The sequence below is a fragment of the Phragmites australis genome, chromosome 4, assembly GCF_958298935.1.
Source record: "Phragmites australis chromosome 4, lpPhrAust1.1, whole genome shotgun sequence".
NCBI classification, from domain to species: Eukaryota; Viridiplantae; Streptophyta; class Magnoliopsida; order Poales; family Poaceae; genus Phragmites; species Phragmites australis.
Window position 1 is genome coordinate 41,417,519 of NC_084924.1, and position 60,948 is coordinate 41,478,466.

Below are 60,948 nucleotides of genomic sequence, written 5' to 3' on the forward strand. Positions count from 1 at the left end.
AGGGTTGCAAAGAGTTTTGGTGCATGGCGATCAGACCGCAGGCGTGGTGGCGGTTAGACCGGGAGACATGGCGGTCAGACTAGAGAAGGAGCATCGGTCAGACTGCAGACAGACAGAGAGGTTTGGGGTCTGACGGTCAAACCAAACCCCTGGGCGGTCAGACTGCAAGGCTCAGTGGTCAGACCGGACCAATGGTGGTCTGGCACCTAATTGTGGAGTTTCATTCAGACATTTCGAATTGGCGTGGTTTCAACTGGTGGTCAGACCGGCCAGTGCAGTGGTCAAACCGTTGGAACAATCAATGCTATTTCGGCGATGCCACCAGCAAGGGCTCTGACAATGCCTTCGACCATGAAGGGTGTTAAAACGTTATAGGGGACAAGGGGAACATTTATAGAAAGGCTTGGGTGGTTTGCAGGGGGGTCAAACTCGCAAAACCCTCTGGATGGTATATAAGCTAGGGTTAAGCTCGGTAATAAAGCTATGGAGAGCGAGGAAATCTTGGGTAAAATAAGGGGAAAGGGGGTGGGAGCTTCACCTTGGTGTGGGAACCTTTCTTGATGGTTGGTCAGCTCCGGGGAGGCTCTGATTTATAGATCAAGCTCCAGGGAAAACGGCGTGGGTGGCCCCTCCTATGGGAAGATGTCAGGGAGGAGCTTGGGGAAGATTTTAGGAGACTCGGGGAAGCCATCTCTATCGATCTCAGGCCATCATGGTAGTCGAGGTAGAGTTCTCTTCTCTCTCTTTCGGCTTGGGATGCACTTTGGCGAGGGGGGAAGCTTGGGGACGACGTCAGGGACTCATGGACAACCTCCCCCTCGATCTTCGACTTCTGGGGAGCTCGGGTGGGAATTTCCTCTCTTTTCACTTTCTCCCTCTATTTCTCTTGCTTGGTGGGGAAGAAGTAATGAGGGGGTGGGTGAAAGAGAGCTGGGCGATGGCTTTAAGTGGCAGTTCTGAGTGCTGGCGATCATACCACAAGGAAGCTCGGTCAGATCACCTAGGAACAGAGGCTAAATTGTTTTCTGCACGCCTCTCGTGGTCACACAGGCGGTGGCGCGATTGGACCGCTAGGGGGGTCTTTTCCTGGCTTTCTTCCTAAGGGATTTGGGATCTTCCTAACCACCTCCAAACCATTTCTAGTTAATTATGCACGATGGAAACACACATAAGCCAAAGACATACATTTTCAAAATGTTTTTGACTACTTAAAATATGATTTCAAAACGTCATGATGCTTATGCATACTTAATGCCTAAATTAGGACTTTTGGGACGTGACAGCCTCCCTCTCCTCACAACCTTCATCACCACATGAGCCACCTTCTTCTTCCTCTCCGACCAGACGCCCACATGTCACCCTCCTTCATCATCGCAAGCGGCTCCCGCTACCGGATCCACCACCACCTCTCGCCTCCATGCTAACCTAGTGGAGCCAAGTTGTAGATTACTCGCCCCTACCATATGCCTCACCCATTGGTGATCCTCCACCATCGTGTCTGCTGCCCCCTCCTCCTTGCCTTGTTGTCTCATCCGCCACTCACCACCACTGCAGAACTGGCTAGCTTCACCGGACTTCCCTCTAAGCATGAGGGTTGCTGGAGACCTTGACGCCTCTCCGTGACTCCCAAACTTGAATCCTAACTCGTCACCTCAGCTGTTGGAGTTCATCAAAGATGCATAATAAGGTGGGTTGTCGACGATTGGTAAAGTCGATATGCAAATACTTATTTAAAAATAGGTATATCTGGTCTTAACGTTCGTATGAAAGATAGAGACACATGTTTTTATACAGGTTCATTCCCATGTTAGGATAATAGCCATATGTCATGTCTTTCCTTGATCAATATCAAGAAAAGATAATTGCAACACAGGGTGTGTCGGTGTAATAGGTAAAGGGTGCCCCACCAGGCGGGCGCCAAGCTATTGAATGTTAGCCGGCGGACGGATATCATCAAGACCACAGACTCACCTCGCGACCAGGATGGAGCTCTGTCGATAACCCACTGGTCGAAGGATAAGACCCTACGAAGCACAAGCACTACAAACGATACCATTCTCTTGGCCTTTCGCTGTTTGGGGGCTCGATATTGTAAGACCATTCCCTAAGGTCTCTGGCGGTTTTGAATTCTTATTCGTGGTAGTCGACAAATTCACTAAGTGGATTGAAGCTGAGTCGGTCAGGAAGATTACCATTGTGGTAGCGATCAAGTTCATACGAGGGTTGATAGTGCGGTTTAGCATTCCAAACAGCATATTACGAACATCGGGACTCAGTTCGTCAGTAGCGCTTTTAAAGACTATTGTGAAGAGATTAGGAGCAAAGTATACTACGCATCGGTGGCACACACCGAGAGCAATGGTCTGGTCAAAAGCGAAAATGGGATGATACTGCAAGGGGTCAAAACCATGAGTCTTTGATCGACTTTAGAGCTATTAAAGACATTGTGTGGATAAACTCCCTACAGTATTTTGTTTGCTGTGAACGATCCCCAGTAGAGCCACGATAAAAACTCCACTCTTCCTGATCTTAGCGCTGAAGCAATGCTCCCGTCCGAGATCGTCCTCCAGTCTCCTAAAGTAACCAGCTACTTGTATGACAATCAACTGGCTCAACGAGAGAATGACATAAACCTGATCGAATAGTTCCATGATTGAGCTCTAATTTGAGCAGCCTAATACCAGCAAAGCTTCAAGTGTTACCACAACCACAGGGTGTGGGAGCAAACCCTGGTTGTAGGCGACCTCATCCTAAGGAAAATCTAGAATAAGGCAGGCTCGAACAAGCTCGCCCCCATGTGGGAAGAGCCCTACTCAGTGGTCGAGGTTACCTGACATGGTGCGGTCAAACTAATCAAGGAGGGTGGCCGTGTATTTCACAACTTGTGGAACACAGACCAGCTGTACAAGTTCTATGTGTAAGGTTGCTCAAGCGTGAGCCCTATTTTCTCTGTTTTCCAAGATCTCCCGGACAAAAGTGGGCTGCCATTGGCTTGTAAGTTTTTTCGATTCAAAGGCTAGACCACCTAGTCGATAGCCCTTCTGCCGACCAAACGGTCGGGGGCTAGAGTACTATTAAATTTAATTTGTGTTCTTTTGAATACTCCTAGATTATTTTGCATGTTTGCACATATTGTGAGTACCAAGTTACTTAGGGGGGAAAGAAAATTGTCGCTCGTGTAATGTCAGGGATGTGGGCCGCTGAAGGAAAACAACCAAGATGCTGCAATTCCCTTTTCGGATCAAGCGTTGGTCGCCACCGAAGGGCTTGCCATGCTAAAAGTTGTCCTAGGCACCACAAACCTAACTAACAAGTGGTACGGAAAACCTTGGCCCTCTCTAGGTATAACGGATGATTAGGGCCTACTCACCACATGGACGTAGGGAAAATCTATTTAGGAGTAAGTCCTTAGATTACAAAATGATTGCCTGGGCAACGCCTTTGGAGGCTAGTTCTAAAAATCTGTTCGGCATCTCCAGGATCCAAAGACGCTTCCCAGTAGTCGAACCATACGGTCCAAAGAAGAGAGCGGGCCATGAATAGAAATGAGTCTACAAGGTCATGAAGCTCATTCGTGGTCTTCTGGGCACTGGCAAAGCCTTCGGAGACTGCCGAAGAAAGGTCGAGGTTGGGGAAATGCTCACTAATGTAGGCAAGGGTAAGGCAGACGTCGTAGACTCCAACCTCAAATAGGTGGTCGCCAATGGTCTCATGAAGCCTCTGCTCAAGTACACCTGCCTCCTCAAAGGCCATCAAGAGTCAGTTGATATGACCAGTCATGGTGCCCCTGGGAGCTGGGCGAACTTGAATGTTGGCGGACCGAAGCAGTGAGTCAAGGGGAGAAAAAGTTTGACTGAGGCAATCGTAGAAATACATCGTCCACTGGTAATCTTCCATCGTCATCCGCTTTAGGTCCCTTCGCGCTGCAAGCAGCTCCTCCCAACAAGCTAGTCGAAGAAACAGATCGCAAAACACGCAGAAGTAAACTGGTTGAGTCTTACTCGGCTAGCATAGGACTACACGTGTATTAGTCTATGACAGGGTCAACGCACCTCGAATATCGCTCTGAAAGGTCTCTCGCTCAACTGCGAACCTAAGTTCACACTTGGCCACCGCTTCCCGGCTACGCTGGTCGATGGAGTCATAGATGTGGTGGTCAGGGGCATGGAGAGAGAAGAAAGGCAAGTCAAAGTAGATGCACTACGACCACAACAATAACACAAGCCTGTCAAAGAAATAAAAAACTTTATTCAGATATACTACAAGCCTAAGGTACAATGCGATTTTTACTGGTCACCACCCGAAAGAGAGACCCTACATACCCCACCAGCCCTTAGCACTCCACTTGCAGCCTCGCCTCGGCTTCGGTACCGGCGATCACAACCCCCTCCTGAACAAGCTCGAGGTGAAGTCGAGGTCCCAGTAGCAGTAGCACTGAAGAACGTACTCCTCCACGGCTTTTTCCACCTTCGCAATGTCCTCCACGGTCCTCATCACCAAGATGCTCGGGAGTTGGGTGAACTTCTCTACCAAGACGCTGATGGCTTAGACCCAGCCCTGTGCCCTTTGGCTCGGTGACTTCCAGGCTGATGCTCCTCAAGGCCCCCTGCATTGCCAAGAAGGCATCCCTCATAAAGTTGCGGGTCATCCTCTCAACCTCCAACTGCTTGGCGCTTCGAGCGATGAGCACGACACTCCTGCTCAAGTGCATGCCTCGCCTCCTCTTCGTCGGTGACCAACCTCTCCAACTCGGCACATCTATGGTCTGCCACCTCTTTCTCTGCGATTAGTTTACTGATGGAGGCAAAGAGGCTGGCGACCTGGGAGAGTGGGTCGGAGGCAAGGTAGACACCGTGGGAAATACCTTAGATGGCTCTGCAGCTGTGGAGGCCACGACAAGTGATCCTGGCGTAAGGGTCGCAATTGTCCCGATGGCTGAGGCATCCAGCCAGGGGCGGTGAAGGAGGAGTTACGGACAAAGTTTTTGAGGGGGTCAAGGACCTGTAGTGATAGCAAATTGCAGAGTCAAGGGAAGACGCGAAGTGTCTAGGCCTAATCGGAGAGCTTACCGCATGGTCAGAGTGGTGAGCACAACGCTCGTCCTGGCGATGCTTCTAAGATCAGGTGAAGGGGATGTCGTAGCTGCCAGAGATCTACCAATGGTCGGCATCTCATGGGCGCATTTGGACATTTCTAGGGAAGCCAGATCCACCATCGACCTCTTCACCTCTCGCCCTGAGGCTTGACGAGCAGCAGCCTGGGCGCCCCCGGCTGGTTTGGTGCAAGGTTGGTCGCTCCTCTGTTGATCGACACTGCTCGTAAAACCTCCACCCAGGGTCAATGGTTGACTCCAAGCAGCCTGGTCATCACCATGACCAGATGAATCAGTACCACGACCAGGTTGATTGTTGATGGGGCCAGTACTAGGGGAGGCAGAGATTGATTGGGCACTAGGATGTGTGTCTTGGCGAGCCTCTCTCCCTGAGGCGGCCTCAAGGACCTCCTTGACCTCATCGATTATCGGGCGCAAGATATCAACCTCAGGAAGACCCTATAATGACGCAAACCATGAAACACTAACCCACGAGAAGGCTTGGGGTAGGAATTTTGGGAAATACCAAACTTACCCTCCTAAGTCATGCTCTTTCTTACAAGGGAAGTTCGCACAACGGAGGGGCGTCAGCAAGAGGACCGTATTTTATCGGGGCAACCAACATAAGGTTCTAGAGTCGCAAGTGGATGACCTCGTCTGTAAACTCTAGATAAAAAGGGGGATAACTTAGAGGTCGCACACCTAACAAAAAACACCAGGAGAATGTCTGCGGTATTACCTAAGGAACTCTCCTGAGTGACGTCGTCAGGCCGGGCGTAATGGAATGTCTGATGTGCTCTCTAACGCAAGGGGCACAACCGGTGCTTGATGAAGTCGCGGAAGACATCCGACCTTTTAACTCTGGCCTCTCTAAGTTGGCTGATCCGTTTGGCGAGGGTCAACAGCTATGGGGTTGTTGTGAGGGTGCTCCCCCAACTGTTGATGACATGCACCGGTGCACTCAGCATGCGGATGTTGTCCAAGGAGTTGTCTGATAAATGGTAGAACCACTTCTCCCTCCAACCCGTTCGTGATGACTTGAGGCCCACCTCGATGTAGGAGTCCATTGCGCCATTGCAAAGGAGGAAACCGCAGCTTTTAGTGACTAGTCTAGTCATTGATCGGTATATATAAAAGAACTAGAAGAGATCTAGGCACGGTTCGATCTTGACAAAATCCTCACATGAATGAGCAAATATGCTCAACATGAGAATGATGTTGGGATTGAGGTGGAGGTGGTAGATGTTATAAAAGGAGATGATGGTGGTAAAGGACTCAGAGAAGGGTGACATGAGACCGGCCAAGAAGGAGGTGAACATCACAATCTCCCCTTGACAGGGAGCAGGCATGCTCTCCCTGGAGCAGTACCCAAAAGATAGGCGACGGGTGAGGAGGCCGGCGTTGTACATTTGCTTCAACCTCACTACATCACACTTGGATTCTGGGAAGGCGGGTTCATTGCCAATGCGCGCCATCAGATGCCAGAGGAGGATGCTTCGATGGCTAGAACGGAAGTGGGCTATGGGCGAGGAAACTCAGAGGCGGAGTGAGACACGATCGAGGATACGTGTCGGTGTAATAGGTAAGGGGGTGCCCCACCAGGCGGGCCACACTGCCGACTGTCATTCGACGGACGAATATCCTGAAGACCACAACCTCACCTCACGACTAGGATGGAACTCTGTCGACTAGCCCCCTGGTCGAAGTATAAGATCCTACGATCAACAGGTCGCAGGGCACGTACTTACCTAACCAATCAGATTACATTTAATGTCATCCACTCAAGTTTTTTTCCTTCCCTAGGCACCTCCTTTTGGCAAGCAAGGTCATGAGCGGATGTGGAGGTAGAGTGACCCGTCCTATAGCATTTAATGCTATGGGATGGCCTTGTCATCGAGCATGACAATGTTCGATGGACGGGGCAAGACCTATAGGATGACCAGAGCAGGTCGGGCGTGCATACCCACTTCATGATGAGCTAGGACTAGGTCTGCTATCATCAAGAATAAACCGGCTACAAGGCTTGGCCCTATCTGTTTGTAACGTTCTCTTTTTTCCTTGTTATATAAAGGTGAAAGGGGAGACTGAGGAGAGAGATGATTATGTAACAAGTTCATCCAATCTATAAGAAAATACACAGGAAATATGGCTATTATCTCACGGGAGGTCTAAACTTGGATAAATCCTCACGTTCTTGCGTCCAATTGATCCAACCACAAGAAATGTCGATCAACGTGCACAACGTTCAGTACACCCTAGATTTATTGTTAGGGAACATCCCCCGACAGGGCGTGTGGATCTAATCCTAAGGCTCTAGGAAAAATCTCCTGTGTTCTATGTCCTGAAGTCCTAGTCAGATGAATCCCTTATACGTAGTAGGATGTTGCGACGGATCTTCGTTGAGTGTTGATAGTTGCCACCTTACTAAGCTTACTTTGTGCTTCAGATTTTTGTCTCGACTTGCTTGGGATCAAATTGGCCTCTTGGAGAGAATATTCCTGATTGACTCTCCCTTGGACAAACTCCATTCCCCTTCTTATATAGTCATACACTACTATAGCTGGTTGTAAAAACTACTATATCGGATTAATAACACGCGTGTGATGGATACCCATTATGCATATATTATATTTATGGTAAATTTATAATTATTAATTTCACATTCCTCGTCATGGGCAAAGCAGGAATCTCCTTGTAAGATCAGAAAATCAATGATTTTTATCCTAAGAATCATGCGCATAATATATAGCAATTCCATACAAAATGGTCTAGCGCTGCACCCTTAAGCCCTTATTTTTTCCTTGATGCAATATAACTGCGAGCTCGAGTTAACTTCAACTGCTTAAGGTAGGGTTAGTGGCCTCACCTGTTGGTTTCCCTCTTGGATTAATTTTTAGCCGCGTCACCTCCTTGATTGATGTCATGTTGATGTGGGAAATAAATGGTAGCCTGATAGCCTAAGACAGGAAGAGGGAGGCCAAGAGCTTGCCATCGGCAGCTTTGGTGTGTAGTGACTTGAGAGGGACCGGCCAAGTTCATGCCATCCGTGCCCGCGGCCCCGCGCTGCCTCAGGAAAGAACCATAGTATATGGCGTGCACTCTGGAAATCCAGTGACAGTATGTTAGCTTATCCGTTGCCGTCCACGAGGCCCCGAGACAAGAACTTCCGCCTAAGCATACCAGTAGCGCTCGGCACCTTAATTCTACTGACACCACATCAGCTAGAAAAGTATAATCGTAGAACGATGAACGTGATGTCGCCACTATGTCGCACGATTATCGCTTTTCATGCTAGTCGTTTTCTTGCCAGAAATGCGCTTTGCCAACCGGCAGCTGCGTCGACCACGCGATGGGGTGAAGATTGGAAATATCGTTTCGTTCAAATGCACGCAACGCATTTTCGAAGACATGGTGTACTGATCGTAGCCGGATTCAGTGGGTAGTTCAGTAGGCCTCGAGCTACCTAGAGATCTGGCCCATTTGTAAGTATATGTAGGGACGAGAGCGTGAGACTACGAGTATAGTCACTCAATCATCATAGATATTTAAGGTTTAATATTGTAATATTGTGAGCTTTAATTAATCTTATAGGTTCAATGTTGATGGTAATTTTTATAATTTTCAAAATTACAATACCGTGAGTTTCAATTTATCTAGTACAATAGTTGATTATTATTATAGAAGAGGATATATTTTAGTATGATTGATAAAATTTATCAAGAGCTAAACCATAAGTTGCTAATTGATTTATTTTTTCTAAAAAATCAAGTACTAGCTTTAATCTTTATCTAAAAAAAAAAGAGAAAAGAGAAAGAGAAGTGACTGCAGCACTGACTAAGAGCAACTCCAAGAGCCACGTTATCACACCCTCCGTAGCCAAAATAGCGTGAGCTACGTAAAAATCACGCTCCAACGGACGCGATGTCACACACGCCATTTTACCAGACCCTCCAAATCACCCTCACCGCACACCAAATGTAACGTGTGCTCCCGGCCGCCATCGAGCAACCGCCGCTTCACTCCCGCCTTCCTCCCCTTCCTCCCTCCCCTTCCCCGTCGACCAGCTACCCATTCCACCTCGTCACGAGAGGAGAGCGACAGGTGGAAGAACGCACATCCAGCAGAGGACCAGAAGCTCCGGCGTCTGCCCGTGAGCCCCCGCGAGCTTTCTCCTGCTACGGGCACGCCGTTGCCGCCCCATCCGCCGGTGATTTCTCCTACAGGTTCGGCCCCCATCAAACTCCCACTCCTTCGGTCCTTCCCCTCCCCAGATCTGGCCACTTGATGCCAGAATCAAACCAATTCGTGTGTTTCTTCTCTCCAGCAAGGTTAGCAAATTGCCGGGATGCGGTTTCTTCCTCTGTTTTTGTTTTCCTTCTAGGTTAATTTTTCATATGTTCATTGTTCAGATTTGTCTTGCCGTTTGGGGTAATGCATTTGAACAGGGAAACTAGACTTCCAGTTGATGCGCTTTGGACTGAGCAGTGTTGAAATTTCGTAGGAAAAAGGTTAATGTACATTGCCAATAGTAGCAATATTCCGTTCATTCTGTCTCCCCGTCAGATGGAGCAATATTGCCAAAACGAATTTCAGACAACGAATGATTTCTCTTTCCCTATATCAATGATAGCTGCTTCCTGAAAAAAAAAAGAAACAAGTTGCCTGCATACTATCTAAGATAGCAAATGTACTTTCTTTTCTGTGCTCTGAAATTCAAGTCTCTGAATACTCCATGAATGTATAGTACTGTGTTTAGCTACTCTATATATTTTTGTAAATATTGTGCCATACATTCCCTATTCAGTTCATTAAGAATGTGATGTAATAAATATGCATACTTTCTCTCTAATGTTAAAGCAAGGTGCTACAATGGCGGATGGATTTTATTGTAACTTGTTGAGTGGTGGAATCGATGGCGTAAGTTGGGAGGATAGTCAAAATTTTAGCCCAATTGGAGAGCAACAATCATACATTGAAGAACCTATCGTCTCCTCAAGACCCACCAACAAGAGATCAAAAAATTTCACTGAGCAAGAGGACGACTTGTTGGTACAAGCATGGCTAAATACCAGTTTGGATGCAGCAATCGGGAACGAATAAAGTCGTGAATCTTACTGGACTAGGATTCATCATTACTATGAGCAAAACAAGCAATTTGAATCGGTGCGCAATCAAAATTCTTTTGCCAACCGTTGGGTACTATTCAAGAACAAGTTAACAAGTTTTATGGATGTTATGACCGGATTCAGAATAGAAGACAAAGCGGTATGACAGCGCAAGACAGGGTATGCATCTATCTCTTTAATTTTCTTGCAGCTTTATATATTGTAGCTTCATATGTTGTGTGCAAATGTAATAAGACATCTTCACTTGCAGATTGTTCAGGCATGTATTTTGTACCAGGCGGAAGATACTAAAGGGAGATCATTTGGATTATTGCATTGCTGGAGAATCTTAGAGCACCATCCAAAGTGGACTTCTAGATTATCTCAGAAAAAACAAAAGACGGCCTCCAATGCAAGTCCGGGTACTTCATCTCCAGGTACGACCTCAAACGATGATGAAGTTGAGGCTTGTACTCCTGAACATGATCCATTAAGAAGACCAATTGGTAAGAAGGACGAGAAAGAACGATTACGGCGAGGTAAAAGTTCTGCCTCTTCAGATGGTAGTGCTATCATGTTAGCATTGGATAAAGTATGGTCAAAAAAGATTGAGAGGGAAGACAAGAAAGAGGCCAATAAAGGTGCTCGTTATGAGAGAGCACTTGCAATGGAAGAAAAGATGATTGCACTTGAAGAAAGTAAACAGGAAATAGAAAGAAAGAAGGTAGCACTAGAACAACAAAAGCTAAATCAACAGAGAAAGCATGATGAAGAGAGGATTATGAGCATGGACATTAGTGGTATGAGTGGGCCACAACAACAATATTACATGAGCTTGCAGGGTGAGATCATTGCTCGACGATACAACGCATTGGGTTGAGACTATTATGTTTTTTAGTTGTGCTATTTGCATTGTGGTATGAACTATTTGTTGTGCGAACTATAAGTTGTGTGGACTATTTATGAAGTATTCTATCTAATTGAGTTTTCATATTCTAATCTGACTGTATATTTTAATATGCAATTGATTTAGCAGTTACCTAAGGTCGTGAACACTTAAGTATTACAAAGTGATCGTGCAGTCATGTTTATGACTTTTTGCTCATTCCATGTTCGTGCTGATAATTATTGTCTTCCCTTGCATTGCTGGCCTAATTCCTTCTTTTTTCCTGGCATATCTCTCATTTGCTTATCTATTATCTGTTCTAGTCATCAGATGTTGTGCAGATTTATTTATCTATCTACAATCCCTTCAACCACTAACAGTTGCTCCTTTTCTGAACAAAGCCAACTTTCAGCTGACTGCAGCTGGAGAAATCTTTAATCTGGATGATATTCTTATGTTTCAGAAGCCTGAGCAGAAATGGATCGTCCCTGTTTTAGCAGTTTTTTACAGGATCATCAAGAGGCTGAGCATTTTCACTTCCAATTCCTTTATTTTCACTTCTGAGCATTGTTCTTCACGCTGTATAAAGTACAAACAGGCAAACAGCTAACCATGAAAGATTTTAATCTACCAAATCATACGCTGTACATTAATTTAGAAAGAACTGCATACATTATCATACATAATTTGAAACACTGCATTCCTCCATAATGAAAACACTACTTGATAGGTTCTGATTACATTGTTGCAGATGCTTACACTATAAGAACTATGACTCTGCATATAGTTACCATAGGTGCTCGACTAGATCATCTTGAAGCTGAGAATGAGCTTGTCGATCCCTAATATTATGATTGCTCTTAATAAACTCCATAAACTGAGACAGCTCAGGGGAGTGCTCATCAGAAATTGTCACCCTTTCTCCCTCATGATCGTAATGGAAGTCTTCCGGCTCATGATTGTAATCAAAGTCTTCCCGCTCATCTTCAATTATCATGTTATGCATGATGACACAAGCTGTCATGATTTGTCCGAGTGTCTCTTGATCCCAAAACCTTGCTGGTCCACGAACAATAGCAAAACGAGCCTGTAGAACTCTAAATGCTCGTTCGACATCCTTCCTAGCACCTTCTTGAGCTTGCGAGAAAAGTTTTTTCTTATTCCCTTGCGGAGATGTTATTGTCTTCACGAAAGTTGCCCATGGTGGATATATGCCATCTGCCAAGTAATAGCCCATTGTATAGTTGTGATCATTGATGGTGTAATTCACTTCTGGAGCTTGTCCTTCGGCTAGCTTTGCAAATAGAGGGGAACGGTGAAGAACATTAATATCATTGTGAGACTCCGGTAAACCAAAAAAAGCGTGCCAAATCCAAAGATCTTGTGAAGCAACAGCTTCCAAAATAATTATGGGCTCATGCACATAGCGGGTATACATTCCTTGCCATGCTGCAGGGCAATTCTTCCACTTCCAATGCATGCAATCTATGCTCCCTAGCATACCGCAAAAACCTCTTGCTTCTCCCATTTCTAGTAACCTAGCAGTATCAATATTATTTGGAGATCTCAGATACTCATCACCAAATACTTCCACAACAGCTTGTACAAACCTTTTAAGACTCTCTATAGCAGTACTTTCTCCAATCCGAATAAATTAATCTGTAGCATCCGCTGGTACTCCATAAGCTAGCATGCGAAATGCAACGGTAATCTTCTGCAAAGAAGATAACCCAAGAATCCCAGCACTATTTCTTTTCTGCATGAAATAGCTATCATGCTCTATTACAGATTGTACTATACGAAGAAACAGAGAACGAGCCATTCTAAATCTGCGCAGAAATAATAATAAAATGAGACAAGAGGATAAAAAATAAGGGCGAACAAAAACATATTCACTAATTACAAACCTGCGCCAAAAGATAGCCGGGTCGTAGGTGGGATCCTCTGAAAAGTAGTCTTGGTATAGTCTCGCATGTCCGGCTTCTCTGCCGCGATGAATTACTCTATGTCCTGACACGGAACCGCCATGGCGTCGAATATTCAAACGCTGATCTTCATCGTGCACTTGGAATGCTGTAGCAACAATGAGTTCATCGTAGTCGGATGAGGTCGACAACGAATCCATGAGAATTGCTTAACGATATTGCGACACCTCATTGCGATGTTGGAGAGGAGACAAAGATATGTGGGAGAGGACACAGAGAGAACTGGGAGATGAGACACAGCTCAAGAATGGCAAATGGACTTGCATATATAGATCTGAAAAAATAACTGTTGTTAAAATAACCGTTGGAAAAATAATCATTGAAAAAATAGTCGTTGGAGAAATAGCCGTTAGAAATATAACCGTTACAAAAATATAGTCGTTACGAATATATTGTTAGTTATAGAATACTATTAAAAAATAGGAGAGAGAATATAAAGGATGAAATATAGATGTGTTGTTGGAGTGAAGTATTATGGAGGAGGAATCTTTATAGATGGCAATCTATATGGAGATATGGATGGTAAAATATAGATATGCTGTTGGAGTTGCTCTAAGTAGCTCTAGGAGATACATTGCACCATAGAGAATTAGTTATGGAATTGATATCTTGTTAGTTGTTTTAATATTTGTTTAACAAATATTAGTATTATTATTTTTCTTTATTATTTAGATTATTCACACGATACTTAATTAGTAGAATTTTAGAAATTAAATTATGTGATTTATGCCAAACTTTGAACTATTATTGAGCTGAATATTTTCTTCAAAGTAAACAAGATGATATAATTAAGACTTTTATGGTAGTATTACAATCTCCTATTTATGTAAGACCTTTATTTCATATTTAATCAATTTATATTGTAATTTTTGCAAAATTTTAGCTTATATATTCAATTTATAATATTATGATATATTTTTAATACATTTGTATTGTGCTTCTCGAAACTTTTTAATATATATTGATTTTGCGGTCAAATGAAAAATTGAAGTACCTACCCAACACAAAAATCCGCACTCTGCCACTAGTACTGACGGAGCACGAAGGAGAAAACCAGATGGACCTGGCAGAACACGACCATTTTAACATGAAGTGCGTATTTGCGTCCATGGCCTCTTTAAGGACAAACAGCTGTATCAGGTCGTAAACACGCAATCGGCCGGCACTACCACGAGGTCATGCAAATAACATTGAATAGAAAAAATGGCTGCACCATTTCCACATTTGACCACGAACAACAAGAAAGCAACGGATACACGTATAAATGGACTTGCCCCACTGCACTTCTATTATTATGCTTTAGAGAATATATGACAGAACATAGCACGGTCTTACACAGATATTCAGGCATGTCATGGTTCCGACGAAGTTATACTGTCTGGACGTCACTAGGGGATAATACATAGGACAAAGGAAATGACGATTTTTTTTCACAGCAATCACATAAACAGAACAAATTTATAGGTTCATTACCTGTACCTATAAATAATGGCCTAACCTGAAGCATGGCGATCTCTAGCTGCTCATGTTGCATGCGAGAGCTAACCTTTTCTATATTGGGGCTTCTCAGTGGCACCAAAAAGGAGTACAACTCTGCTGCTCTTCATCTTCCAACGACAGCTCACTCACACTTGATGGATTTGTATATGTGACGGACAAAGAACAAGGCAGCTTGGAAACCCACCATCCCGAGCATCAAGAAGAATGCATAGCAGATGCAGGCCATGTAGCCAAAGAAGAAAGATGTCTGCATGAAGCCAGACATATCGGATCGTGCATGGTAGTAGTAGAGGCAATAGCCATAGACGAAAAATCCGGTTGACCCTCCGCATAGGAACGACCTGTATTAGTAAATGCAGAAAAATTTAAATAAAAAATCAGCACATCATTTGACTGAGTCCCCAAATGGAAAAAAAGGGGTAGACAGGCAATTGTTGAGCAACCGTTCTATGTTTTGCAAATACACACTTGAATGTAGTGCTGCAATAGATTTCAGCAACTGACCTCCTATGTCATCAGAATATATATGTTATAATTCTATGTTGTAGAGTTTACTAACATGAGACTTGCTAAACTCACCCGTGAAAAAATTTGGGAGGGAAAAAGCTAGGCCAAGAAGCCTATTGGTAAGATGGTAAAAGAAGATAAACCACCAAAAAAAGATGCCATACACCATAGCAGTTATACTTAACAATGGAATTTTTCATTGTTACCAGTGTAATAATAATAATAGGAATTTTTCATTGTATATAAGTGTAATAACAAATGCCATTAAGCAACATAACAGCATAATAGTAGTGCTTCCAGGCTCTCAACTAAATGTAGAAAATTTGAAGCAGGTTAGTGGTATAGTAGATTAGTAGGAGATGATTGATATTCAATTAATCAATTTTTCCTTTTCAAGTTATTTTTCATTTCTTTGGAGAGGAACACTACACCCCCGTAAGTATGCATTCAAAAGTAAGATAAAGAGGAAAATAAATGTACCTCCACCACCACTCATGGTCTTCAGTAGCAAGCTGGAAGTATGTCAGTGCAACAGTGATGAAGGCAGTGACAATAAGTAGGATGATAAAGACTATAAAGAGAATGCTGTAAATGGTGTAAATCTTGTGACCCCAAACACTAGCAAAAATGTAGTAGAGCTCAATGTATATGGCACTGAAAGGCAAAAACCCAGCCATAGCCATCTGTGGAATAGTTCTCCGGTACCAGGGAAGTGGAGGAATCTCCCTGGGGTATTTTGTGGTACGGCAAGGAGCTTGGAATTCACTTTTGCTGTTTTTACCAGCAATACCTCCCAAAACTAGCAAAGGAAATGTGACTAAGGTCCAGATGAGCACAATAACGCAGATAGTGCCAAAGGGCAATGCTGCTGTTGCACTATAAGCAATAGCAACAGTGTTCAAGAAGCAGAATGTCAGGAAGAGAGGTCCACAAAACAGGCACCCTGTCAATAGCAAGTTCCTCACCTGAAAAGATGAACATAAAATGGCAGCATTACTACTATAACAGTAAAGTGCATTTGAATTTGTTATCCCATACAATATAAGGCAATACATACCCAGTTTGTCCCCTCCAGCTGACAATAGAAAGAGGTAGCAATGTACCCAGCAATTCCTGAAGTGAGTGCATAGATAACAACCAATGCAGTAAACAATGCACCACGGTTGTAAGGGTAGAATACTCCAACAAGTGCAAGCAGGAATATAAAGGTTGTGCTGCAGCGGTCCACATAAAAGATTGTTAGATATCTCATGCCAAAAGAATTAGTTGCAGGAATAATTCCAGTTCTGTAAAATATCGTAAATAGGAAACAAACCATAGCCACAAGCACTTACAGGGCAAATAGTTGAGTTCCTGTGCCTAGAGCAGCTGAAAATAACGACTTATTCTTAGGGAAACGGAAGACATCACCATGGATATACTTCCATCCAGACTCTTCTTGGTCGTCAGCTGCTTCCTCATCATGGGCATACCTTCAAATGAAAATACAGTTTTAAATAAACATATATAAGTATACGCAGCCAAAAAAATTATGCTCATACTTGTCTTGCATTAAATACAAGACCAAATTCAAGGATAGCACAGTTAAACTATCGCTAAATAACATGATTTATACTGGTCAAAAATCTAAATATGCCCATGAAGAGATAGGTTCAATACACTTTCTTGATGAGTCAGCGTCGCAAACCAAACAATTACTTTTTAATCATGCATTGACCTGCATTCTCCACTACAGAACATCATTCAAAAACACAAAGCGTAGGTATAACTAATGTAAATGTTAATTCATATGTTGCATTTTGGTAGAAGTGACACAAAGATACTAATTTGCAGAAGCATTCTCAACAAAGAATCTAAGATGAAATCAGTCCCACCCAAATGTACTCCTTCCACACTGCACCCAATCTTACCAAAACATATACAAATTGAACTTGCAGAACAATGTACAGCCATTAGGATTTTTGTTCTACCTATGATATAGGGAAAGCAATTTCTCCAGTCCATAACATACAAAGATGAAACAAGCAATATTTGATTGGATGTACCATCCATGAGGTTAGCATAATGAATTGAACAAAAAAATGCAGAAGAGACTGTGGTTATTCAGATTGTCCCCACAAATGCAAACCCACAGTACATGACCTCCCATAAGCACCAAGAACAAAACAAATCCTAATGCAGTATTGCTTAAAAGGAAGTAAGAAATTTTCCAGCACATCTAGGATGGTTATTTCCAGTGAGAATGAAATTATTCATATTCACAGACAAATAAAGATGTGATACCCTTACTTGACAAAATCATTCTTCAGTACTCGCATGAGGATTGTTGCCAGGAACCCTGTGAGAAGGAGGACTGTAACACAAGAGTTTATAATAGAGAACCAATGAACTTCCAGGTGGTGTGGCAAATTGGAGGAGCTGGAATACTTCTCCATCCTCTTCTCAAATGGTGTTGGTGTCTCCTTCCACTTGGCTGAGTAAAAGAAGTCCACCTTGACCTCCTTATCCTCCGTAAGGTCAATCAATGCACTCTGATCAGTGTGCACATTGATCTCGATCACCCGATCATTGTTGTAAAGGATATCGAAGATGATATGCCTATATAAGTAGTACTTCCACTCGCTTGGGTCTGCCTTGCCTCCTTTATCCACTTTGCCAATGAATCCCCATAGTGGAAGATCATCATAGTACATCTGGAAGTAGTAGTCCTTAGCTACTGCATTTCGGAACTTGACCACATCCTCCTTGGTGAGCTCCTTTGAGCAAACCGGCTTGGTGTCCTGGTCAACGCGGAAATCAAGCTTGTAAGGTGCATCAACCAACCGATCCCCATTGAGGACCTCGCCAAGGGCTTCACTCTTCTCCTTCACTTTCTCTGCAGCGGATACAGTATATTAGCCAACCACAATTTGAGAAAGCATTCGTTGTTAGGTGAGTAATGACCAGAAGACTTAAAATTAACACAAACTGACCAGGAGAGCAGAACGGCAGGTCAAAGTACCGATATGTCTCGCTGCAAGGAAAAGGACCACGGCATAAGAATTACAGCTCTGTAAATATAATGTCTGAAGTAAAAATAATCTTCCTTATAAACATATCCACCTCCTAACGGCAACAGATTCACAGTTCAAGAAAAAAAAAGTTAATCGCACTCCATCCATAAACCGGACAATTGGCACTAAATCCTATACAAGCCCAATACCTTCGGGCAACCAAAATAAAACCCTACGAGAAGGTCCTAAGTTTACTGAATCAATCGCAGCTCCATGCGATTGCTACCACAGCTCCAACCTTCCTCTCCTAGATCTCGAATATCACTTGGGTTGACCAAACCGACGCAAACCCTACCCGAATCATTCCTACCCGAGATCGGGCGGGAACAATCCGCACCCCACGAATCTGACGGATCCGGCCCCTCCCCACTGCCCACGAACCATTCGTCCACAGAGGGATCTGAGGGGCAAGGCCTCACCTGGGGTTGTGGAAGGGGCCGACCTTGTTGGCGTAGAGCGGGACGGGCTCGCCGGCCTTGTACCGGTGGTCGGAGCCGTCGGCCGCCACGCCGCCGGCCGCCGCGAGGGCGAGGATGACTAGGAGCACGGGCGCGGCGGGCCAGGCCGCCATCGCTCTCGTCGGGCGCCGCTGACGACGGAGGGGAGCGAGGGTTTGGGGAGGGAGGGCGAGGGACAGAGAGATCTGAGAGGTGGGGTGGGGGTTGCTGGCGGGTGGCGCTTTGCCTGCGTCTTAAGGGGGAGATCTGCTCCGGCCGGGGTTTGCCTCCTCGGGTGGCGTTTTCAGGGTTGGTGGTGGGAAGGTGGCGAGGAATCATGTTGGTCCGCGAGCTAACCACATTTTGGTGCGTTGGTGATACCGTCCAGCGGCCGGTTGAGTCCAACTCAAGTTTCTTGGCGCCTTTTCCTGTCTCAGATCCCGTGAGTAGGTGCATTTGATTTTTTACCATTCTATTATTTGGTAAAAGTGATAAATTTGTCATTTGACTTATAGTTTATAGAATTAGGGCGCTCTATTTGTCAGACTCAGGTATGAATTATCACTTCGTTAGAGTGGTAAAAAATTAAATATTTCTAATAAAATTAGAGCTATCTATAAAAACTCTTCAGACATAGTTTGTAACGTAGTTAGATATCTCTAATACTATATTATTATAGGAATAAGTCTAGATGACTTCCTTACTATTGTGCTTCGTCTACTTCACACCCACACCTAACAATTCAGGTATTTAGCACCTTTACCTTTTCAATATCATTTAATTAACCCACTAAGCTAGTTTTTCAGGATGGTTTCGCCTAGCGTGGCGAGCTTGGCGTGCCACGCTAACGCCCACAGCTACGCTAGCACCTAGGCTCGCTTGTTAGCACCTGGACGCCATGCTGCAGCTCGTGGGGTCCTAAAGACACTAAAGCGATTTCTACCCACAAACAACCAGCCCCTGCCATGACTATGGGCCCTAGCTTCACCTTGACTTAGTCAACTGGTGCGCGAGGCCCACTTGTCGGTCGCACAGAGCCTGAGCACGCCCATGGCAGCTCTGCCTGCACAAGCCGACGGCGAGCCGATGGGTGACGTGGTTGGTGAGCGACACAGGAAGTTGCGGGGCATGAAGGTAAACTCTTTTGCGGGCTCTGCAGGAGCTGGGCGTGACCGGGGCTCGGTCGACGGTGAGCTCGAAGGCACGGCGACGCTCGACTCCGGGGAAGACCATGCCGATGACGGGACAGGGCCAAGAGGGTTTGCGCTCTAGCTTACTGGGGCCATGGTGGATCTCTTCACGACTGTAGAATGGGCGGAGATGGTCCAGAGCCGCTGGTCGACGTTGAGGTGCTCGGTGGTGCCGATGGTGACCGGTGGGGAGGGACTCTGACTGGGCCTCATCTAGCTGTGGATCCACACCAAGAACGGGTCAAGGAGCAGCGCAGAAGGGAGATGGAGCTAAGAGCGAAAGGAATCGACTGGTAGCTCACGATGGAGGGAGGATTCGAGCTCATTCGGTGGCCGGACTCGAGGAAGATCACTACGCGAAAAAAAACTATTAGTGACGGATAATAACCAGTATTAGTGATGAGTCCGTACCCGTCACCCTTATCGCGTCACTAATAAGGTCATTAGTGATGGTTCACTAATGTTTAGTCACTAAACATTAGTGACGGGTTTGTAATTTTGATCTGTCACTGATGACCGATGAATATTTTTCGTATTTTTTAGACATAAAAAAGTCAAAAATATATATTTTTTCACCTAAGCCATCTCAACGTAAGCTCATCCCATATGCTTCACAAGCTATGCTTTTTTCACATTTTTTTTCAAGTTTGCATTCCATGGGAATCGAACACGTGACCTCCTCCTCGCGTGTATAGCCACATTACCACCTCTATCCTCTGCTATCGCGTAGTTATGATAGAAACTGGATATTTTATCCTTTTAACCTTCTTTGCTGAAGGTCATTAGTAACACGTTATAACCATGACCCATCACTAATGACTAATTTTGCTAAATTTGGTCGAGTGCTATAATTTGATAGATGACCTGGAGTGCATTCAGTAAAACAGGTATAACTTTTGTATACGAACTATGATTTTGACGTTTTTTGACTCTATAGATATCTAAAAAAAGTTACATCCATTTCTCTCCACTTTGTTGGGTTAGAAAAAAATTTCAAGGCCAAAAATAGCTTGGAAGATTGAGTTCTCGCCCCCGGAAGTTTCTGCACTGTTTTCAGAACACACGTTTGTATCCATAGCCGCCACACCTTTTACATTAAACTTGAGAAGAAATGTACAATGGTTTCTATTCTAGTGCTTCTGAGGTAATAAAAAATAAAAGAAAAATAAAACGAAAATAAAAATATTTGCAAATACCGTCATTAGTGATTGGAGTTGGTCATTAGTGACGGATTACAAGTTGACCCGTCACTAATAACTGGTATAGGACGATCCGTCACTAATGAGTATATCATTAGTGATGGATCAAGTTATGACCCGTCACTAATGACTGGCCTGGGACGACCCATCACTGATGACCTTATCATTAGTGACGGGTCACAACTTGACCTGTCACTAATAACTGGCATAGGACAATTCATCACTGATGATCTAGTCATAAGTGATGAGTCACAACTTGACCTGTCACTATTGTCATCAATGATAGGTCATATTATGACCCGTCACTAATGACCACTCATTAGTGACGGATCTATATCTGGTCTCGATCAGAAAGGACATTAGCGATACGTTCTTATTGGATCCGTCATTAATAGGACATTAGTGACGCGTGGTGTCTCCTTTGTTGGTTTCTTACGTAGTGGATAGTGCTCAACAACGGTGTTTTCTGCAGGGAGAGGTCGAGGGAGTACAGGGATCGACAGAGGACCTCATTGCGGAGCCCTCAGGGGCCTTCCTGATGACTGGTTGGCCTCCAAGACGACGGGTGACGATGAACTACTATTGTGGAGCTGCTCTTCTCCGTGCGCTTGGTGGAGAGGAAAAATGGAAAAGGGAGGGACCCTGCGAGATGCAGCATGACGTCCAAGCGCTGGCAAACGAGCCCGGATGCTGGCGTGGCTGCGGCCGTTAGCGTGGGGCGCCAGCTAGGTGAAACTACCCTAGAAAACTAGCTTAGCGGGTTAATTAAACAGTATTGAAAAGGTAAGGGTGCTAAATATCTGGTTTGTTACATGAGGGTATGGAGTAGACGAAGCACAATAGTTAAAGTGTCATCTAAACTTATTCCTTTATTATATGACGATACTAATAGATTATGGATCGTAGAAGTTGATTGTAGCATTGTCTTTTAATAATATGGAAGGTGTTATAGACAATAGTTGTATATAGCATAGTGATGTCGTGGCCTTTACTTCCTAAACCCCGCCAAACAAATGCTAGTTATATCAATACCTCCATCAATGCCAAGTCCCTCTTGCTGTTGCACCTATCAGTGTTGGCTCAGAACAACACCCGCTCTTTGTTGTTTCCGTTGGCTCCAAACGCCAACTTCTCTCAATTCTCTCTTTCTGTCATTGGATCTCTCCTCGTGTTGGCTTCGAGTGCCAACCTTCTTCTCTTCAAACTTGTTGGCTCATAATGGCAACTCCTTAGCTCCGAATGCATCTTCTATTGCCCTTCCTTCACCAACACCTTGGCTTTGATTTCCTTTCTTTCTCCTCTTGGATTTTCTCATCGTTACGCCAACATCCTGGTCCCGAATACCAGCTTCTACTATCTTTTCCTCCTATTAGAACTCATCATTGACTCCGAATGCCAACGCAATGTTCATATCATTTGGCCCTGTATGCTAACATTTTTCCTTTCTAATGTTTCGTTGGCTCCAAATGCCAACTTAAGTTGCCTTCTTCCTTAGTCCCCCTACGTTAGCTTCGAGCACCAACACCCCCTATGTCTGTCAGTTTGTGTACATGGTTGAGGCTGACATTCGGAAGGATCAGCAATCATCAGCGCTACTTCAACGATGGCTGTTATGTTGTAGTTGTGCTATTTCCGTTTTATGTACTATTCTTATTTTGTAGTTATACATGTTCAAAGCATAATAATTTCAAAACATTAGAGTAAGAAAAACTTTGCAAAGAAACGACATTATTACTCGTAAGGAATGGTTCAAGCAGGAAGGCATTTTTAGGTGCGCGTGTGCAGCGCGTTGGCTAAGGCAGCCGGTTGTGGCGCCGCTGGCCCGGGCTCGAATCCGAGTACCTAAAAAACCACCTCACCCTGCTGCTGCTGCTTTGAGCGCACGCCTTAGGTTGAGGGTTCTTCTTGGCTTAGTTGAAAGCCCCTGGGATGTCTTTCTGGCTGGGTTGAGTTTTTTTACTCGTAAGAATGGGGAGTATTTACACAAGGTACAAAACTTTGGTTTTATATTAGAATCGGTCTGAAGTGACCGTAAATGAGCTTGAGCAATTACATATTTTACAACAACAGCTTTACATACGATTGATTACAAATGATTAGACCTGCAAGCAGAACAATAACCTAACCATACGACAGCACCTGCTGCGATTCGGGAACAGACTAATCCTAAACTATTTTCTACGAGCAGTGTTTTGGCAGCTGGACTCAAGAGCAAATGTTAGCATGTCTGTGCAAAACTGGTCGTCTGGTTTCAACCATAGAGCCTGACCAAAAAAAGAACAACACACATGGCAAAACTACTGGTCACTAAGCTTCTATTACATGAATGCAAATAACATAACTGAACAAAAAGGAGTTGGTCCCCCTTCTCCAACAAAATCTGATTGGCTAACAGTTTTTTCAGTTTGGTTTGCTGGCATGTATTAACAAAGTGAAAGCATAGTGAATTCCAGTAAAGATATCTCACAGAAAATGGTCCTATTTTCACATAACTAATGGTGCAAATTTGCTTCGGAGTAGGTAAATTAGAAATGCACAAAAGGACACACCTTGTGGTAATAATTTATGGCAGCCTCGAAATTATCCTGCATAACAAAAAGAAGACATAAGTATTAGTCAGATACACTCAGAATATACATGGACATGATGGCATCATTACTTAGCTTCGACTAATGAAGAAAGCACTCCTACTTTCTACAGTCTATACTTATTTATATGCAAGTTCAAACAATGGTATTATGTGGTTCTTATTTCTTAGAGAAATTTTCTTAACAATGGTATCCCTAATTAATAGATACTTCCAAAGAATTCAATGGTTGGCACGCGGTATATAACAATTGCAGCTATAACCTGAAGCATCAAGGTGCATGTCGTTATAGTTTAAGCATTCATCAGATGGATATCAATGGACCTAAGATCAGTCCAGATAGACGAAGCAATATGATCTTTAACACTCTGCAACTTCCAGGGTATATCAACATATTTATAATTTGCCAAGACAGCATCACAGAAAAACATTGTACAAAGCAACAAATTAAAAAGAATCAGAAAATACCATAAGATGATAAGTATAAGCAAGACCAGCAAACGCACTCAAACTTTTGGTTGGAAAAGTGAGTGCCTTTTCATAATATGATACTGCTTTCTGATATTCTCTGTTCAAACAATAAAAATGTTAAGTCATGAATGACAGTTTAACCAGAGATAAAAATAAAAGAAATACTCTTCATGTGCAGATAACAAAATCTAATGCGCACATATAAAGTTATAATGTGCTTGATGGCATCGTATTGATTCTCAAGACACAAAGAATCCTACAAATTCAAATGAGTGTGGTGACCCGAAAAGCAAACGTGATGATTTATTTTCTTGTAATTTATAATTAAAAGTGCCCGAGCAAACAACTACAGTTGCATAACTGTGATAACTTAATACAACAAACTTCTTTTCCACTTCCATGTACAAAATGAAATTCATCAATTGAGCAGGTAAATGGGTCGGCACTGGCAAGTCTCTAGCTGAACTAACATAAACAAGCTCAAAGACAACAAGAACTCTATGAAACTAAACATAAAAATATAATGAATAAAAAACATAACAATATGACACAATCGATTTATTACTTGAGTTTCCGCAGTGCATGTCCAAGATTTACCAATGTTGGCTCCCACATCTCATTCAGAGCGGAGGATGTATGATCCAGTGTTAACTCAAACCACTGAACTGCTTTTTGATACCTAAATATGGAACAAACAAGTGTATCAAGTCTTTGCAGAGACAAAAAAAAATTACATTAATATGAATTTAGCACTGGATATGGATGGAATCGATATTCTATTCCCCAAACTATCAAACCCAATTGGATGGAATATCATAAGGAATTCAGTGTTGAATCGAAAAGTGGACGAGGATCACGAAAGCATATAGGAAAAACCATATTTGTATATAAATCACGTGCATAACATGAAATGCCTTCTCAAATTATAGTGATGTCAAATGCAGACAACAAATTTGCTCCCATTCGCATATACTTTGCTTTTAAGACTGCGCACATTAAATCAAAATTATGTTCAAATTTCCAGAACCAACTAGTCAAGTGTGTGTACATCATGGACACTGAATAACATATTTAAATTTTAACCATTTTCTTGTCAGCATATTTCATGGTTTCCAGCGCTCTGTATGGTACATCCATTCTTTTACCTCGGGGCATATGTAAAATGGCACTTCTATAGTCAGCTCATATCCCTTCTCATTTGGGGACTAAAGTTAAGAATGATGCTGTTCATGAAAGCAGAGCATCTAGAACCAGAAGTAGAACACAGAAAATTCTTACTCTTTCATATTATACGCTACTACCCCCAGCTCATTGTATATAAGTGGATCGGATGGACAGATCGATTTTGCTTGAGTGAAGAACTGCATCACAGAAAATAAAACCAAATTGGATCAACACGAAGTGATAAAAGAGTTTTTTTTTCTGAATTACAAACAAGCTTAGATAACTGGTTAATAGAAGTACTCAATAGTGCTACATTTTGTAGATGAAGTATACTTAAACAGTGCAACCGTCACCAAGCAAAGATAGTTAAACAGCATGAGAATTCAACTCAAATAACTGATTGAACTAAAGAGAGTTTAAGCGCTGCTGATAGTTAAACAGCATGAGAATTCAGCTCAAACTTGGCTCATTTGGATTACAAATCAAGCTCAAGCCGCAAGTCAGAGGAGCTGAACTTATGCTGGTTTGTGAATCACAAGCGTCTTCTGCAACCTATTTGAAATCTTATCAGGTTTCGGAAGTTTACCAATGATAATTTTGCAAATACTAGGTGACCAAACGATACAAGTTACTATGGTTCTCATTATGAGCTACAACAAACAGCACTCCCCTGGAGAAGATTAGCAAATGCCAAAAGGACATTGTACATGCTGATTTCTCGATCGGAGTGGCAACACTGCTCATTAGTAAGACATATTTTTTTACTTCATTTGTAAAGCGTATTTGACCAACAGCTGATGGGATTTGAAACCTGATTTTTGCCTAAAACTATACAAGTATCAAGGTAAATGAGGGGAACATAGGAAAGAAAAGTTGGCTCTAGTCACAGTTTTCTCTATCAGAATGAAGTTCCTCATGAAAAAATTAGAATCAGTAGGAGTTGCAAGTCAATAGTACCTGTTCTGCAAGTTTGACATTGTGCATTCGCACATATTGCATTCCCATGTATAAAGTTGGCAGATGACATCTGAAATGGAAAATATTATAAGTAGTAGTTAGATGAAAGCAGGTATGGTACAGATAATTATGCCACAACGTAACAAAGCAAAGATACTAATAACCTAAAATAAAGAGCAGGCATCAATCCGAATGTTCACAGTGAAATAGCTATAATGAGAGAGCTTGTCATAGTTCCAGAAAAAAGGAACACCACATATATTTTCACATTAAAATGGTCAAACACGCCTAAAAGATAGTAGAACAGAGTTCAAACACAACTTGCAGTTGGGTAATGAAACTTCCAATGACAGAAGATGAATGTGTCAACAATCAATGTTGTAACTCATAGTGTTAGCTTCTCGTGTTGCAATTATGCATTTCTGGACGTGAAGTTGTAACTAGTCTACTTAACAAGTTATAACTCACAGTGTTTCGGGTTATAACTGGAGGATATGCGCAGTGTGAATAGCAACTGTGCATAGGCGCAGATATGCGTGTCGGAGGATGAACTCCACAAGTGGGGATCCGGAGGGACCCCTTTGAGATTCGGCCGGGGGGTGATTCTGAATCTACCTCATACGTGAAATAAATGCGAGTAAATAAGATGCAGGTGGAGTAGATGATCGGATGCTAGAGGAAATAAATGCTTAGGGGATTTTAGACAGGTTCAGGTATGCTATAAATACTCTGAGACTGCCTCTCTGAGGATCTGTTGTGTTACAAGGATTTCTATCTAAGTCTAAAACTGCGTGTCTCTTGTTCTTCACTAGCTTGTCTCGGTGTTCTTCAACTCGTGAGACTTAATCGGTCTTCAGCGAGCTCTGCTTGACCTTCTCTCCCTCCCCTTCTCCGGGGAGCCCGCCTCTTCTTATACCCTGTCGGGGCGGCCTGGCATACCCAGAAGGGATGGCGCGAGTTCCAAAGCGTCATAAATGGAAAGCAACCATCATGGGCTGCAGCTTGATGTTACGAGGGGTTGAAAACGCGCCCCCCGTCCGGTCCTGACGTCATCATCCTGCTTTTTAGCGGGTGCAGCGGGGAGGGCCCACCAGACAGCCACCGAGCAACCCCGCATGCTCGCCCAGTCAGAGCAATCCTGATACAGCAGGGCAGCAGGCGATATGCCTCGAGCCCTGAGACGTTATCCCGAGACTCGCCGGATTACGCGCGATGGGACCCGCCACATTAAATGTCCCCACGCCTCCCTGCCAGAGAGTGGCAGGGGCTGACAGCGGGCGTGGGGGGAGGCGGTTGGAAGTGACAGACCACACTTCCTCTTAAATGCAGCATCAGGCCTCTCACCAATGCAGTCATATATAAGGCACATGTTCGACTAAGTAACAATAATTATCATCCTGATACAGTACATGAACCAATACCAATTGTTGGTATTCTCACTCTCCACAAATACAAAGGCCAGTGATAGAACTTGATTGTTCCCATCAACCCCAATAGTAATCAGGATCTGTTCCTTATATATGCCGATAAGGAAAGTGCAATCAATGCATAGGATAGATCAACAATGGTCAAAAGCTTTGATACATGCTCTAATTTCAAGAAGCATCGCTTTAGGACATAGTTGACAGGTTTGGACAATAATGCGTACTTATTAATATCGTAATACGTTACGGGGTTCCTTTGGTCCCTGAGTTTCTCCTCTTCCACGTACCCTTGCCTTACATTTCCCCAACTATCTACTTATTCTTTCATTGCACAAGCAACATAATAGGCTAACCTCTATACACAATATCATGCGGGTACCTTCTCTATACTTCATCTTTTCTGAGTGGGTACACCTCCCGGTACACACCATTTCTCATACGGCTACCCACAATGCTAATGATCATCTTTTGAACCTCGAGCTCTATTTTGAAACCCGCATCAACCAAGCGTACAAATGTCCGATACTTTTGTAGATAGGTCTGAAGATAACATTGTCCATTGATTAAAATACGAACAATATTATCCCTTATGGACCATATAATATTTCACTGTCCCCATAAAAAATCATAAAATGCCATTGATCCGACATGCCTAGCAACCATCGACAAAAACCTAATATTATTGCAATAGAACATAAAAAATTATGTAAAATTTCATCTATAATAATGCAAAATTCATTAAAAATATGGTACAACATATAATTTATACTGCAACAAAATATTCTCGAATCGCTACATCAAACACCTCTAAATCCTACATCTACTACCTCAGTTATACCTAAAATATGTCTAAATTATATATCTAATACCTAACATATATCTAAATATTATATCTAACTGCTATAAAATATACGTACAAACAAGATCTAGTTGCTAAACTTTATCTAACCCTAATTATAAATCTAGATCTATATTCTAACTTACGTCTAGTGACTATTATATCATGTTTATAAAAAAAAAATCCTAGATCTAACCTCTAATATATATTAAAACCTAGTACTAGTAGCTATCCTATTGGGTTTGGAAAAAAAAACATATATCTCTCCTCTGACATGGCTTCATCGCAAAATTTCTCCTCCCTTCCCCTCTCCTCTCCTCCTCTCCTCCCCGTCTCTCAGCTACGTTGGAAGAAAATGGCTCGCTGACATTAACAAGGCCGGTGTGGCTGATTTATATACCCAAAAGGTCTCGTCTACCGTTCGGGTGAATCCGCCCAGCGTTGCAGCGAGGAAGATTTCGCCCGTTCAGCGAGCAAGATAAATATCTCGCTTGCTGAACGGAGAAGATCTCAGCAAAAAGCATTTAATATACCCCGCCAGCCGGAGCCTATAAGGCCGCGCTCTCGTCCGATATACAGATGATGGTACCCTATTATTGCTATTTTTTAAATGACTATATAATTTTGTAAATATAAAAAGTATATAAAAAAACCTATCACGTCATGTGAGCGGGGTTCTCTACGGCGATTTCTAGTGGGTCAGTTGGGCTGGAGCAAGAGTCCACTGGGGTCGAGACTTCGGAGTTTGGAGTGTAGGCCGGGCCAAGCCCATCTGGTTGAATTTGATTGATCACACACGCCTCAACATCTGGCTAGTACATACATCTCCCGATCTCCGTAGTTTCTTTGCCATATTTTCTGCTGAATCATGCTGATCAGCTGATGCGATTTAGGGGGCGTTTGGCAGGGAATGAGAATCCCTGCCAAATGGTGATAGGCAGGTGATTCAAAATAGAAACCAAAGAAATTTCTTGTTTTTACACTACTAGGAAGAGACGGGGTAAATGTGGTTTCATATGAGAATCAGCTCCTTTCCTATCTTCCTTACCACTCCGAAGTAATTACGTGTTTTGCCACTCGATCAAAAATCCCCATCGCATAGCCTCATGCATTAATATTTTGGATATCGAAATACTTGGATGATGTTTCTAATCTATTGTGACCTGATTAATTGATGTTATTATTACATTATGATTTTATATTTTATTTTGCAAAAAAATCAGCACATTCAAATAGGGGTATATTCGTCAATTAGACCATCATCCTCTATTTCAAGAATCAGAATTCGGACACCTAGCCAAATCTCAACTCGAAGTCTCAAGTAGTCCCCTGTAAGTTGCAATTTTCTTCCAATTCCCTCGAACCCTAATTTCAAAACTTGAAGTATAAGTCTTTTTTCTTCAAACAAATCATAATAATTAAGATTTAATTAGAAGGATCTAGCATTACCAATTGTTGCCTAGTCCACATGGTCAAGAGAGGTCAGAGGCGGACACTGGACACGCCGTGACAGCCAGCAAGGCAGCAGCCTCAACTAGTCTGCCACACCCAATGCATGACCGATTGCCGCTTGAGGAGCTTGTCTATGTCACCATGATTGTTAGCCAAGGCAATGAGTGAGAAGAAAGGTGCAAGGCTTCTAGTAGAAGGAATCATGCTAAGTGAGAATTGGTTAAACTAGAGAGAAAAATACTAAGAACGTATAAGGCCAACTTCAACAGAGTCATTCAAATTTGGAGATTTCAATGTTATAGTACTTTTACGGTCTACTCTAGCACTAAAAATTCCAATGCTACAGTACTTTGGGTCTACTGTAGCACTGAAAATTCATCTCGCAGTTGACCCTGAGGAGGAAAACACTGTAGGGTTACTGTAGCAGTACTGTTTATAGAGGGTGCCAGTGGGGCTGGAGGGAAGAAAATTTTAGTGCTACAGTAGACCGCAAAAGTACTGTTTTCAGAGGGTGACAGTGGATCCGGAGGGAAGAAAAGAAAAAGACAGTAGACCAGCCCTTTAAGCTCTGCTGCTGGGCAGTTGGGCTGCTTTGGTGGTGCACAACACCGTCGAGTGGTGCATAAGTGGTAGAAATGAGCTGGTAACAATTAATTTCTTTTGACCTTGGTGCATAAACACGGAACACCAGGTAGCCTCAGGTGGCTTCGCTTCTGGCAACAAGCCGTGGATCATCAAATCAGACTAGCTTGTGGTATTCTCCTCATTTGAGCTTCGTTTGGCTGCGCGAGAGGTGCGCCGGATCCGGTCTCCATTGACCGTGGTGCAGGAGAGGCGACAACTGCAGCTGGTGACCTATTTCAGGGAGCAACGCCGACGGGAACCGGCGTAGCAAGAAGACGGGGCAAGTACAGTAGGAAGGATGGGGTCCTTTCTCACACACTTCTCAGGTTGTTTCACGTGGCAGTTCATTTCACCAAAATGATTCACCTATTTTTTTCCAAAAAGATGGCAAATCATTGCTGATATTTTCGTGGAAGAAGGTAGTTGACTTAGTTTATAAAAAAATTAGGTTAAAGATCTCACAACTGTACGATTTGAAAGAAAAAACGACATACAATCTTAGTACGACAATACGACTTTAACTCGAAACAAACGTTCACACCAAAAACACAATCAAACAAACAGACAGGTTCAACAACTCAACTTGCGCGCTAACCAGCTAGACAATTGTGTCTCTCACAGCTCGATCGGCGAAGCCATGCTCTCACACCGCATCTCCCTCACAACTCGGCCGGTGGAGTCCTGCTCCCACGTCGTATCTCTCTGATACACGAGCCGGCAACACATAGTTTTAAAGAAGCACACACTGGACTAATTCACTATCATGAAATGCCAATTAGAAAGAAGAACCGTCGCGAATCAAGTACCTTTATATCGGAAGTATTTCTCTGAATGCATCGTTTGTTACATATTCTCAAGAATCGAGCGAAAAACTCTTTGGATTCACCCATCCAAATGCACCCCGAATCAGAATTTTGTTTAGAGAATCAGGAACCATGCCAAATGTGGCTTACCTTGTTCCCGATTAGTACTCTGCACAAATCTAGTCCAGTCTGGAACACGTATGTTCTACCAGAAACGAGCACTTGCTTCTAAAAAGGTCTTGGCATTCACAGGAATTACGCACGGAAACATGGTCTTTGCATTCACAGGAATTTCGCACGAAAGCATTAGGAATTCTCCTCTAATTCTATTGAGAATCCTCCAATCCAATCGTAGCAGGAGCAGAGCAAATAGCACAGCACAACTGATGATCTCTTGCATTCCTTTTTTATCACGTCTTCCTAGAAAAATGCAAAGCCGTTTCGATGCAAATGCTACCCGCACAAACAACGAACGCAACCTGACATGCAGACGCATGACGCCATCGCACACGCGCGGAACGCGTCCATCCACCAGAGCGGAGCTAGCTAGCGCCGCCGGGGACGGCGCTCGGAGCCAGCGGAACACAGTGATCTCCGTGCTGCACCGCTGGAAATCTGCGGCGCGCGGCGGCGGAAATGTCCCCTGGATCACCGTCGTCGTCGCCGCCGGCACCGCGGTCGCGGCGCCAAGGGCTTTCCGGTCCGTGACGTCGCCGCGCCGCCGCCGCAGGAGAGGAGGCACGTGGCGATCTGGGCGCAGCCCAGGCGGGTGACGATGACGTAGCTGCCGTTCTGGTACCGCTTCATGACGTAGCACTCGTCGCCGTACACCTCGCGGGGGTGGCCACGGCATGGGCGCGTGCGCTGCGTCAATAGCACCGGCGGTTGTGGGTGGCGGCGGGCGCGTAGCAGACGAGGTGACACTCGTCCCAGTAGATGGGGCAATACCTGATCAGCAACGGGTTACGCCCGGTGCAGAGGTAGCAGATGTATTTCTCCGTGTCGATGCGGGGCGTCGCCGTGCCGTTGGTGGCCGTCGTGTTCATGTAGCCGTTGCCGGCCAAGACGGATGGCGCGGCGGAGGCCGTGGCGCCGAGTAGGAGGAGGAGGAGGGCATGGAGGATGGAAGCTGCCGAGAAAGGCATCTGGGATAGAGAGGAAACGATGCGTGCTCGTTCAGGTGGTGTGTAGTGGCAGCTATGGCAGGATGCATGGACTGGGAGTCTGGGATACAGGAGACAATGCTTGACTGTTCTTGAACTCTTTTCCAGGAAGGGTGCATGGCCGGTATCAATTTGCAATTAGCGACTAATTTAATTCTTACTCTAGGAAGCAATCTAACTCCTGAATTTGGCTGTGTTATCTTGTAGCAGTGTTAGTTTTTTTATATATAAATCCGACATCCCGAATTCGAGTAGCATTATGATACTAATGCCAGATTCCACGTAGAATTTTGTATGTCTAAATTTTTTTTATCAAATAGAATATTTAAATTTGAATTAGATTCTGACACATACTTCCAGTAACACTGCCTTGTACAAGTGATGCTACTTGTTTCCCTTTTAAGCCATCACGGATATTCGTTCAGCGCTGTACAAAGGATAAAGTTGCTCTTCAATTTGACTGCATTTGAAGCAGAACAGCACGGATTTGCCGGATGTGCTAGTGATCGCTGCGCCGAATCGGTCGGGAGCCATGGATCGGAGCATGCATGCCTTTAGTAACGTCTCAGCGCATGTCGATTATTGGCGACGTCGAGGACCAAGAACCTCCACGGGTTGTAGTGATCCTTCTGAACCAACTATGGTTCTTGGGTCATGACATGAGGATCGACTCTTCTTTATGGATTTATGTATTCGATAACACATTTTACATATGAAGCTGAAGTTATGGATATACCGAGAGTATTTAGACGAGTCATTTTATTTTTATTTTTATTTAATAATAGAGATTTAATTACTTTATCTTAGCTTAAAAAATAAAATCTAACGTGAAGCCGATAACTCAAGCTCTGCCAAACAAAATCTATGTTACCTGGAAAATTTCAGATCGCGCTCACACCTCCAATCTGTAGCTAGCGGTAGGTCTTGTCATGGATGGCGCAAGAAGCAGTGGTTGTCGTTGAAAGTTCTATGCGGTGTACGAGTCTACATCCTGGCAACACCAAAAGACAAACCACCGAATCGCAGCTTGGGAGATTTGTAGCCAGGAAACAAGGAGACTTCACTTGCAGCCGGTGCAAGCTCTTGTTAGTCAATTGATAGGTGACTGGACTGCACCCCAGTACAGCACAGTATAATTCGTTTATTTCTTGCTCGGCCTGATTCGATCCCGTGAGTTTGAACTACTCCGTCCCATGGCTACTCTTGATGCTTGAATTTCCTTTTGCCAAGTTACTTGAAATTTAATTTCTTTTTGCGTTTTTTCATTCTGTTTCCTCACACCTATCCACAATTGGACACAAACTCTGTCAGCGAAGGTGCACCTGCAATCGTGATCACTATGAGCCTCACATGTAAATTCGTGCGAGTGCACGCGACAAGGCCGTTCGACCGAACCAACCGGATGCATCGTCGTGGGAACGTCACTCGAGGCTACACGCCGGGGACGGCCGCGCCCGGCGCAACGAGCTGGTCGCCGCACCGCTCGAAGTCGGCGAGGCGGTGCGGCAGCGGCTCTCTCGGCGTTGCCGGGGTGGTCCAGGCCCCGTCCTCCCGCGCGTCGCCGTAGCTGCACACGAGGTAGCACCCCGCGGCCGCCTGGCAGCTGACCACGTCCACGACGACCCAGCTGCCGTCGGGGTACAGCTTCATGACGTAGCAGTCATCGTCGCCGCGGTTCCCGTTCCCGTCGCCGGGGGCGGCCACCGCGCGGGGCCGGGGAGGAGAGGACGGGGACGGCAGCGACAGGCAGGCGATGTGACACTCGTCTTTCTCAATGGGGCACCACGTCATCATCAGGGTGTTGCGCTTGCGGCACAGGTAACAGATGTACTGGAGCGAGTCGTTGGGCGCCGCCGCCGACGCTGGCAACGCCATCGTGGAGGAGCGGCCCGCCGTCACGGTGGTGTTGGTGGCCACCGTGGCATTCGCTCCGGCCGCGGTGGCCGCGAAGAGGACGAGTACGGCGGCCAAGAAGGAAACGTGGACGACGGAAGCAGAGAAAGCCATCTGGGAGGGAGTGCGTCAGTGCAATGACAGAGGCGATGATCCGCAGGCTTACCTGCGTGCTTACATATAGTGCGTTACAGTATTTAGGTGGAGTGATTACCGTTAACACCTTACTATATATCATATCAGCCAGAATATATATGCTTTTTCATGACTTTTTTTATGGGGAGAAAAGTTTATGTAAAGATGTTATGGGTTTTATTCCTCGCCTGATATAGAAAATTCAGGAAATGTTAGCACCTCCATGCGGTTCAGAGTTCAGACAAGGAACGTGGCAGGGAGCCAGGGACATATGGTTACCTTGCTTTATTTACAGATGACGATGAGGTACAGCCGGCGTCAGCATATTGTTCTTCATCCTAATCATGTGCGTTACAAATGTGATCTCTGATGTTTTGATGAATATATCCAGCTGCAGTCAAGGAAAACAAATCCCTGGCGTTAAGTTGCACAATTCGGTGCTTGTACATCTGTATGTTTACTGCAGAAACAAATATTTTCTTCTCAGACTTCAGATCAAGTTCTTTTCTGCTTCTTGTAGACACCACTTGTACAGAGCCGATGTGCAAGAACATCGCTAGAGAGATGTGACGAAATCGCTAGGCTCTGCAGATTGCACTAGTACCTCGAAGTCTGAACAAACGAGCCATCTTCCATGCGGGAAGCTAATTGCAAGGCAGGGCGCCAAGACAGGTAACTTATCATAGATAGTACTGGTGACTTGGATGAACAACAGGAGTAGCTAGTGAGGAATTGGAGAGTTCAGTTGCTGCTGGGCAAAACAGTGGATCTGGAGAACAGGAATAAGCAGAACCGCAGCGAGAATTTTTTATGTCAGAGTTCAACACAAACAACCTTTCTTTTGATGAACGCTCTGCTGTTTAATCTCAAATGCAGGCAACTCGATAATTTGGACAGAACATACTCAAACTTCTTTGGAAATTTCTACGTTACGATTCCCCTAATGCAATCTTGTAACTAAAATTCACTAAAATTACAAGAAGATCGAAACGTTTCTACCTTTATAGGTTACTACCCACCATCTTCCATCGTAAGTTCAGTTGGGCAAAGGAATTCGTCAGAAATCAACGTGCAACAAATTACAGAACAGCAAATATTAAGGCGAGACTACAGAATCTAGGTCGCCCGAACAGCCTGCACCATCGCCTTGAAAGCCGCCATCGTCGTGGCCCTCGTGGACGGCCAGAGCCTCAGCTCGGTGAGCGGGTCTTCGGCGCCGTAATCCACATCCGTCGCCGCCGCGTCGCTCGCATTGTTGCCCCTGATGAGATCCCCGGGCGCCAGCGGGAACAGCTCGAGGCACGCGCCGCTCTGATCGTCCCCCGTGTCGCTGGTCTCCGTGGGCGGGTAGTAGTGGAGCACCGGGCTGTCTCTGACCCTCTTCCGGACATTCCCGGGCGTCAGAGGAAACAGCGGGAGCGTCCCATCCTCGAGACGGCGGGGAGCCGCCTGCTGCTGCTGCTGCTTGCGGAGGACGGAGTTCCAGCGGTTCTTGATGGCGTTGTCAGTGCGGCCCGGGAGGAAGCCCGAGATGGTGGACCACCTGTTGGGGTACAGGCGCTGGAGCCTGATGATCTTCTCGTCCTCCTCGGGCGTGAAGGGCTTGACGTCGTCGACGCCGGGGGCCAGGTGCTGGCACCACCGCAGGCGGCACGACTTGTGGTTGCGCCCGGGAAGCGTGGCGCTGATGCTCACCCAGTTCTGCGCGCCGTGCAGCCGCACCTGCTCCCGCAGCACGGCGTCCTCGTCCTTGCTCCATGCCGATTTCCTCATCACCGGTCGCTCGACAACGCCGCCGGGAGCCTCGTTCGGCACCGCCATCGTCGATCTCTCCGTCCCGTGAGCTCTCTCCCCTCTTCCTCGCGAGTTCTTGGTTGTGCCTGTGGCGAGAGTGGACGCGGTGGTTGGAACCCGGGACTCGGGAGTAGTTGGGTGCCGCAGGGCGTTGCCTTATATATAGGCTGCGGCGAGTGTCCTGCACGGGAGGTGAAGCCGCATCCGGATCGGCGCGGCCACTCAATCCCGCAGGGCGGATCCGAGTAGGGATTCTTGACGCGCACGAAGATTTCTTTCCTTTTTCCTGAAACCGATTTGTGTTTTTTGATACAGTTCGGCGCAGTCGAGCAGTGGTCGGATTCAAGTACGCCTTGAATAGTATAGGCCATCATATAACATAGGGCGCTGGCGTAGTTGCGTCAGGTTTAATAAAATGGTTTGATATTGGAAATCGCTACCCCGCGATTTTTCAAAATTAGTGAATATCACAAAAACTGTTTAAAAGTTGGTGAAAATTCGTTCAAATCCATTCGGTCAAATTTGTAAATCAGAGACAAAAACCGACCGAATCGACGATTTGGTAACCGTTCGATTTGAAACGAAAACCGCTCGAATTCTATAAAAAACCAACCGTATTTCTCATATTTTGTTTGTGATCGAAAACCGCTCGAATTTGATCGAAAACCGTTCGATTCTATAGAAAACAGCTCAAGTTTAAGAAAAACCAAAAAAAATAGTTCAATCTTGTAAAATCGATAACTAATTCATCTGAGCTTCAAATCAAATGAAACAATTTTTTTTGATTTTTTTAACATGATCTACATGATAAAATTATTTATAATCATAAAAAGTTGTATATTTCCTGTAAGAAAATGTATTTGCTAAACCTAGTTAATTGCATAGTTAATTCTTCACTAATCCAAAAATTATGAAACCAATTTTGTTACTCTTCTTATATGATCATATATCTTTTCAAAATACATGAACTTATGAAATAGTTATTGTAACATGCATTATTATGTAAATGTGTTACAACTAGATTAATTCATAACTAATCCATCACATCTCCAAAATTAGTGAAACCACTTTTATTAGTTTACTTATACTATGATTTATGTAATAAAAATAATAGTAGACATGAAAATTTTAATTACAGTGTTGTTTCTTAACATGTTCACTTCATACTTGTGAACTTTGTAAAAAATCATGAAGAAATTAATAAAACTCTCAATAAAGTGAAACTAATTTTAAAGATCCTATTAAGATACTCCCTACATAAAAAATATGCGTTTACATATTAAGTTTTTTTTTAACGTGATGGGCCAAATCATCATATTCATACAACCTATTTCAGCTATTTTCTTTTTTATTCAAACTTTCTCTCTATGAATATGATGCAAACAATAATATTTTTGAATTTTTTTTTTCACAGAAGGTCTTAGAATTATCTCCAAATTTTTTAGAATTTTTGTGATTTTTTAGAATTTTTAGAATTCAAATTCAAAAACCAGTCAATTTTTAAATACGATGCGGACCAAATTGGCTGATATTTGCGAATACCGAGTGGTTTTCAATGATTTTTCAAACCCTGAGTTGCGTTGGGAGACAAGTTTTACTTTTTTGAACATGCGTTGGACGAGAAGGTTGATGTAGTGCTCACTTGTGTGTCAAGAATAAAGATCCCTATTTCTTTGATTTGTAACATATTTATAACTTTAATTTTTAAAAATATGTTTATTTCATGTGTGCTTCTGATTTATAAATTTACTTTCAAAAAATATGGTTTACTGCCGTCTAGCAACGCCAGGCTGTATCGTACAATAGCTGATGAAACTTAAGACAAAAAATTCCTTCCATCTTGTGTTCAAAATTAGGGTTTCGGGAGGGTTGAGGAGGGGGTTTGGCTTACTGTGCCTTGACGGTGGACTCTGGTTAGCCTGGAGAAGAAGAGGGATTGGTGGAGAGTGGAGACTGAAGAGAGCCCCAACGAAGTGGAGCGGAACGGGAGCTCCTGGGGGCAGCGTGAAGATGTAGATAGGGCACGGGAAAGTATTTTGTTTCGTTGCCCATGTAGATAGGTCTAAGGCCAGGTGAATATGATGTCATCAATGGGAGCACATGTCCCCATTGTTACTTAAGGTTTATAAGTTTTATATATTTTGGGTCATTACGACGACCTAAAACTTTAAAAATGAACTAAAGATTTACTCCTCTAATTAAGTTAAAAATTAAATGATAATCTAAAACTACACATTAGATATCTACTTATTCCTACTGGTATATTAATGAATTCGTTATAACATGATTGGCTGCCTACCTTCAGATGATAGGGTGTGATTTGGTTTCTTCTGCCTTCAGCTCGCTCAATTTTTTGCTCGGTATGAAATATTAATATGATTTTGCTATTTGTCTATCGACAAATTTTGTGGTTTAAATCCTAATCTTCAGCCCTCTGATCTGTGATAATTTCCGTGGGCTATTTGATTGTTCTTTGCTTTAACATGTGTGATATCAAGTTTGGATCTGTCACACAGATTTTGCTTTGTGCTGTTTGTTTGATTTGTCTTTGCATATGCTACTTTTGAATTGTGATTCTGTCTCTATTGCATTTTATCATTGCTACATGCTCTAATAGTTAACGGTAATTAAGTTTCACTTCAATTAAATTTATAGTATCTTTATTAATGTAAATTATGTTACTATGAACTAAAAGTTTTGAAAAGTGGCAGCATTTTGCCATTTTGCTTCATAGGCTGTTTTTGGAGAAATGTCTTAGTCCTGAGATATTTAGACAATGTATTATGATCTTACTATAACAATCATAATACCATCTCACATATAAAGAGGTGAAAAGCCTAAAATACCTTCCTATGCATATAGTTATAACTTAATAATATCTTAAAAACAGACTGGTAATTTCTCCTGTCCGTTCTCTTTATAAAATAAGCCCTCAAGGGCAGGGGAGAAGAGGCCAACATGGACCCATTACATCGACTCTATCTGTCTGTCTGTATCTCTTTTTTGGCTCACTGTTCTTTTCTAAGCTTAAGCCTCCTCTATGGGAGGGGCTCTCGTCGTACTTTGTTTGGGACAATTTTTTTGCTCCAAAAACTGTTGTGACATGGAGCAGGTGATAGGCTCAAAATTGGTTAACATATGACTAAATGGACCCATTAACAGATGACTAGATGGACCCATATTAGTATATCTATTTCATATTAATAGTAAATAGATAGATAAAAATGAAAAACCAAGTTGAAATGTGCCTTAGTTCATATATGATGAGGGGTTGATAATGGAGTCGATTTGGTTTGATAATTTTGAGATTGTATGGATATATTTATGTGCTACAATTATGATCATAACTAACTGAAGTTGCAGAGAAAATAGAGTTGGCGTGTGTCGGTGTATTTAGAACCAGAGGTCCCTAAGTCCCGAGGCCAGACCGGCCGTCCACCACATATCACCACCCTGCAAGATAGGTAGAAGCAGAGTCCCGGGAGAGAGTGCTCGGGGCTGCACGTGGCAGCCCTCGAGGACTCGGTGCCCCGAAGGTCCCACCAAAGTGCTCGGGAGAGAGTGCTCGGGGCTGCACGTGGCAGCCCCCGAGGACTCGGTGCCCCGAAGGCCCCGCTGAAGTGCTCGGGAGAGAGTGCTCGGGGCTGCACGTGGCAGCCCCCGAGGACTCGGTGCCCCGAAGGTCCCACCAAAGTGCTCGGGAGAGAGTGCTCGGGGCTGCACGTGGCAGCCCCCGAGGACTCGGTGCCCCGAAGGCCCCGCCGAAGTGCTCGGGAGAGAGTGCTCGGGGCTGCACGTGGCAGCCCCCGAGGACTCGGTCCCCAGAAGGTTCGCGCAAGCTCGTTCAAAGACTCGAAGGGCCCCGTCGTCAGGGTGTCATCCAGTCAAGGGCCCGATGCCGCATTTAATAGGCGCGCGTGGCCTGACATTCTGACATCCTGACATTCTCGGCTGCCCACGCCCCAGTGTCAGACCCTGCCATGCACTGGCAGGGGGGCGTGGGTCCATTAAATGCACGGGTCCCGTCCCGTTTTTACCTGCGCGCCTCGGGATAACATTGCCAGAATCGAAGCGTTCGGCCTGCCACCCTGCCCTGGCAGGAGAACAAGACAGGGTGGGCGCACCGGGCACCTCCGAGGCTGTCCGGTGGGCCCTTTTCATAGCGCCCCGAAGCTCCCGCGGCGGCTGGTGGTTGAATGCGCGCCGCCTTTCCTCCACCGCCCCTGTCACTTCGCCAAGATGAAATGATTACGCCTTTCTCCGTGGCACCTGGGCATTCGCGTCCCCTCTTTCCCATTCAGGATATGTCGAGGTCGGCACACCTATAAAAGGAAAGGATGGAGAACACTGAAAAGGGGAGAAAAAAAGGTCAGTCGAAGGACAAGAAAACAACAGCCCCCGATCACAAGACGATCAAGAGACCAGATAGCCAACAACCTCCGGTGAGCCAGGCGAAAGATAAATCGATAGACTTTCAAACCAGCTCAAGTTAAGCTAGAACATAAGAGCCTCCAGCTCTTTGTAAACAGTTCTCCTCTTAGAACCAGATATATCCTTGAAGAATCCCCTTCAAGGATAGATATAGCACTCATACAGGAGTAGGGTGTTACGCCTCCGTGCGGCCCGAACCTGTCCAAAAACCCGGTGTACCCGCCAGCCATCGCATTTACTTCCGTTCCCACTCATTTCCCACACAAGCCTTTCCAGGATCATCCCCCCGGCCGAATCTCTAAAGAGGGGTCTCTCGGGATCCCTGCGACAGGAGTTCACTCTCCGACAGCTGGCGCGCCAGGTAGGGGGGAATATCCCTGGATTGTTTGTTTCCCTTTTTTCTCCACAGGAAGAGATGGCCGGTGGGCACCGTCTCCAGCGTTCCGGCTCCACTTCCAGTAACGGAACGCTGCCCCACGACCAAGAAAGCCCCGTCGCTGCTGCGTACCCGCGGCAGCCGCCATCCGCGCGTGCGGTCTTTCCCGCCCAAGGGGATCAGGGCGCTGGGCCTATCAGCGCCGCCGCTGCCGGCGTACTTTCCGACCCCCAGCAGACGGTCGGGGCCCCGGCCGCTAAGTCCGCCTCTGGGTCACGTCGGGCGCCGCCCCGGCGCAGGCTCGCTTTTAGTGAGGCCAGCCCAGGGAGCGCGTTGCTTGCAGCGCAAGCCCTCCTCAGGCACCCTCCCATTCGGGCCACGCCAAACACTCCGGAAGGCCGGTGGATGCAAGATGTCGCCGCTTTGGTCGGCACTGCTCGTCGCCAGGTGCAGGCCGAGAGCCCTCGCGCCACTTTTCAACGCGGTGCCGCCAGAGTCGGCTCCTCAGCGGGCAACACCCGCACGGGCCGAGGGGCCTCCAGGCGGAGCGCCATCCCCCAGGACGTATCTGAAGCCCAGGACCTCCGTTTGCGTCTCAACGAGCGAAGGGGCCACGAAGATGCCCGGGTCACTCTCGAGCGTCAGCGGGAGACCCGGCAGGGGGTCGGGGCAGAGGACCAAGCTTCCTCTCTCCCGGCCCACGACCACCGGGGATCCCCGGCTCGCCGTTCCTCGCCACCAAGAACCCCCGCTCGTGCTGCGGGGTACGGCACCGGTTGCCGTGCCTTCACCGCCGAGCTCCGTCGGGTGAGGTGGCCTTCCAAGTTCCGCCCCGAGCTGCCGGAGAAGTACGACGGGTCCATCGACCCCGTCGAGTTCCTCCAGATCTACACGACGGCCGTCCAAGCGGCCGGAGGCAGCGAAAAGGTGATGGTAAATTATTTTCATGTTGCCTTGAGGGGTTCCGCCCGCTCTTGGCTTATGAACTTACCCCCAGGATCTATCAGCTCCTGGGACGACCTGTGCCACCAATTCGTGGCCAACTTTCAGGGTACGTTCGCACGTCCCGGGCTGGAGTGCGACCTCCACGCCGTCCAACAGCAGGAAGGGGAGACGCTACGGCGATTCATACAGCGTTTCAGCCAGGTTCGCAACACTATTCCGCGAGTGGCCCCCCATGCTGTTATTGTTGCTTTTCGACAGGGCGTACGTGATGAACGGATGCTCGAGAAGCTAGGTACGCACGAGATCGAGACCCCTGCGGAACTTTTCGCACTGGCCGATAAGTGCGCCAAAGCTGCGGAAGCCAGGGCATGGCATGCTCCTCGCCCCGCTTCCGATCGACCAAGTTCTTCCCGCTCTGATAAGCGGGAAAAGAAAAAGAGGAGGAAGCGCGAGGCTGCTCCCGTTGAGCTAGCCCAAATCCCCGCTCACGGGGAGCCGCAAGAGCCCGATCGCCGGCAAGAGCGTCGGCCGGGTGCCAATCGGCGCCCCGTCAGGGCCCCTGCTCGGGCTCCTCCTCGGGCCTCTGCGCCCGCGAGGGCCCCAGCGCCGGCTAGCGCGTCAGCTCCAGCAAGAGCCCCGGCCCTTGACCGGGCTCCTATTCCAGCGAGGGTCCCCGCTCCCGCGGGGCCCGAGCCAGGTAAATGGTGTCCCATACACCTGACCAGATGGCACGACCTCACAGAGTGTCGTACGGTCAAGGGACTCGTGGAGCAGCGCCAGAGGGAGCGCGACGAGTCCCGCGGGGGAGGCAATACCGAGGTCATTCCCAACAATGCCGAGCTCGGCTTCCAGGAGCCTGAGCATGCGGTTGCCTTCATCGACGGAGGCGCCTACACACCCTGCTCGCGCCGTGGCATCAAGGTCATGCGGCGCGAAGTATGCTCGGCAACCCCGAGCGAGGAGGCCACAAGACCCCTGAGGTGGTCGGATGCTCCGATCACGTTCAGCATGGCCGACCACCCCGTCAGTACTGCAGCTGTGGGGCGGCTACCTCTGGTCGTATCTCCCACTGTCTGCAATGTTAAAGTCGGCAGAGTGCTGATCGACGGTGGTGCCGGCCTCAACCTCCTTTCCAAAGAGGCTTTTGAGAAGCTGCAAGTATCTTCCCGACGCCTAAAGCCGTCACTCCCCTTCTGTGGAGTAACGGCCGGGCACTCCCTGCCCCTCGGGCAGGTTGAGTTGCCTGTCACGTTCGGGAGCCGGGACAACTTTCGTACGGAGTGCGTCCTCTTCGATGTCGCGGAGCTCCCTCTCCCCTACAACGCCATCCTCGGGCGTCCGGCGCTCGCCAAGTTCATGATGGCCGTGCATTATGCATACCTTACGGTTAAGATGCCCGGCCCCGCAGGCTCTATCTCCGTGATCGCTGACTCCGGTGGCGCTGTCTCCTGCGCCGAACAAACATACATGGCCCTGGTCTCAGCACAAGCCGAGGCTGATGGCTCTTCAGGGGGCCCGGGACCCTCTTCATCCAGACCCCGACTCGCCGCCGACACATCTGTTCCAACGAAGGAGGTCGAGGTGGGCGAAGACGCTACCCAGGTTGTCCGTATCGGCAGCGACCTGGGCCGCAAATAGGAAAGCGCGCTCGTCGCCTTCCTCCGGGCTAACATGGACGTGTTCGCCTGGCAACCGTCCGACATGCCCGGGATCCCTAGGGAGGTGATCGAGCATCACTTGGCTGTGCGTCCGGACGCCCGCCCGGTGAAGCAGAAGGTCCGGCGGCAGGCGCCAGAACGCCAGGAGTTTATCCGCGGGCAGGTCCGCAAGCTCCTCGACGCCGGATTCATCCGAGAAGTCCTCCACCCCGACTGGCTAGCAAATCCAGTCATCGTCCCGAAGGCCAACGGCAAGCTTCGCATGTGCGTGGACTACACCGACCTTAACAAGGCTTGTCCTAAAGATCCCTTCCCCTTACCTCGCATTGATCAAATCATAGATTCAACTGCGGGATGTGATCTTTTATGCTTCCTAGATGCAAACTCTGGGTATCACCAGATTCGCATGGCCGTAGGGGACGAGGAAAAAACTGCTTTTACTACCCCGGTGGGGACTTATTGCTACATATCAATGCCTTTCGGCCTGCGCAACGCTGGATCATCCTTCCAGCGCGCCATTCGTATCACTCTTAACTCGCAGGTTGGCCGCAACGTCGAGGCCTACATCGACGATCTCGTGGTCAAAACCTGAGACCGCGCCACCCTGCTCGAGGACCTTGCCGAGACTTTCAACAGTCTCCGCTCTACCCGCCTCAAGCTCAATCCGGAGAAATGTGTCTTCGGGGTCCCGGCGGGCAAGCTCCTTGGTTTCTTGGTCTCTGGCCGAGGAATCGAGGTCAATCCAGAGAAGATCCGGGCCATCGAGCAGATGCGACCCCCGGTTCGACTCAAGGAGGTCCAGCGCCTCGCCGGCTGCATGGCCGCCCTCGGGCGCTTCATCTCCAAGCTCGGGGAGCGGGGGCTCCCCCTCTTCAAGCTTCTGAAGAAATCCGGTCATTTCGACTGGACGCCGGAGGCCGAGCAGGCCTTCCGCGACTTAAAGAAATACCTTACCTCGCCACCCGTTTTGGTGGCTCCTTCTCAAGGTGAGCCCCTGCTGCTTTACGTTTCGGCCACTCCTCAGGTTGTGAGCGTAGTATTGGTGGTGGAGCGAGACGAGTGTTCAGGGCCGGGTGCTGGGTCCCAGCTCCCAGAGGCCCCCGACCACTCACCTGTCCTCGTGGCTCCCCCGGAGCGAGGGGTCGAGCCCGAGCACACTGCTCTTCCTAGCCAAGGAATCGAGCTCGAATGCCCGGCCAACCCCGACCATACCGCCGACCCTGGGAGCTGTGGCAGCCCCCCGGGTGGGGCCACCGTCCGGGCCCGCCGGGTACAGCGACCGGTGTACTTCGTCAGCGAGGTCCTCCGGGAGGCCAAGACAAGGTATCCTCAGGCTCAGAAGCTGCTCTATGCCGTGCTCATCGCCTCCCGGAAGCTGCGCCACTACTTCCAGGCGCACAAAGTCTCGGTGGTTACCACTTATCCACTGGGACCCATTCTCCGGAACCGGGAAGGCACCGGGCGCGTTGTCAAATGGGCAGTAGAGCTGGCGGAGTTCGATCTACACTTCGTTAGTCGCCAGGCAATTAAAAGCCAGGCGCTCTCCGACTTCTTGGCAGAGTGGACGCCCGTCCCCTGCGTCGACCCAGAAGAGGTTTCTGCCTATCCCGGGCACGGTGCGCCCGGGTACTGGGTCATGCACTTCGACGGCTCCCTCTCGCTGAAAGGCGCGGGGGCCGGAGTGGTTCTCACCTCCCCAACGGGTGAAGAGCTCCGGTACGTCATACAGTTGCATTTCCGCGCATCCAACAACATGGCGGAGTATGAAGGTCTCATCGCCGGCCTCCGGGCTGCGGTGGGGCTCGGGATTCGTCGCCTCCTGGTCAAAGGGGACTCCCAGCTGGTCGTCAACCAGGTCTCCAAGGAGTACCAGTGCACGGATCCTCAAATGGCGGCGTACGTAGCCGCAATCAGAAAGCTCGAGAAACGCTTCGATGGCCTCGAATTGCGGCATATCCCTCGCCGCGACAATGCTCCGGCCGACGAGCTCTCTCGCCTAGCCTCATCACGTGCGTGCGTCCCTGCCGGAGTCTTTGAAGAAAGACTCGCACGGCCTTCCGTCCTGCCTGCCGAACAGGATGAAGGGGAAACCTCGAACTCAATTCAGGGGACCCCGGCGGTGCCCTCAGTGGGAAGCCCCGTCAGGGCGCCGCCGTCCGGCGAGTGCGCTGTGCTCGCCGAATGTTCTCAAGATGCCTCGTGGATGTCTGACATCCGAGGGTACTTGAAAGAAAGGTTCCTACCCGAGGATGAGGCGACTGCCGAAAGGGTTGCTCGGCAGTCCAAACGCTATGCCATAGTAGACGGGGATCTCTACCGACGTAGCGCAGGAGGTGTCCTCCTGAAATGCATCTCTCGGGCAGAAGGCGGCGATCTTCTCGCTGAGATCCACGAGGGCGAGTGCGGTGGCCATTCATCGTTCCGCACGCTGGTCGGGAAAGCCTTCCGGCAAGGTTTCTACTGGCCCACAGCTCTTCAGGATGCTTCCGAGCTGGTTCGGCGCTGCAGGGCATGCCAGTTCCATGCAAAGCAGATTCACCAGCCAGCTCAGGCTCTCCATACTATTCCCCTGTCATGGCCTTTCGCGGTCTGGGGTTTGGACATTTTGGGTCCATTCCCCCGAGCAGTCGGGGGCTATGCATACCTATATGTCGCTATCGACAAATTCACCAAGTGGCCGGAGGCAGTCCCAGTCATCAAGGTGACCAAAAGCACGGCGCTCCAGTTTATCCGCGGCATCACTAGCCGTTTTGGTGTCCCCAATCGGATCATCACCGACAACGGCACCCAGTTCACTAGTGCCTTGTTCGGGGACTATTGCGAGGATCTTGGCATCAAGCTTTGCTTCGCTTCCGTCGCTCATCCTCGGAGTAACGGGCAGGTCGAGCGTGCCAACGCGGAGATACTAAAGGGCCTCAAGACCCGGACCTATGACGTGCTCACTAAGCATGGGAAGGGATGGGTGGATGAGCTGCCAGCCGTGCTATGGGCCAACCGGACTACGCCAAGCCGCGCTACCGGGGAAACTCCTTTCTTCCTCGTCTACGGCGCCGAGGCAGTCCTCCCCTCCGAGCTTACTCTAGGCTCCCCTCGAGTGCACGCATACTCTGAGGGCGAGCAGGAGCATCAAAGGCGCGACGACGTAGACTACCTGGAAGAGCGCCGGCGGCGTTCTGCTGTCCGGGCGGCTCGGTACCAGCAGAGTCTGCGGCGTTATCATCTGCGCCACGTCCGGGCCCGGTCTCTCGAGGTGGGGGACCTAGTTCTCCGACGCATCCAGTCGCGCGAAGGAATGAATAAGTTGTCCCCTGTGTGGGAAGGTCCTTTCACCGTAGTCGCGGTCCCCCGGGCAGGTTCTTTCAGGTTAGCGACGGAGGAAGGACAGCCACTCCCGAATCCGTGGAACATCGAGCATCTTCGACGCTTCTACCCGTAGATGGTCGAGCTCGCGGTTCAGGTCGATAAGGCCGGGGGCTTCTCCCCGCCCGAGCAGTCTGGAGGCTTCGCCCCGTGGGGTAAGTCGCTGTCGCCCAACCTTGTAAATATTGCACATTCAGTATTTTAATAAGCAATCACTATGTCAAATTATTTCTCCGGATTCCCTATGTTTAATCTGTCTGGTGAGGTGCTCGGTTGTGCGAGAAAAAGTTCGCTCTCTCATTTTCTCCCGTTGATAAAAGAATCCCAATCGGTATACATGCGAGCAGTCGCCGCTGACTTACGTCCGACATGGTAGGCTGTGGTATTCGGTGTCGTGACGGGCTCCCGGGCACTAACCGAGTTTCGGGGCGCTCTGGGTAATCCCATCACTCGAGCCGCTCGAGTAGGCCGGAGCTCAGGCCCCCGGAGCGGGCTGTCGGTGCTCGGTCTGGCCTGTCATACCCGGGCGCCACCGAACCATAGGACCTCTAGGTTATGCCTCTGTCCGCTCTTGTCCGCCGGTTCGGGTATTCGAGAGGTCTCGGGTCGAGAACGAGAGCAGTCTATAGCAAGTACCGCACTAACAGAGCGCACCAGACAAAGAAATTCTATATTCTCTCTCTCGAGTCATAGGTTGGCCATCACAAGCAGTTCGGCCGCGAGGGCTTCAATGCCCCGGTCTCTGGTCGGCCCCAAGGGTCTTCGGGTGGTCCTACCGCCTAGGCTTGGGTGGTCGAGATCACCCGACCCTAGGAGCCTCGTATGCCTCTGGGCACTCGGGCGCTCCGTTGAAAGAATCAAGTCCCCGGGCCCCCGAGCTCGGAATCAACCCATTCTGGATCGGCTGGCCGGAAGGCCGACGGCTGCCCGGTGAGTGGTTATATTCAGACAAATCTGCTTTCAGTAAATTTATGTTCCCGAGTCATTCTCGGGGGCTCTCGCGCTTTAATCTGCTCGGTGAGGTGGTCTCCTGGCACGCAAAAACCCTGCCACGTGTCGGCTTTTTCCAGAACGACAGAGCGGTTCGTAGAAAGGAGTACCGTGCGTGCGGTAACGTCTGACCGAAGCCCTTCGTGGTGGTCGTGGTGTTCGGTCCGCTTTTAAGGACCCCGAGCACTACCGAGTCCTCAGGTGCCCTGGGTAATCCTATCACTCGAGCTGCTCGAGTAGTCCGGAGCTCAGGCCTTGAGGGCGGGCTGTCAGTGCTCGGTCCGGCCCGTTTTGAGCCCGGGCACCACCGGACCGCGAGGACTTTTGGTCACATTCTCGCTCGCACGCGTCTCCCTTCTACCAGCTGAGTGGTCGCAAAGTGAAAAGGTGTTCGCTGGGCACGGCGTGTTCCGGGCAGGGTCGATCCATCTCCCGAGCAAGGGAGTCTGTGTCTTCGTTTCTTAAAATAGGCAGTGCGGACTCACGAGAGCTTGAAGGCTGGCTGCGCCAACGCCAGCGACCAGAACAACTTCATTTCTCGGGGATGGGAAGGTCGGGAACGGCCCGACTGAGTACTCCTCGGGACTTCCAGGCAGAGCACCAGAGGAAACATCAAGCATACAGAGAAATTGGAGTTGCGAACCCAAGGAAAAGCTGCCATTATATTCACAAGACATAGACAAGGCGTTTTTCTAAGGGTTCACTCCTAATGTTCACTCCTGCATCTACAACAAAAGAAAAAAGGGCGCAGAAGGCCTAGTCGGCGGTAGAGGCGTCGGCTGAGTCCTCTGAGTCCTCCCCGGGGGCTGGCGGTGGCGGCACCTCTCGCCTGAAGCCGGCCGCCACCACAGAGGCGGTACTCCTAACCGCTGCCCGGGCGGCCTCCTCCTCAGCCTCGACCACTCCCTCCCGCGCCGGCTCCAATGGGAAGTTCGGGTCCCTGCTTCGGTAGCAGGCCAGGACGTGCTCGGCCACGGCATGGGCCAAGCCACGTCCCTCTCGGGCGGCAAGTTCCTGGACTGCCCAGGGCAGGGTCTCGAGGCGCTCGCAGACCTGCTGCAGCCCCAACACTTGTCGTGCGGGGCCGTCGCCCTTCTTGTCGTCGACAAGCCGCCCAAGACCACCCCTCTCCACGGCCCGTCGCATCCGCCGGAGTATATCCTCCAGCATATGCTCGAGGTTGACCCGCGAAACAAAGGCGGTCTCGAGCTTCTCCCTGGCGGCCCGCAGCTGTGCCTCGAGTCCCTGGTCCCCGGCCGGACCGGAAGAACCGCCAGCTGCGGCGGGGACGGCAGCCTGCTTCGCCTTAGCCACCATCTCGGACAGGGCTTGTTCACGGGCGGTCAGTTCCGCCTCGTGTTTTGCATTTTCTTCCGTCCTGGTCGCCGCGGTGGCTGCCGCAGCAGCGGCTTCGCTCTCCCGGTGACTCAGCTCGCCCTCTCGGCGATTCAGTTCGCCTTCTCGGCGACTCAGCTCATTCTCCCGCCGGGCCAGCACCTCCTCCTGCTGGACCACCGAATCCTCCCGGGCTCCGAGATCCGACGCTGATAGCTCGTTGTCTACTTCCCGGATGGAGACATCCTCTTCCCAGCGCTTGATTTCTCCTCTGATCTTCTGGAGGTCGTCTTCCCAGCGCTGGAGGTCGGCGCGCGTCTTCTCGTCCGCGCCCTCTCGGCGGGCCAGCTCGGCCTGCCGCTCCTCTGCAAGCTGTTCCCGGGCTGTGACCGCCGCCTCCCTCTCCTGCGCCTGCCCCATCCTGGCAAGGGCCTCGGCAGCTTGCTGCCTCGACGCCTCAGCCAAGCGGGCGGCGTCTTCTCGTTCCCGCGCGGCCTCTGCCCGCACGGTCCTCAGGTCTTCTCGCTCCCGCGCGGCTTCCGCACGGATGTCTTCTAGGAGCTTCTGCTCCCGCGCGGCTGCCGCACGGGCCTCCTCTTGGGCGCCCGCCAGCTGCGCCTTCTCCAGTGCCAGGCGGGCGTGCTCGGCCTCGAGCTCCCCCTCCTTGGCCTCCACCACCGCGCCCAACTGCCCGACTGCTGCTCGGACGCCTTCAATGGCGGCCAGGAGGGGATCGGCTGGCCGGCCGGGCACTACGGGCGCCGATGGGGCCCAGGCTTCTCCGCCGGATGCCTCCAGGGGGGCCGAGCTCTCCGCAGGGCCCTGTGCCGCCATCCGCCCCGGGCTCTGCCTGCCCGGGGTAGGCTCCTCCGGAGCCAAGGTCTCGGACGGCGGCTGCGTTCCCGCATCAGCCGCCCTGCCCACCGGCCCCGGCAAGGCATCCGCCTCCACCGTTCTCCGCCCCGGGCTCTCTGCGCCCGGGGTAGGCTCCGCCAGCGCCCTTCCCGTGGTCGCCGCCACCGCCTCTCTCCCTATGGCCACCACGTCAATTGGCGCCTCCGCCGTACCTACACCGGCCTCCGTTGGCCCAGCGGGCAGGTTCGGCTCTGGCCTTGGCGCCTGTTCCCTCTCCGTCGCCGCAACGCCTGCGGCCGGCCTACGGGAGACGAGTAAAAGTTGTCAAAGCTCAGTTCGGGCCGAAAGGGCCCATGGAAAAGCAAGAAAGATGACTCACCGATACCGCCATTTGGCCGCTGGGAGCCTGATATCCGGGTCCGGTGCCGTCGGTCCGGACCCCTCCCGCCGCCTCTTCCGCTGGGGGCTCGGCTGGGCCACTACGCGGGCCTCGGGTGCCGCCGCACGAGTCTCGGTCTCCGCCGCGCAGATCGCAGGCGTCGGTGCGGGCCCCATCCGCACCAGGCGCGGCTCCAGCACCGGAAATACCGCCGCTGCCGTCGGCGACGGCGGAGAGTCCGGCAATAGGATCAAGGCCCGGGGTCGTTTTCCCCGGTCTCCCGGCGTCAACTCTTCAACAGCTTCAGGGGCGCCCTCTTCTCTTGCGCGGCGGCTGCTGCTTATGGCGGCCCCGTCGCCAGCCTGCGCCGAGCTGCCAACAACCTCCTCGCCAAGGAGTTCTTCCAGCCCGGGGAGCTCAGAGGCCTCGGGACTCCGGCTTCTTGGCCGGTCCACGGGCCCTTGGGCGTCAAACTCCGGCAGCCGCCTCATGATAGCCACCCGGTCGGGATGGGCGCAGAGCGCCATCTCCGGCCACGGGAGCTCCGCCCGGCTCATGTCCTCCGTCCCGGTGATCACTCGGGTCATCCCTCGCAGCTCCGCCTGCCCCAGATCCCAACTCGCGCCGATCTGGGTCCTGGTGATGTCCTCCGGCCCGGTGTAGAACCAGCTTGGTCGGGCCCGCTCCCGCAAGGGCGCCAATCGACGACGCAGGAAGTCCACGACCACCATGACAGAGGTCAGCCCGGACTCGCGCAGCTCCAAGATGCGCTCCAGCACCGGCTTTAGCCTCGCGTCTTCTGGCGGCGGCGCCTCCCACGTCGATCGCCGAGGTTCCGCCGCCTTCTCTGGCAATTCGAGCCGCTCGTGGGGGTCGATGTCGACGAAGAACCAGTCCCGTCGCCATTCCTCCCACTTGCTGCGCACCACCTGGGGAATATAATGGTCCCCCAGGCCTTCCCGGAGCCGAAGGTTGCAGCACCCCGCGACGTCCGCCGTGGAGTGCCCCCTCTTCTTCCCCACCGGCCGAAGGACGAAGAAGTGGCGAAGCAGCGTCGCCGACGGCATCACCCCCACGAACATTTCGCAGAGATGTGCGAAGACCGCCAACGCCACGACGGAATTGGGGCTTAGGTGCGCCATTTGGATGCCGTACGTCTCCAGCACTTGCAGGAAGAAGGCGGAGAACGGTGGCACTAGCCCCGCCGCCACGAAGGAGGTGAAGAGGACGGTTCGTCCAGGAACGGTCGTCGTCGGCGTCAGAGTCGCCGGCCTCACCACCACAGCACCCTCCTGACCCTCCGGCACCAGCAGCTTCTTGATTTTATCCGCCGCCTCCTCATTCCTCAGGCGAGATTCCGGCAAGATGCTGTCCGGAGTCCTATCCCGGCGTCCTCCTCCAACCCTCGTCATCTCAGCAGAGTGGAAGGTGTTTTTTGGTGGTGAAGAGAGAGAGAAGGAAGAACGCTCCGATCGCCTGGGAATTTCCTAGGGGCTTCGAAGCGCAAAGGAAGCAGGAGCACGAGTGCGAGAGAGCGTGGAAAAGGGGAACGGACCGATCCATTCCCCCTTTTATATCTCAAAATTCAAAAACTGCCGCCCCGCACGGTTCGCTCGGCGAAGCGTCGCCTCGGTCGACGCAACTGTCAGGCGAATCTCCCGTCGATCGCGCAATGTCAGCGGTTGCCAGGCGTATTTTCCTCGATCTACGCGGCGACCGCGTGGGCCGCCCGTATGATTATCATGCCCTTCGGAAGTTGAGTGGACACGCGTCCACTCATTTTCCCGTTGGGGCATGCTTGATGTCTAAAATCCGCAGGGGCCACCTCTCGAAAGCTTGCCACATGGCGTCCGGCCAGCCTTGGCCTCGGTCGCGACGAAGGGCCCATTCGCAGTCTCCGTCCCATCGACTGCCAGCGGGCCCGGGGGCTGCTGTCGGTGTATTTAGAACCAGAGGTCCCTAAGTCCCGAGGCCAGACCGGCCGTCCACCACATATCACCACCCTGCAAGATAGGTAGAAGCAGAGTCCCGGGAGAGAGTGCTCGGGGCTGCACGTGGCAGCCCCCGAGGACTCGGTGCCCCGAAGGTCCCACCAAAGTGCTCGGGAGAGAGTGCTCGGGGCTGCACGTGGCAGCCCCCGAGGACTCGGTGCCCCGAAGGCCCCGCCGAAGTGCTCGGGAGAGAGTGCTCGGGGCTGCACGTGGCAGCCCCCGAGGACTCGGTCCCCAGAAGGTTCGCGCAAGCTCGTTCAAAGACTCGAAGGGCCCCGTCGTCAGGGTGTCATCCAGTCAAGGGCCCGATGCCGCATTTAATAGGCGCGCGTGGCCTGACATTCTGACATCCTGACATTCTCGGCTGCCCACGCCCCAGTGTCAGACCCTGCCATGCACTGGCAGGGGGGCGTGGGTCCATTAAATGCACGGGTCCCGTCCCGTTTTTACCTGCGCGCCTCGGGATAACATTGCCAGAATCGAAGCGTTCGGCCTGCCACCCTGCCCTGGCAGGAGAACAAGACAGGGTGGGCGCACCGGGCACCTCCGAGGCTGTCCGGTGGGCCCTTTTCATAGCGCCCCGAAGCTCCCGCGGCGGCTGGTGGTTGAATGCGCGCCGCCTTTCCTCCACCGCCCCTGTCACTTCGCCAAGATGAAATGATTACGCCTTTCTCCGTGGCACCTGGGCATTCGCGTCCCCTCTTTCCCATTCAGGATATGTCGAGGTCGGCACACCTATAAAAGGAAAGGATGGAGAACACTGAAAAGGGGAGAAAAAAAGGTCAGTCGAAGGACAAGAAAACAACAGCCCCCGATCACAAGACGATCAAGAGACCAGATAGTCAACAACCTCCGGTGAGCCAGGCGAAAGATAAATCGATAGACTTTCGAACCAGCTCAAGTTAAGCTAGAACATAAGAGCCTCCAGCTCTTTGTAAACAGTTCTCCTCTTAGAACCAGATATATCCTTGAAGAATCCCCTTCAAGGATAAATATAGCACTCATACAGGAGTAGGGTGTTACGCCTCCGTGCGGCCCGAACCTGTCCAAAAACCCGGTGTACCCGCCAGCCATCGCATTTACTTCCGTTCCCACTCATTTCCCACACAAGCCTTTCCAGGATCATCCCCCCGGCCGAATCTCTAAAGAGGGGTCTCTCGGGATCCCTGCGACAGGAGTTCACTCTCCGACAGCGTGTTTGTGACTAAGTCCAAGAAAATTGTACACGCTAGATGATCTAGCGCTAAAGAAAATAAACTCGTCGGATGATCCGACGTTCACATGCAGTATACACTGGAGTATTTCAACAAAGAAGCAAAAATTAAAGTACACGCTGAATGATCCAACAGTTGGCATCAGTGAGTGTCAGAGCTTTTCTTGCAGAGAGGTTGCAAACTAGGTCTAGCGGACTTGTATAAACTGGATGGTCTAGCGATGAGCATGAATGCACGTCGAACTATTTCTTGAAGAGAGGATTCCAGACGTCCGATCTGGCAAGTTGAACACGCTAGATGGTCCAGTGCTTAGCAGGAGTGAGAACCGGATCATTCTGTGTTCATGATTTTTCTAAGATGTGCATTGACTGAGGATTTTGATTATAGACTAATCTATAATGGAGTTGAAGATATGTGTTTGTTTGTCTTATGGTGTGTAGGTGATGTATGAAACTTGACGACTGACGACGGAGAGCTTGGTTCCGGATGATCAAGGGAGCCGGGCGGAGTCAATAGTGATCCTAACTGTACACATGGAGGTCAAGCAAAAAGTGAGATGGAGGATGAAGACGAAGTGTTGATAAAGTCAAACAAAAGGGATACCGATGCAAGTGACAAGATGACCCGAGGGATTAGGAGCGGGAGAGACAGTGGTCAAGATCGTAAGACGGAGGACACGCGTTGATATCGGAAGAATTGCTTAAGGTGTAAGCAAGTGGTTGTGAGTCACGCTTTGAGAAATGCACAAGGCAGTTTCCCAGTTTGGTCGCAAAAATCGCTGGAGGATGGAGTGCACATGTGTTGTCATTGAAAAGCTTGCGTCGAGGAGCCACGACTATCCGATGACGAAGAAAAAATCGAACGAAACTACGCCAATGATAGATGGGAGTGTATTTTAAGTGAATGACAGTTTAGGGATAGGATTGCTTAAGGTTTAAGCTACCTCCATAGGTTTATGAATAGAGGAGTAGGACTGTGTGGGAAGGGTGAGCCAATGATTAGAGTCTTTGAGAGTTTTGAGAGTCTTTCACTTGTGTTATGTGGAGAGGGAGAGATGAGTAATTAGCCTATATTTAGGTGAGAGTTTTTATGAGAAAAATAATTTATAATCTCCAAAAAAGGGTGTTACTTTGAGCTTAATGATGAAAATGTTTTTGCATATGCTTAAGTTTATCTCCTTCTAGTCTCCTATTTTTGGCCCCTATATTTTCGTGCATGTTTTTGGTGTTTCCTTGTTAATTTTTGTTTTCCTTGAGAACCGCTTGTTTTGGGTCGTGTAAAAGTTGTTCTTTTTATTGCTAGAGGATGAATCATCTTATATGATTTGGTCTTGAACCATTTTAACCTGCTAGATCTATCAACTTGAAGAATCACTTCTTCTAACAGCTAATTCTCTTATGTTTAGAAGTTTCTGGTCAAGTTGTTTGATTCTTTGCGCTATGACTCTTAATATGATCATAACTGAAACCTAATGTTTACATCCATCTAAGAGGAATGTTGGTTTTGGAATTCTTACAATTTGTTCTCGTCTCTCTCACTTTCGCATATGATATTAAGATGCGTTGAATTCAAGAATAGAAGAAGAATATTAATTTGATTTTTTTTTAAGATGTCTATTCACCCCTCTAGTTGCGTATCTCGATCCTGCATAAAACTAAAATACTTAATTTCCTTATGTGAACTAAGCTACGCAAATTTGTCACTGTTACACACATGATTAATTTCCTAGCTTCTTGTGTTTGTGTACATCTATATATGTCTTCCTTTACACTTAAACTTGTAATTCTATTATAAAATTAATTGAAATTGAGTAATTACAGTACTTTTTGACAATTACGTAAATGCTTTTGAGTGCTTGTGTTCGTTTCGTGCCCCTGTTGTAGCTTAATTAATACAATTGAAAAAAAATCTATATTGTAACAAAAATTGATCACAAAACAATTGATCGCTCATTTTTAGTTCGAGAATGACTTGAGTTCACTGCGATGTTTTGTCTGACCCAAAGTGAGCTCGCTCGTTTTTAAATTGACTCAGCTTACTCGAGTAGCTTGAATTTTGACTCAACTTGAGCCCTAGGCACGGCCCACGAGCTTTTTTTAACCCCACTAACTCACTTCTATCTGGACATGCTCAACAATCTCCTAACACAATGCTCAAAAAAAAGTAAATGTCATAAAACTACAAGTATTTATACTTAACTATTAAAATACCGCAACTTTTAAGATCAGTTTGACAGATCTACAACTAGTTATGTAAAACTTAAACTTTTACATAAAACTATAACTATTTTGCTCCGTTCACACTATATAAATTTTTTTGTGTTATTAGGAGCATAAATAGTTGTAGTTCTATCAAACTCGCTTTAAAAGTATGGTTTTTTATAGTTAGTGCAAATATTTGTAGTTTATGAAATTTACTAAAAAATATCTTCTAACACAAATGTCCATTGTAAAGTGTAAACCCTCTCAAATTTGGATGGTGCTTTCGACAATGGCAGACGACTAGAGTTAGTGAACACTTGGTGTAGCTCTGCTACTATTTTTCTTGTATTATACTTTAATCCAAATAGTAACAGATTTGTTTGTTTTAGCTTTAGCTTGTGAGAATTTAGTTCAATCTATAGAATTTGTAGCAGCTCGTTCCTACCAGATTATAGATTATGAGATTTTATAGTATAAATTGACTTATGAATTATGACAATTAACTTTTATATGATGCCTATTTATTTTTTACTTTTATTTTTAGGGATAGAATCCATAATGAGAATCTAAAATAACACAGCTCTTAATAGACTGCGAACACAAAAATGCTGCTCCTGATTGATAATTGACAGAATTAAGCACATTTATGCCACTCAACAAAAAAAAAAACGCTCAAAGAAACATTTCGTACTCTCAAAACTCATCAGCGCAGTGCAGTGCAGAGCAACTACACAAATTATGGAAAGTCAAAGCAAAGTTTTAAGCCACAAACTCTGCCAAGACTTAGAATTAACCGTATTTCTCACTCGGTATTTCAGGGAAAAAATATCGGTAGCTTACACCATGCCCACGGTCTGTAGTGCAAGTGGCACTAGCAGACGCCGTTGGTCTTCTTGGCGAGCACAAACTTCTTCCACGCCTCCGTCACCGACCTCTGCGTCTCCAGCTCCGATTTCTTCTTGGCCAGCGGCGCCGGCAGGGGAGGCGGCGCGAGCTTGGACGGGAGCGCGTCCAGCTGGTACATCACCTTCTCGATGTCGAGGACGAGGCGTTCGGCGAGGGTGCGGCTGAACTCCTCCCGGATGACGACGCGGAGCACCGTGACGTGCTGCGCGTCGGGGGGCATGGTGTAGGCCGGCACGATCCAGCCGAAGCGGCGCAGCATGTCGGAGATCTCGAGCTCGTCGTGCCGGCTGCGGTCCTTGAGCGAGAAGGCCACCAGCGGCACGCCGTCGTCCTTGGACACGATGTTGAAGCGGCCCGTCTGCTCGAGGCCCACCTTGAGCACCATGGCGTTCTCGTGGCAGTTCTCCATGATGTTCCTGTACCCCTGCATTGATTAATTACAAACGTATCGATCATGCCAGATGATCATCAAACGCAGCCCCTACGATTTCGATCAAGGATGTCAATGGATTTACCTCGAAACCGTGGCGGATTAGCTGGTAGTACTGCGCGATGACCTGGCTGGAGCCCTTAGAGAAGTTGAGAGTGAAGGTCGGCTGGTCGGCGCCGAGGTAGTTAATGTGGAAGATGAGCTCCTCCGGCAGGTCCTCCTTGTTGCGCCAGATGCACCAGCCGATGCCGGCGTAGACGAGGCCGTACTTGTGGCCGCTCACGTTGATGCTCTTCACCCACGGCAGCCGGAAGTCCCACTCCAGCTCCGGGTACAGGAACGGCGCGATGAACCCGCCGCTCGCCGCGTCCACGTGGATCGGCGTCTCCCACCCGGTCCCCCTGTTCTTGTTGTCGAGCAGGTCGTTGAGCAGCTTCACGTCCTCGAACTCGCCGTTGAGCGTGGACCCCAGGATGGCCGCGACGCAGATGGTGTTCTCGTCCACCATCTCCACCGCCTTCTCGGGGTCCATCACGTAGTACCCGTCGCGCAGCTTCACCTCCCTGAGCTCGACCTCGAAGTACCTCGCGAATTTTTCCCAGCAAACCTATACCAATCCAAGCAGCAATTGATGAGAATTTTTCTCGTCCTCTGGGAACAATTCTGTGTAGCTGATCACGCGGTAGTTAGTTACTCCCTCCGTTTCATTTCGGTATTTTTTCTTTATTTTAAAAAATCAAACTTTATATACTATGACTAACATTTAATTTAATTATAAAAATATCTAAGTATGTTATATACTTAAATTATAATTCAAAATAATTCTGTATTATATAGTTTTATAGCTATAAATGATATATTTTTTAGAAAAACTAAGTTAAAATCTAACAAAAATACATCTACTATCTTTAAATAGATGGAGTACTTAGTTACCTGGACGTTGGCGCCGGTGACGATGTTGGGCTTGTCGAACGGCTTGCCCTCGGCCTTGCGCTTGTTCTGCCAACGCCGCTTGAAGGCCAGCCCGGCCAGCATGATGGCCTCCGACGAACCCACCGTGCCGACGCCGACCGCCGTCTCGGACTCGCCCAGCGGCGCGTGGAAGAGATGCGCGATCATGTTCACGCACCGATTCTGTAATTCAATGCCGGACGCGAGTGTCGGAGAGAAAAAAAAAACTAAATCTCCGAGTCTATGGAACGGTCCGGCCCAAGATTTACAGAATTAACCGTTCGGTCCAAAACTAACCGAACTTTACTTATGGGCCTTTTTATATCAACATTCAACATTTACCGCTCTTTACTAGGGGTAATATTTTTTTCCTCTAAAAAGTGGTAGTATTTTTTCCTCCAAAAAAAGGAGTAGTATTTTTTTAAAAAGAAAAGGCTCGCATGAGTCGCATGGCATGATGAAGTAGATTAAAGCCATCTCCAAGCTGCACCTTGAGGCATGCTGGGAAAAGAACAAGTAGCCAGTCAGCCATACGATGACTAGGTCGGGCATGGCAACTTCTTATCACGAATCTAGAAAACTGTGCCAGGACCAACCAACCTTGGCCGACCAAAAGCCCGGCTTTCCAATGTGAGAGCACGATGATGGAAGGCGAATTGAAGCGTGTACAGGGTCAAATAAAAGGAGTGATTCGATCCATTCGAGGGGTGACATGTGTACCTGGAGCTCGGTGGTGACCGGGTACTCGTCCATGTCGACGTAGTTCTTATTGATGGAGGCCATGATGAGCTTGTCGCACTCGGGCTCCATCCACGTGGTGACGAACGACGCCAGGTTCAGCCGCGGGTTCCCGTCCAGCATCAGCTCGTCGTTGATGATCTGGTACGCCGCCTCCTTGGGGATCGAGTTCTCCGGCATGCGGTACCTGCACGCATCAATCAAAACGCATCGATTCGGTCACTGGCCCCTGAAGAGGAGACGGGGCTCGATTCAGCACGAGCAAAAGAAGAGCATGCATTGTTCAACGCTGCGTGCAAATTGGCTGCTACAAGCCTCCAGCAAAATTGCCAGCCAAAAGAACCAAAAAATGCGGGGAGAGCTAGGATCGAAACCGGCCAAGAACAACAACAGCAAGAAGAGGAGGCCGTGGACACATGCCTTGGGAGAGACGAGCGGACGTAGCGCGACGCGAACGTGGAGTGCACGGACATGTCGCTCTCGGAGACGGCCTTGGTGAGCACCATGGCTGCGATCGAGCGATCTATCAACGTGCGCTTGGCTTCAGGCTCGGAGAGGAAGAGAGGACTTGCAGGACGAGAAGCTAATTTTATGGCGCTTCGAGCTCTCTGGACTTTGGAACGGATGCTATGTGGTTTTGGTGTGTGTTTGTGGCGGGGGCAACGCGCCCGTATTTATGCGCGCCCCGGCGCGGGTCGCAAAACTCCGTGTGTGCGTTCGCAAGGGAGGAACAAGGCCGGAAAAGTAACAGAGGAAAGAACCCGTCCTAGTACATTCGTCGTGTACCTTTCCTCTTTTTTTTTTTTAGAAATTGTACCTTTCCATTTTTGATGACTACTTCCTAACTCAGTCCACTGATTCCATAGGGTACGAGTTTGACTAATCAGGACCATTAAGCAGTGAGTTATTCATCTTCTTCTTTTCCCTCTTTTTTTTCTTCTATTTTTTCTCTTCCATACCTAAAAATTAAAATTAGCTTTTAGATGCACCGAGAAGCAAGCTTAAGCCCAGTGACGAAGCTAGCGCTACAAAAGACCATGGTACCGGTGGTGTACACGTTTAGACTTGTGAGGTGCACAAGAGGTGAGAATTAGTTGCTAATCACTAAATTAAGAGGTGAGAATTAGTTGCTAATCACTAAAATTTTATTTTAACTTTGATGCTGATGCACTCCAGTCAGTCTACGTTGGATCCGCCCTTTCGATTAATTGAAAAGCTAAGGAGCAGCAGGCAGGAAATTCTTGCCTTAACCCTTTCTCACTACGGGCACTCGTTTCATTCGGCGAAAGGTAACATGCCATTGTTTGGTTCGGTTAACGGACGCTCTGGTTAGTTCAGTCATGTATAGGTCACCCAGGAAAAGCGGGTATCACGTGTGCATACACACATTTTTGTTTCCAGAGAGGAAGGTAGAGACAGAGTATATACTAGTCTTTTTAAAAGAAACAGATAAATCGATGTATAGTCTGCAAAAACACGTTTTGGTGTAAGTCAAAGTTAACATATTTGAGAAACTTCCTAAAAAACATATTCGAGAAGAACTGATCGATTTTTACGTTTGTCCCCTGTTCCGTTTGGTGCGGGCCACCAAAAAACATACAAAAAATGAAGAGACTATACAAGGTCTAACAGAGGCACGTGATCCGAATACATGTACCAGTACTTGTACAAGCTGTAAAGTTGTACTCGTGGAATATCCTTGTAAAGAACGAATTAGCTCGTGGAATATCCTTGTAAAGAACGAATTAGCCGTACAAAGGTCGGCATGTTTGACATACATCCTATTCTTATTTCGTTGATTTTTCATATAAGCAAAACGCACTGAGCCGTTTGCAATCCGGGTTTAGTTACGTGAGCTCCACTTATCAGCTACCCACAGACTCGATGCCGTCTAGAGTCTGTTTAGTTTTTTTTTTATGGTTGAGTGAA

At 48.1% G+C, this 60,948-nt stretch overlaps 5 protein-coding genes and 1 pseudogene across 9 annotated transcripts; all 6 read right to left on the reverse strand.

Annotated features, from left to right (window-relative positions):
* Nucleotides 1–14,321: 14,321 nt before the first annotated feature.
* On the reverse strand, nucleotides 14,322–18,884 carry LOC133916566 (transmembrane 9 superfamily member 3-like). Its single transcript, XM_062360295.1, has 7 exons — nucleotides 18,548–18,884; nucleotides 18,048–18,088; nucleotides 17,365–17,950; nucleotides 16,410–16,547; nucleotides 16,133–16,289; nucleotides 15,556–16,040; nucleotides 14,322–14,909 (listed from the first exon to the last, which is right to left on the reverse strand). The coding sequence occupies exons 1-7, from the start codon at nucleotides 18,697–18,699 to the stop codon at nucleotides 14,690–14,692; spliced, it is 1,779 nt and encodes a 592-aa protein (XP_062216279.1). The 5' UTR covers nucleotides 18,700–18,884; the 3' UTR covers nucleotides 14,322–14,689.
* A 4,065-nt stretch (nucleotides 18,885–22,949) lies between these two features.
* LOC133914412 (anaphase-promoting complex subunit 6-like) lies at nucleotides 22,950–25,370 on the reverse strand. 3 transcript variants are annotated; one of them, XM_062357518.1, is made up of 5 exons: nucleotides 25,291–25,370; nucleotides 24,578–24,691; nucleotides 24,010–24,109; nucleotides 23,504–23,539; nucleotides 22,950–23,218 (listed from the first exon to the last, which is right to left on the reverse strand). In XM_062357518.1, exons 1-5 carry the CDS (start codon nucleotides 25,296–25,298, stop codon nucleotides 23,126–23,128), a joined length of 351 nt encoding a protein of 116 aa, XP_062213502.1. In that variant the 5' UTR covers nucleotides 25,299–25,370; the 3' UTR covers nucleotides 22,950–23,125. The 3 variants fall into 3 exon arrangements, with proteins under 3 accessions (XP_062213502.1, XP_062213504.1, XP_062213503.1); XM_062357520.1 differs by lacking the exon at nucleotides 22,950–23,218 and having other exon boundaries at nucleotides 23,237–23,909; XM_062357519.1 differs by lacking the exon at nucleotides 22,950–23,218 and having other exon boundaries at nucleotides 23,237–23,915.
* A 6,552-nt stretch (nucleotides 25,371–31,922) lies between these two features.
* On the reverse strand, nucleotides 31,923–32,439 carry LOC133914808 (uncharacterized; annotated as a pseudogene).
* Nucleotides 32,440–33,747: 1,308 nt separating this feature from the next.
* Nucleotides 33,748–34,444, reverse strand: LOC133914413 (uncharacterized). The gene has a single exon (XM_062357522.1). The coding sequence runs from the start codon at nucleotides 34,442–34,444 to the stop codon at nucleotides 33,869–33,871; it is 576 nt and encodes a 191-aa protein (XP_062213506.1). The 3' UTR covers nucleotides 33,748–33,868.
* Nucleotides 34,445–35,513: 1,069 nt separating this feature from the next.
* LOC133914414 (transcription factor MYB25-like) lies at nucleotides 35,514–36,418 on the reverse strand. Its single transcript, XM_062357523.1, has one exon. It carries the CDS (start codon nucleotides 36,284–36,286, stop codon nucleotides 35,582–35,584), a length of 705 nt encoding a protein of 234 aa, XP_062213507.1. The 5' UTR covers nucleotides 36,287–36,418; the 3' UTR covers nucleotides 35,514–35,581.
* A 20,163-nt stretch (nucleotides 36,419–56,581) lies between these two features.
* On the reverse strand, nucleotides 56,582–59,678 carry LOC133916567 (glutamate decarboxylase 1-like). 3 transcript variants are annotated; one of them, XM_062360296.1, is made up of 5 exons: nucleotides 59,440–59,678; nucleotides 59,002–59,206; nucleotides 58,264–58,464; nucleotides 57,416–57,937; nucleotides 56,582–57,324 (listed from the first exon to the last, which is right to left on the reverse strand). In XM_062360296.1, the coding sequence occupies exons 1-5, from the start codon at nucleotides 59,523–59,525 to the stop codon at nucleotides 56,866–56,868; spliced, it is 1,473 nt and encodes a 490-aa protein (XP_062216280.1). In that variant the 5' UTR covers nucleotides 59,526–59,678; the 3' UTR covers nucleotides 56,582–56,865. The 3 variants fall into 3 exon arrangements, with proteins under 3 accessions (XP_062216280.1, XP_062216281.1, XP_062216282.1); XM_062360297.1 differs by lacking the exon at nucleotides 59,440–59,678 and having other exon boundaries at nucleotides 58,264–58,782; nucleotides 58,882–59,133; XM_062360298.1 differs by lacking the exon at nucleotides 59,440–59,678 and having other exon boundaries at nucleotides 58,264–58,782; nucleotides 59,002–59,123.
* Nucleotides 59,679–60,948: the final 1,270 nt, after the last annotated feature.

What these genes read in the sequence shown, in the direction of transcription:
- LOC133914414 (XM_062357523.1), bottom strand. Translation starts at nt 36,286, where the DNA reads ATGGCGGTGCCGAACGAGGCTCCCGGCGGCGTTGTCGAGCGACCGGTG.
- LOC133914412 (XM_062357518.1), bottom strand. An exon ending in CATGCACTGCGGAAACTCAA is followed by an intron (nt 24,110 to 24,577) that starts GTAATAAATCGA and finishes TTGTTTGAACAG; the next exon opens with AGAATATCAGAAAGCAGTAT. An exon ending in CCATAAATTATTACCACAAG is followed by an intron (nt 23,219 to 23,503) that starts GTGTGTCCTTTT and finishes TTTTTTGGTCAG; the next exon opens with GCTCTATGGTTGAAACCAGA.
- LOC133916566 (XM_062360295.1), bottom strand. Translation starts at nt 18,699, where the DNA reads ATGGCGGCCTGGCCCGCCGCGCCCGTGCTCCTAGTCATCCTCGCCCTC. An exon ending in GGCCCCTTCCACAACCCCAG is followed by an intron (nt 18,089 to 18,547) that starts GTGAGGCCTTGC and finishes TTTTCCTTGCAG; the next exon opens with CGAGACATATCGGTACTTTG. An exon ending in GACCATGAGTGGTGGTGGAG is followed by an intron (nt 14,910 to 15,555) that starts GTACATTTATTT and finishes TTACTAATACAG; the next exon opens with GTCGTTCCTATGCGGAGGGT.
- LOC133916567 (XM_062360296.1), bottom strand. Translation starts at nt 59,525, where the DNA reads ATGGTGCTCACCAAGGCCGTCTCCGAGAGCGACATGTCCGTGCACTCC. An exon ending in CGGTCACCACCGAGCTCCAG is followed by an intron (nt 58,465 to 59,001) that starts GTACACATGTCA and finishes ATTGAATTACAG; the next exon opens with AATCGGTGCGTGAACATGAT. An exon ending in TCACCGGCGCCAACGTCCAG is followed by an intron (nt 57,938 to 58,263) that starts GTAACTAAGTAC and finishes GGATTGGTATAG; the next exon opens with GTTTGCTGGGAAAAATTCGC.
- LOC133914413 (XM_062357522.1), bottom strand. Translation starts at nt 34,444, where the DNA reads ATGGCTTTCTCTGCTTCCGTCGTCCACGTTTCCTTCTTGGCCGCCGTA.